The sequence below is a fragment of the Camellia sinensis genome, chromosome 4 (genome assembly GCF_055761805.1).
Source record: "Camellia sinensis isolate YWXY chromosome 4, ASM5576180v1, whole genome shotgun sequence".
NCBI classification, from domain to species: Eukaryota; Viridiplantae; Streptophyta; class Magnoliopsida; order Ericales; family Theaceae; genus Camellia; species Camellia sinensis.
In genome coordinates, this window is record NC_138964.1 from 216,447,633 (window position 1) to 216,519,721 (window position 72,089).

Sequence of the window (72,089 nt, forward strand, 5' to 3'; positions counted from 1 at the left end):
GCATCATTAAATATGGCTAGACATCTTAGTATTTTTACAAATTGTGCCTAAAATGAAGTTCATGCATGAATAAACAAGGACAAATTGGTTAAACAAGATAAATAGTCATATCTGGAACCTTTTTTGAAAATGCCATTTTCAAATTGGTATTACCAAAGTGCCTGATCAGGAAACCTAACCATCTAACAGTTCAAACCTTTAAATTAACTCATATGTTATGACTACACAACATGATTATAGAAGGTTTGTCTTTAACTCATGCCTGTTACATCAAATATAAACTTCAAAGGTATTGAAGAGTAATCATATAATGCTGCTGTGATTTGTTAGTTTATACAATGAATGCAACCAAAATGAAGACAACACTGTGTCTATCCAGCTGCTTTAATACTACAGTGTGCAACAAGAAGATAGCACAAAAAAAGAGAAGAGACAACCTTAGTTCACAAGCCTATTTGCCTCTTCAGCAAGCTCTGTAAAGAAGAGAAACAAATGCGGGGTTAATTGAAGGACTGCTAGCAAGACCTTATGTTATATACTTGGAAGTAAATGTTCAACAAGCTTACCAAACATGAAGGATGAAGAAAATAATGAAAGGGCAGTGGTGACTGGCCCAAAACAGCCACACACATCATGCTGATCCTCCCTTAGAACTGTCAACGAGTGGGGCAACCCTTGACAGTTCAGTTCTTGCAAGAGACTATCAGCTCATCACTCCAATGTTGTCTTTTTAATGGAAAGTAGCAATCAATCAGGAAGTAGAATTCTAAGAAATTGAGTACTACATGCTGCATCGTTTCGCCATGTTTCAAAGAATGAATAATACATATGAATAATACATATTTCAAACTTTGAGCATCTCAAGAAACAGCTGAATCAATGGCTGAAAATATTGCAAAAATGAAGCAGCTAGTAAGTGGGTAAATAGAAATACATTCGTACATATCCAGGAAAATCCATTGCCAACACTGTATACTCAATTCAAAAAATTTAATGGGTATTCACAGCTAGCATCTTATTATGATTTTAATTGGCTATGTGATAGAGATACTCACAATATCTCCAAAGTCTGCAGTAGTCCTTTTGGTTGAAGGAATCTTGCCACTGAGTTCATTGTTATTAAAAACCCTGCTCAAATTAATTCACAAGATGACATTGAAATTAGGGCTCAGATTGAGAGAAACGGGGCTGCCCAGAAATTCAGTCCAACATTCCTCATCATATTATCTAATTAAAAAAAGAAGAGAACACCCATTCTGTCAACAGTTAAAAGGCAAAATTGAGTGGGACTTGTCATTATATATGAATTCATTCAAACGCATATTTAAAATATTATTCTCGTAACAAATGTTGTTCTATTTGTCACCATGAAAGCTTGTTGTTTATACTTGCCATACGGGTAAGCAAACTGCATAAATGCATAACCTGTTGTTCTGTCATTCAAGTGCATACCAGAGACTCACGAATAAATAGCTGGTTCAAAGGAACTCACACATGTATCAGAGACGCATTTGAATTGAAATAATTGAAATATTCATACATAATGAAATAATTGAAATATAGGCCAAAGCATGCAAATGCACAATAAAAGGTAAGCCATACTAGAAGATTCAGTACATGCACAGTTCAGCAGAAATTTTCTGGAATGGAAACATGATGATCTGAATTAAAAGATTGAAGTTTCTGATGCAAGATTTAAAGGACCAAAAAATGGTTCCACGCTCAATTTTTTCTCATCTTTTGAAAGCATGAAGAGGGAGTAAGTATGTTCACCCGGAGAAGTCAGAGGGTGTGGGAGCATTTGTGCTTGAAAGGTGCAAATATTAGGATTTTATAGGAAGCTCAAATAATACATATGGCCTAAATAATTTGAGGAAAGAAATATAACATTTTGCAATACTACAAAATTATCAATGGAAAATTTTGTAAAGGAAATATTTATTTAAAAGGTTCCCATCGTATACATAAAAAAGTATGTAAAAGGTCTTAATTAATGTCCTCAATTTAATTAATCTCAATTATGGCATGACATATCACATTAATTTCTGTACATAAAAAAGGTTCCCATCGTATACATTCTGCTCATTGAAAGTCTATTAATTGTTTTCACCCAAATCTCATCCTAGGCCTAGCCCATAGGAAAGACTTAACTGCTTTGATATTGAGTGATAACTTGATAAGTATGTAGGAGTTGAATTGGAGTGCAACTACTCTATATTTATAGTTGATGGGTAGAACTTTGTACCCATTATCTTTGATCTTTGAAAATGAAACACATACAGTAAACATATTTGAACAAAGTCCTCTAGTGAGAACCCATCATAAGCATCAGCACTTCAAATGTGACACCCCTGTTCCGTAGTATGTTAATTGGTCCTTAACATGATGTGATTATGTATTTTGATATGATTTTGTGTTCCACTATGTGAAAATATGTGGTTTGAAATTTTATCTGTTCATCGTAGGAATATCTGTTTGAGTAGTCTGTTTTGGAAATTTAATTGAGGGCCTTATCGGCCACGGAACCCGAAATTGATTACGCCATTGTGGTTGGCATAATTTTTAGGGCCTACGGTGAAATTTAATTGAAATTTGATTCTGGTCAATTTAAACTGATTAAATTGAGAAATTAAGTACCCCATTATTTTATATTAAAATATTTGTTAGTGGGGCTTGTTGTATATTTGTATTGCACTCTCCTTTAGCTCTCTTAAAACTCAAAATCTGAGTTAGACAATTGAGAGTGAGAGAGAGGCCGGCCATGGAGAGAAAAAGGGAGAGATTTGTGTAATTTGGGCTCAAGACTTGGGAATTTGAAGATCTAGCTCAAGATTTGGCTAGAGCTTGAGTGTTGAAGCTCTTAGGTAAGTGATTTCTTGAACTCTTACTTGTAATTTGTAAGTTCAAGGGTTGTTTGTGATCAAGAACATGTAATGAGTCGATTTTGTTGAGATTGAAGTCTTAGAACTCATGCATGTAAGAAATTACTTTGAATTTGCATGTTTGAGCTTGAAACACATGATTCATGTGGAGTTTTGGGTAAAGCTCATGTTGTAGTCACCATTTGTACCATCTAAGTTGAGAATGATGAGCATCTCCCACATGCATGTACAAATCATGGGAGTATAAGTCTTGAATGTTTGAATTTGAGCATGTTGATGATGGGTTTGAGACAATTTGGGACATGCATGTAGATAATTCATGTAATTGAGCTTCCTAATGTTGTAATCTGCATTAGTAGCATGTTAGCATGTGTAAATGTGTAATTTGAACCATTGCATGCAAGAAATGTAGATGGAAAACTGATTTGGAGCTCAAGAACACGATCTGGGAAACCCAGATTTTTGAGGTCCGCTCGAGCGGGGTAATGGCCGCTCGAGCGGGAAAATCGTGCTCCCAGCATTTTTGCAGAGTTGGATGCCCGCTCGAGCGGGACATTTCACGCTCGAGCGTGGATTTTTGTAGACGGACCTTCAGCTCGAGCGCATCTTTTGTGCAACCAGTACCTTGCAGGCCTTAAGGGTCCGCTCGAGCGGAGAATCTTACGCTCGAGCGGGGACCCTGTTTCCTGGAATTTTGTTCATGCATTTTGTGATTCGTTTTCCGTTCTCTTTCACTTGTAAGCACTCCTAGGCATGTGTTAAGCATTGTAAATGAGTTAATGAGATAAGAACAAAGCCTAAAGAGGAATATGTGAATTAAAGAACGGATTGAACTGTTAGTGACCCTTTTGTATTCATGAAATGTGTAGGGTCAAGCTCCAGGGCGCATCCACAAGCCGATCACTGTGAGTAATATCAATATTTGAAAACTTGTCAATGTCCAATTGTTACCCCCCCCTATAAATATTATGAGTTGTTAATTGGGATTGTGGACAAAAGTTTGACATGAATGAATGGGCCAAAGGCCGTTTGACATGAATGAATGGGCCAAAGGCCGTTTGACATGAATGAATGGGCCAAAGGCCGTTTGACATGAATGAATGGGCCAAAGGCCGTTTGACATGAATGAATGGGCCAAAGGCCGTTTGACATGAACGAATGGGCCAAAGGCCGTTTGACATGAACGAATGGGCCAAAGGCCGTTTGACATGAACGAATGGGCCAAAGGCCGTTTGACATGAATGAATGGGCCAAAGGCCGTTTGACATGAATGAATGGGCCAAAGGCCGTTTGACATGAATGAATGGGCCAAAGGCCGTTTGACATGAATGAATGGGCCAAAGGCCGTTTTGCCATGAATGGAAACCCGGATGGGCCAAAGGCCAGAATGTTTGGAACTACAGTTACTTGACTTGCATTTCGTATAGTTATATATATATATTTTGCTGTTAAACAGAAGTATGAATTGGGCCCAAGGCCGTTTGGAGCATGTTGTTCTACATATTGTTATGTAACTGTTATATTTGATATTATTCACTGGGCTATCGCTCACGCTCATTCATGTATTTGTAGGTGAGCCAAGGGAAGTCCAAACCCAGCCCCAGTGAAGTCTGCTAGGAACAACAGGAGTTTTGGGAGAGTCAGCCTTGTGCCTCGCGCATGAGACCATCCTTGCCCTTTTACTATGTACCTATGTTTTGTCTTGTTGGCAAGGACCCAGTGCATGTCTGTACATAGTCTGTTATAGGTTGACTCGTTTTGGACGATCCTGTCTGTAATGAATTTTGTGAAGCTGTACTTTTGACGTGAGTTATTAACGTATTTGAGTATGGTTTGTTTGATGTGCATATAAGCACGGCTCTATGGACAAAGTTTTTAATTTTGCTTCCGTTTGGCCCCCATTAACTCTGTTAAAATACGTTTAGAACATTTTGAGGCCGTAGGTAATCTCATGATTACTGGCCGGTTACGTCCTTAACCCACGGGGGCGGGTTAGGGTCGTGACAGAGTGGTATCAGAGCACGAGTTAATAACTCACACACTTGTCCAAAAAGAGCAATAAGCGTCTAGATAAGATCTAGGATGCATTCATGTGATAAATACGAGTTTGGAAGCATTGATTATATGCTTAAATGTTTTGTTATGAATAATTATATGTGTAAGTTGTGAACTACTTGCATTACGAATTATCTGGAAATATGTGCTCCTTAGTGTATGTGTACTTGTGTACCTTTGGTATGGAATATAATGCAAGTTTAATTAGATGGTGAGAACCAGAGGTGATGAGTTAGAGGAATCCTCTGCTGCCAGACTGGACAGAATGGAAAGACTGATTCAGGAAATGGCAGAAGCTTTGAGACAGCAACAGGAGTGGCAACAACAGTGGCAGCAACCACATCCGCCACCTCCACCTCCGGCACCACCTGTGCCAGATAATCAAAATGATGATCGGATAATCGCCCTCACCAAGGAATTCAAGAAAATGAAACCACCACAGTTCCATGGTGGACTAGATCCCTTAAAAGCCGAAGCTTGGGTACTTGGGATTGAAAAACTGTTTGAGGTGTTTCCGTGCTCGGATACACAGAAAGTGCTTCTAGCCACCTTTATGCTAGAAGATGAAGCGAGAAGATGGTGGATGTTGATGAGGGAAAACCACAGAGATATTGATTGGGCGAAATTTTTGGAAATCTTCTATGACAAGTACTTCCCGCAGTGTGTCCGGGACAGGAAAGTGGCAGAGTTCATGGAACTCAAACAAGACAGTATGACTGTAGCTGAGTATGAGGCCAAATTTACTGAGTTGGCCAGGTTTGCACCACACGTAATTGACACTGATTATAAGAAGGCAAGGCATTTTGAGGGTGGGCTCCGGAGTGACATCCTAGAGCGGGTGAATGTCCTGAAATTGGAGACCTACATTGGAGTGCTTGACCGGGCCATCATATCAGAGGCTAATATAGCTAGACAAGCTAAGCCAACAACCGAATGGAGAGGCAACAAAAGACAAGGCTTCTTTTTGAAGAAGAAATTTCTGAAAAAGCAAAACACGGGCTCCTCAACTACCTCAAGTTCTTCCCGAGACACGACTCCCATGTGCAACACTTGTAGCAAAAGGCACCGTGGAGTTTGTTACCGTGCATCGGGAGCCTGTTTTAAGTGTGGGAAACAAGGGCATATAGCCCGAGATTGTAATCAGAATAGTGGGAAGATAGCTGCTAGCTCCACTGCATCGATCCCGAAGCCGGGAAACACTTTGAGATCTGCTACTACTGGGGATACAGTGAGACAAGGGAGAGTCTTTGCACTCGTTCCGGGCGATACACGGAATGCCAATGCCGTTGTCTCAGGTACTATCTCGATATGTAATCAGGATGCTTTTGTGTTAATTGATTCTGGATCAACGCATTCATTTGTGACATATGCATTTGCATCTAGACTGAAAAGACCCCTAGAATTGTTGCCATATTTGTTATGTGTGTCTGCTCCATCGGGGGAATCTGTGTTATGTGACTATATATATCGGTTTTGTGACATGCATATTGAGGATGCTACCCTGTATGTAGATTTGTTGCCCTTAAACTTTAGACACTTTGATGTAATTTTGGGCATGGATTGGTTGACCAAATACTATGCCACTATAGATTGTGTGACAAAGAGGGTTGTATTTAAACCACCAGAACAGGAAGAAATTGTGTTTGTGGGAAATGGGGTAGTACCTCCACCATATTTGATATCTGCAGTGAAAGCATGTAAATTGATCAGGAAGGGATGCCAGGGTTATTTGTGTTATGTATTGACTGAACAATCCGTGGATGTTGAATTGAATGATATTCCCATCGTTAGAGAATTCCCAGATGTGTTTCCAAATGAATTACCAGGGGAATTGGTAGACAGGGAGATAGAGTTTACTATTGAAACTGTGCCAGGCACCCAACCTATTTCTAAAACTCCCTACAGGATGGCTACAGCCGAAATGAAAGAATTAAAAGAACAGTTGCAAGACCTTCTTGATAAAGGGTTTATCCGGCCCAGTACTTCGCCTTGGGGCGCACCAGTGTTATTTGTAAAGAAAAAGGATGGTACCTTACGCCTATGTATTGATTACCGGGAATTGAACAAGGTAACGATAAAGAATAAATATCCCTTACCCCGTATTGATGACTTATTTGACCAGTTGCAGGGATCACAGGTGTTTTCTAAGATTGATTTGAGATCCGGGTATCATCAGCTGAAGGTTAAGGCAGAAGATGTTGAGAAAACCGCATTCAGAACGAGGTATGGTCATTTTGAATTTCTTGTTATGCCATTTGGAGTGACTAATGCTCCGGCAGCATTTATGGACTTAATGAATAGAATTTTTAAAACCTACCTTGATGAGTTTGTTGTTGTCTTCATCGATGATATTTTAATATACTCTAAAGATAGACTTGAACACGAACATCATTTGAGGACTGTTTTACAAATACTTTGGGAAAGAAAACTATTTGCTAAGTTAAAGAAATGTGAGTTTTGGTTGGATGAGGTTATTTTCTTAGGGCACGTGGTCAACAAGGAAGGAATTTCAGTGGACCCGCAGAAAATAGAAGCAATTGTGAATTGGCCTACACCAACTAATGTGACAGAAGTTCGCAGTTTCATGGGCTTAGCTGGGTACTACAGAAGGTTTGTAAAGGACTTTTCGAAGTTAGCTGTGCCTCTTACCCAATTGACACGTAAAGGACAACCATTTGAGTGGAATAGTGAAAGAGAATCAGCCTTTCATGAATTGAAGACAAGATTGACCACTGCACCAATTTTGACACTACCTTCAGGTACGGAAAATTTTGTGATTTTCAGTGACGCATCTTATAAGGGTTTGGGTTGTGTGTTAATGCAGAACGGAAAGGTTATTGCTTACGCCTCCCGACAGTTGAGGCCACATGAGAAGAATTATCCAACACATGACCTAGAATTAGCCGCAGTTGTTTTTGCTTTGAAAATCTGGCGGCATTATTTGTATGGGGCAAAGTGTGAAGTCTACACAGATCATAAAAGCCTAAAATACTTCTTCACGCAGAAAGAGTTGAATATGCGTCAGAGAAGATGGCTGGAATTGATAAAAGATTACGACCTAGAAATTCAGTATCACCCCGGAAAAGCTAATACAGTGGCTGATGCCTTGAGCAGGAAATCAACAGGGAGTATGGCTTGCTTGCTTACTGAACAAAGGGAGATTTTGCAAGACTTTGAAAAGTCTGAAATTGAAGTGGTAGTGTGCGAACAGGGCGGATTGATAGCCGCTATTACAGCCGAGCCGGCAATTGTTGATGAAATCAAGCAAAAACAGAAAGAGGATGAGTTCCTCAGAAAGGTAATTGATGAATTTGGAGTCAGCCCAAAAGCAGAGTTCAGTATCGAGAATGGAATGTTGAAATTTCGAAACCGAATATGTGTTCCAGTTATTCCGGAGCTAAAGAAGAGGGTCTTAGATGAAGCCCACAGATCCGTATTTGCCATGCATCCGGGTAACAATAAAATGTATCGGGATTTGAAACAAACCTATTGGTGGCCTAAAATGAAGAAAGAGATTGCAGAACATGTGTCCAAGTGCCTTCAGTGTCAGCAAATTAAGGCTGAACATCAGAAACCAGGCGGTCTACTTCAACCTCTCCCCATTCCTGAGTGGAAGTGGGAACATGTGACCATGGATTTCGTTGTTGGCCTACCTCGGACTTCCCGCGGTATGGATTCTGTTTGGGTTGTAGTTGATAGACTGACTAAATCTGCACATTTTCTGCCTGTCAAAACTACATTTACTGCTTACAGGTTGGCTACTATTTATGTTGATGAAATTGTCCGCTTACATGGAGTTCCAGTATCCATTGTGTCGGATAGAGATCCGAAGTTTGTATCTAGATTGTGGAAGAGTTTGCAGGAAGCTATGGGAACAGAACTAAGGTTCAGCACTGCATTCCACCCACAGACAGATGGGCAGTCAGAACGAACAATACAGACTTTGGAAGATATGCTTCGCATGTGTGCTTTGGATTTTCAGGGGAGTTGGGGAGATTACCTGCCACTTGCAGAATTTGCCTATAATAATAGCTTCCACTCCAGCATCGGTATGGCACCATACGAGGCTTTGTATGGTAGGAGGTGTAGATCACCTATTTGTTGGACAGAGGTCGGGGACAGAGCTTTGCTCGGGCCTGAAATTGTACAAGACACCTCTGAAAAGATCAAGACTATTCGGCAAAGGCTCAAAACAGCTCAAGACCGACAGAAGAGTTATGCAGATGTCCGGAGAAGACCTCTTGAGTATGAGGTCGGCGACCATGTGTTCATCCGTGTTTCTCCAATGAAAGGCCAAGTCAGGTTTGGGAAAAAGGGCAAGTTGACGCCCCGTTATATTGGGCCGTTTCAAATTTTGGAGAAACTTGGTCCAGTTGCTTACAGAGTTGCTTTGCCACCGGGATTTGAGCAAATCCACAATGTGTTTCATGTGTCAATGTTGAGGGGTTACCTCCGAGACCCGTTGCATGTGATTGATTATCACCGGATTGCTATTGATGAAAATATGGAATATGCTGAATGGCCGGAAAGAATTGTTGACCGACAAGTGAAAGAATTGAGAAACAAATCCATTCCAATGGTGAAAGTGGAATGGAAGGAACACTATGGGACAGATGCTACATGGGAAAAAGAGGAGGAAATGCGTCTACGCTATCCACATTTGTTTCCCGACGAAGGTAAGTTAAGTTTGGAGGACCAAACTTCCTAAAGGGGGGAAGACTGTGACACCCCTGTTCCGTAGTATGTTAATTGGTCCTTAACATGATGTGATTATGTATTTTGATATGATTTTGTGTTCCACTATGTGAAAATATGTGGTTTGAAATTTTATCTGTTCATCGTAGGAATATCTGTTTGAGTAGTCTGTTTTGGAAATTTAATTGAGGGCCTTATCGGCCACGGAACCCGAAATTGATTACGCCATTGTGGTTGGCATAATTTTTAGGGCCTACGGTGAAATTTAATTGAAATTTGATTCTGGTCAATTTAAACTGATTAAATTGAGAAATTAAGTACCCCATTATTTTATATTAAAATATTTGTTAGTGGGGCTTGTTGTATATTTGTATTGCACTCTCCTTTAGCTCTCTTAAAACTCAAAATCTGAGTTAGACAATTGAGAGTGAGAGAGAGGCCGACCATGGAGAGAAAAAGGGAGAGATTTGTGTAATTTGGGCTCAAGACTTGGGAATTTGAAGATCTAGCTCAAGATTTGGCTAGAGCTTGAGTGTTGAAGCTCTTAGGTAAGTGATTTCTTGAACTCTTACTTGTAATTTGTAAGTTCAAGGGTTGTTTGTGATCAAGAACATGTAATGAGTCGATTTTGTTGAGATTGAAGTCTTAGAACTCATGCATGTAAGAAATTACTTTGAATTTGCATGTTTGAGCTTGAAACACATGATTCATGTGGAGTTTTGGGTAAAGCTCATGTTGTAGTCACCATTTGTACCATCTAAGTTGAGAATGATGAGCATCTCCCACATGCATGTACAAATCATGGGAGTATAAGTCTTGAATGTTTGAATTTGAGCATGTTGATGATGGGTTTGAGACAATTTGGGACATGCATGTAGATAATTCATGTAATTGAGCTTCCTAATGTTGTAATCTGCATTAGTAGCATGTTAGCATGTGTAAATGTGTAATTTGAACCATTGCATGCAAGAAATGTAGATGGAAAACTGATTTGGAGCTCAAGAACACGATCTGGGAAACCCAGATTTTTGAGGTCCGCTCGAGCGGGGTAATGGCCGCTCGAGCGGGAAAATCGTGCTCCCAGCATTTTTGCAGAGTTGGATGCCCGCTCGAGCGGGACATTTCACGCTCGAGCGTGGATTTTTGTAGACGGACCTTCAGCTCGAGCGCATCTTTTGTGCAACCAGTACCTTGCAGGCCTTAAGGGTCCGCTCGAGCGGAGAATCTTACGCTCGAGCGGGGACCCTGTTTCCTGGAATTTTGTTCATGCATTTTGTGATTCGTTTTCCGTTCTCTTTCACTTGTAAGCACTCCTAGGCATGTGTTAAGCATTGTAAATGAGTTAATGAGATAAGAACAAAGCCTAAAGAGGAATATGTGAATTAAAGAACGGATTGAACTGTTAGTGACCCTTTTGTATTCATGAAATGTGTAGGGTCAAGCTCCAGGGCGCATCCACAAGCCGATCACTGTGAGTAATATCAATATTTGAAAACTTGTCAATGTCCAATTGTTACCCCCCCTATAAATATTATGAGTTGTTAATTGGGATTGTGGACAAAAGTTTGACATGAATGAATGGGCCAAAGGCCGTTTGACATGAATGAATGGGCCAAAGGCCGTTTGACATGAATGAATGGGCCAAAGGCCGTTTGACATGAATGAATGGGCCAAAGGCCGTTTGACATGAACGAATGGGCCAAAGGCCGTTTGACATGAACGAATGGGCCAAAGGCCGTTTGACATGAACGAATGGGCCAAAGGCCGTTTGACATGAACGAATGGGCCAAAGGCCGTTTGACATGAATGAATGGGCCAAAGGCCGTTTGACATGAATGAATGGGCCAAAGGCCGTTTGACATGAATGAATGGGCCAAAGGCCGTTTGACATGAATGAATGGGCCAAAGGCCGTTTTGCCATGAATGGAAACCCGGATGGGCCAAAGGCCAGAATGTTTGGAACTACAGTTACTTGACTTGCATTTCGTATAGTTATATATATATATTTTGCTGTTAAACAGAAGTATGAATTGGGCCCAAGGCCGTTTGGAGCATGTTGTTCTACATATTGTTATGTAACTGTTATATTTGATATTATTCACTGGGCTATCGCTCACGCTCATTCATGTATTTGTAGGTGAGCCAAGGGAAGTCCAAACCCAGCCCCAGTGAAGTCTGCTAGGAACAACAGGAGTTTTGGGAGAGTCAGCCTTGTGCCTCGCGCATGAGACCATCCTTGCCCTTTTACTATGTACCTATGTTTTGTCTTGTTGGCAAGGACCCAGTGCATGTCTGTACATAGTCTGTTATAGGTTGACTCGTTTTGGACGATCCTGTCTGTAATGAATTTTGTGAAGCTGTACTTTTGACGTGAGTTATTAACGTATTTGAGTATGGTTTGTTTGATGTGCATATAAGCACGGCTCTATGGACAAAGTTTTTAATTTTGCTTCCGTTTGGCCCCCATTAACTCTGTTAAAATACGTTTAGAACATTTTGAGGCCGTAGGTAATCTCATGATTACTGGCCGGTTACGTCCTTAACCCACGGGGGCGGGTTAGGGTCGTGACAGAGTGGTATCAGAGCACGAGTTAATAACTCACACACTTGTCCAAAAAGAGCAATAAGCGTCTAGATAAGATCTAGGATGCATTCATGTGATAAATACGAGTTTGGAAGCATTGATTATATGCTTAAATGTTTTGTTATGAATAATTATATGTGTAAGTTGTGAACTACTTGCATTACGAATTATCTGGAAATATGTGCTCCTTAGTGTATGTGTACTTGTGTACCTTTGGTATGGAATATAATGCAAGTTTAATTAGATGGTGAGAACCAGAGGTGATGAGTTAGAGGAATCCTCTGCTGCCAGACTGGACAGAATGGAAAGACTGATTCAGGAAATGGCAGAAGCTTTGAGACAGCAACAGGAGTGGCAACAACAGTGGCAGCAACCACATCCGCCACCTCCACCTCCGGCACCACCTGTGCCAGATAATCAAAATGATGATCGGATAATCGCCCTCACCAAGGAATTCAAGAAAATGAAACCACCACAGTTCCATGGTGGACTAGATCCCTTAAAAGCCGAAGCTTGGGTACTTGGGATTGAAAAACTGTTTGAGGTGTTTCCGTGCTCGGATACACAGAAAGTGCTTCTAGCCACCTTTATGCTAGAAGATGAAGCGAGAAGATGGTGGATGTTGATGAGGGAAAACCACAGAGATATTGATTGGGCGAAATTTTTGGAAATCTTCTATGACAAGTACTTCCCGCAGTGTGTCCGGGACAGGAAAGTGGCAGAGTTCATGGAACTCAAACAAGACAGTATGACTGTAGCTGAGTATGAGGCCAAATTTACTGAGTTGGCCAGGTTTGCACCACACGTAATTGACACTGATTATAAGAAGGCAAGGCATTTTGAGGGTGGGCTCCGGAGTGACATCCTAGAGCGGGTGAATGTCCTGAAATTGGAGACCTACATTGGAGTGCTTGACCGGGCCATCATATCAGAGGCTAATATAGCTAGACAAGCTAAGCCAACAACCGAATGGAGAGGCAACAAAAGACAAGGCTTCTTTTTGAAGAAGAAATTTCTGAAAAAGCAAAACACGGGCTCCTCAACTACCTCAAGTTCTTCCCGAGACACGACTCCCATGTGCAACACTTGTAGCAAAAGGCACCGTGGAGTTTGTTACCGTGCATCGGGAGCCTGTTTTAAGTGTGGGAAACAAGGGCATATAGCCCGAGATTGTAATCAGAATAGTGGGAAGATAGCTGCTAGCTCCACTGCATCGATCCCGAAGCCGGGAAACACTTTGAGATCTGCTACTACTGGGGATACAGTGAGACAAGGGAGAGTCTTTGCACTCGTTCCGGGCGATACACGGAATGCCAATGCCGTTGTCTCAGGTACTATCTCGATATGTAATCAGGATGCTTTTGTGTTAATTGATTCTGGATCAACGCATTCATTTGTGACATATGCATTTGCATCTAGACTGAAAAGACCCCTAGAATTGTTGCCATATTTGTTATGTGTGTCTGCTCCATCGGGGGAATCTGTGTTATGTGACTATATATATCGGTTTTGTGACATGCATATTGAGGATGCTACCCTGTATGTAGATTTGTTGCCCTTAAACTTTAGACACTTTGATGTAATTTTGGGCATGGATTGGTTGACCAAATACTATGCCACTATAGATTGTGTGACAAAGAGGGTTGTATTTAAACCACCAGAACAGGAAGAAATTGTGTTTGTGGGAAATGGGGTAGTACCTCCACCATATTTGATATCTGCAGTGAAAGCATGTAAATTGATCAGGAAGGGATGCCAGGGTTATTTGTGTTATGTATTGACTGAACAATCCGTGGATGTTGAATTGAATGATATTCCCATCGTTAGAGAATTCCCAGATGTGTTTCCAAATGAATTACCAGGGGAATTGGTAGACAGGGAGATAGAGTTTACTATTGAAACTGTGCCAGGCACCCAACCTATTTCTAAAACTCCCTACAGGATGGCTACAGCCGAAATGAAAGAATTAAAAGAACAGTTGCAAGACCTTCTTGATAAAGGGTTTATCCGGCCCAGTACTTCGCCTTGGGGCGCACCAGTGTTATTTGTAAAGAAAAAGGATGGTACCTTACGCCTATGTATTGATTACCGGGAATTGAACAAGGTAACGATAAAGAATAAATATCCCTTACCCCGTATTGATGACTTATTTGACCAGTTGCAGGGATCACAGGTGTTTTCTAAGATTGATTTGAGATCCGGGTATCATCAGCTGAAGGTTAAGGCAGAAGATGTTGAGAAAACCGCATTCAGAACGAGGTATGGTCATTTTGAATTTCTTGTTATGCCATTTGGAGTGACTAATGCTCCGGCAGCATTTATGGACTTAATGAATAGAATTTTTAAAACCTACCTTGATGAGTTTGTTGTTGTCTTCATCGATGATATTTTAATATACTCTAAAGATAGACTTGAACACGAACATCATTTGAGGACTGTTTTACAAATACTTTGGGAAAGAAAACTATTTGCTAAGTTAAAGAAATGTGAGTTTTGGTTGGATGAGGTTATTTTCTTAGGGCACGTGGTCAACAAGGAAGGAATTTCAGTGGACCCGCAGAAAATAGAAGCAATTGTGAATTGGCCTACACCAACTAATGTGACAGAAGTTCGCAGTTTCATGGGCTTAGCTGGGTACTACAGAAGGTTTGTAAAGGACTTTTCGAAGTTAGCTGTGCCTCTTACCCAATTGACACGTAAAGGACAACCATTTGAGTGGAATAGTGAAAGAGAATCAGCCTTTCATGAATTGAAGACAAGATTGACCACTGCACCAATTTTGACACTACCTTCAGGTACGGAAAATTTTGTGATTTTCAGTGACGCATCTTATAAGGGTTTGGGTTGTGTGTTAATGCAGAACGGAAAGGTTATTGCTTACGCCTCCCGACAGTTGAGGCCACATGAGAAGAATTATCCAACACATGACCTAGAATTAGCCGCAGTTGTTTTTGCTTTGAAAATCTGGCGGCATTATTTGTATGGGGCAAAGTGTGAAGTCTACACAGATCATAAAAGCCTAAAATACTTCTTCACGCAGAAAGAGTTGAATATGCGTCAGAGAAGATGGCTGGAATTGATAAAAGATTACGACCTAGAAATTCAGTATCACCCCGGAAAAGCTAATACAGTGGCTGATGCCTTGAGCAGGAAATCAACAGGGAGTATGGCTTGCTTGCTTACTGAACAAAGGGAGATTTTGCAAGACTTTGAAAAGTCTGAAATTGAAGTGGTAGTGTGCGAACAGGGCGGATTGATAGCCGCTATTACAGCCGAGCCGGCAATTGTTGATGAAATCAAGCAAAAACAGAAAGAGGATGAGTTCCTCAGAAAGGTAATTGATGAATTTGGAGTCAGCCCAAAAGCAGAGTTCAGTATCGAGAATGGAATGTTGAAATTTCGAAACCGAATATGTGTTCCAGTTATTCCGGAGCTAAAGAAGAGGGTCTTAGATGAAGCCCACAGATCCGTATTTGCCATGCATCCGGGTAACAATAAAATGTATCGGGATTTGAAACAAACCTATTGGTGGCCTAAAATGAAGAAAGAGATTGCAGAACATGTGTCCAAGTGCCTTCAGTGTCAGCAAATTAAGGCTGAACATCAGAAACCAGGCGGTCTACTTCAACCTCTCCCCATTCCTGAGTGGAAGTGGGAACATGTGACCATGGATTTCGTTGTTGGCCTACCTCGGACTTCCCGCGGTATGGATTCTGTTTGGGTTGTAGTTGATAGACTGACTAAATCTGCACATTTTCTGCCTGTCAAAACTACATTTACTGCTTACAGGTTGGCTACTATTTATGTTGATGAAATTGTCCGCTTACATGGAGTTCCAGTATCCATTGTGTCGGATAGAGATCCGAAGTTTGTATCTAGATTGTGGAAGAGTTTGCAGGAAGCTATGGGAACAGAACTAAGGTTCAGCACTGCATTCCACCCACAGACAGATGGGCAGTCAGAACGAACAATACAGACTTTGGAAGATATGCTTCGCATGTGTGCTTTGGATTTTCAGGGGAGTTGGGGAGATTACCTGCCACTTGCAGAATTTGCCTATAATAATAGCTTCCACTCCAGCATCGGTATGGCACCATACGAGGCTTTGTATGGTAGGAGGTGTAGATCACCTATTTGTTGGACAGAGGTCGGGGACAGAGCTTTGCTCGGGCCTGAAATTGTACAAGACACCTCTGAAAAGATCAAGACTATTCGGCAAAGGCTCAAAACAGCTCAAGACCGACAGAAGAGTTATGCAGATGTCCGGAGAAGACCTCTTGAGTATGAGGTCGGCGACCATGTGTTCATCCGTGTTTCTCCAATGAAAGGCCAAGTCAGGTTTGGGAAAAAGGGCAAGTTGACGCCCCGTTATATTGGGCCGTTTCAAATTTTGGAGAAACTTGGTCCAGTTGCTTACAGAGTTGCTTTGCCACCGGGATTTGAGCAAATCCACAATGTGTTTCATGTGTCAATGTTGAGGGGTTACCTCCGAGACCCGTTGCATGTGATTGATTATCACCGGATTGCTATTGATGAAAATATGGAATATGCTGAATGGCCGGAAAGAATTGTTGACCGACAAGTGAAAGAATTGAGAAACAAATCCATTCCAATGGTGAAAGTGGAATGGAAGGAACACTATGGGACAGATGGTACATGGGAAAAAGAGGAGGAAATGCGTCTACGCTATCCACATTTGTTTCCCGACGAAGGTAAGTTAAGTTTGGAGGACCAAACTTCCTAAAGGGGGGAAGACTGTGACACCCCTGTTCCGTAGTATGTTAATCGGTCCTTAACATGATGTGATTATGTATTTTGATATGATTTTGTGTTCCACTATGTGAAAATATGTGGTTTGAAATTTTATCTGTTCATCGTAGGAATATCTGTTTGAGTAGTCTGTTTTGGAAATTTAATTGAGGGCCTTATCGGCCACGGAACCCGAAATTGATTACGCCATTGTGGTTGGCATAATTTTTAGGGCCTACGGTGAAATTTAATTGAAATTTGATTCTGGTCAATTTAAACTGATTAAATTGAGAAATTAAGTACCCCATTATTTTATATTAAAATATTTGTTAGTGGGGCTTGTTGTATATTTGTATTGCACTCTCCTTTAGCTCTCTTAAAACTCAAAATCTGAGTTAGACAATTGAGAGTGAGAGAGAGGCCGGCCATGGAGAGAAAAAGGGAGAGATTTGTGTAATTTGGGCTCAAGACTTGGGAATTTGAAGATCTAGCTCAAGATTTGGCTAGAGCTTGAGTGTTGAAGCTCTTAGGTAAGTGATTTCTTGAACTCTTACTTGTAATTTGTAAGTTCAAGGGTTGTTTGTGATCAAGAACATGTAATGAGTCGATTTTGTTGAGATTGAAGTCTTAGAACTCATGCATGTAAGAAATTACTTTGAATTTGCATGTTTGAGCTTGAAACACATGATTCATGTGGAGTTTTGGGTAAAGCTCATGTTGTAGTCACCATTTGTACCATCTAAGTTGAGAATGATGAGCATCTCCCACATGCATGTACAAATCATGGGAGTATAAGTCTTGAATGTTTGAATTTGAGCATGTTGATGATGGGTTTGAGACAATTTGGGACATGCATGTAGATAATTCATGTAATTGAGCTTCCTAATGTTGTAATCTGCATTAGTAGCATGTTAGCATGTGTAAATGTGTAATTTGAACCATTGCATGCAAGAAATGTAGATGGAAAACTGATTTGGAGCTCAAGAACACGATCTGGGAAACCCAGATTTTTGAGGTCCGCTCGAGCGGGGTAATGGCCGCTCGAGCGGGAAAATCGTGCTCCCAGCATTTTTGCAGAGTTGGATGCCCGCTCGAGCGGGACATTTCACGCTCGAGCGTGGATTTTTGTAGACGGACCTTCAGCTCGAGCGCATCTTTTGTGCAACCAGTACCTTGCAGGCCTTAAGGGTCCGCTCGAGCGGAGAATCTTACGCTCGAGCGGGGACCCTGTTTCCTGGAATTTTGTTCATGCATTTTGTGATTCGTTTTCCGTTCTCTTTCACTTGTAAGCACTCCTAGGCATGTGTTAAGCATTGTAAATGAGTTAATGAGATAAGAACAAAGCCTAAAGAGGAATATGTGAATTAAAGAACGGATTGAACTGTTAGTGACCCTTTTGTATTCATGAAATGTGTAGGGTCAAGCTCCAGGGCGCATCCACAAGCCGATCACTGTGAGTAATATCAATATTTGAAAACTTGTCAATGTCCAATTGTTACCCCCCCTATAAATATTATGAGTTGTTAATTGGGATTGTGGACAAAAGTTTGACATGAATGAATGGGCCAAAGGCCGTTTGACATGAATGAATGGGCCAAAGGCCGTTTGACATGAATGAATGGGCCAAAGGCCGTTTGACATGAATGAATGGGCCAAAGGCCGTTTGACATGAATGAATGGGCCAAAGGCCGTTTGACATGAAGGAATGGGCCAAAGGCCGTTTGACATGAACGAATGGGCCAAAGGCCGTTTGACATGAACGAATGGGCCAAAGGCCGTTTGACATGAACGAATGGGCCAAAGGCCGTTTGACATGAACGAATGGGCCAAAGGCCGTTTGACATGAATGAATGGGCCAAAGGCCGTTTGACATGAATGAATGGGCCAAAGGCCGTTTTGCCATGAATGGAAACCCGGATGGGCCAAAGGCCAGAATGTTTGGAACTACAGTTACTTGACTTGCATTTCGTATAGTTATATATATATATTTTGCTGTTAAACAGAAGTATGAATTGGGCCCAAGGCCGTTTGGAGCATGTTGTTCTACATATTGTTATGTAACTGTTATATTTGATATTATTCACTGGGCTATCGCTCACGCTCATTCATGTATTTGTAGGTGAGCCAAGGGAAGTCCAAACCCAGCCCCAGTGAAGTCTGCTAGGAACAACAGGAGTTTTGGGAGAGTCAGCCTTGTGCCTCGCGCATGAGACCATCCTTGCCCTTTTACTATGTACCTATGTTTTGTCTTGTTGGCAAGGACCCAGTGCATGTCTGTACATAGTCTGTTATAGGTTGACTCGTTTTGGACGATCCTGTCTGTAATGAATTTTGTGAAGCTGTACTTTTGACGTGAGTTATTAACGTATTTGAGTATGGTTTGTTTGATGTGCATATAAGCACGGCTCTATGGACAAAGTTTTTAATTTTGCTTCCGTTTGGCCCCCATTAACTCTGTTAAAATACGTTTAGAACATTTTGAGGCCGTAGGTAATCTCATGATTACTGGCCGGTTACGTCCTTAACCCACGGGGGCGGGTTAGGGTCGTGACATCAAAGGTTGCATTATTATTACACATCAACATAGAACTCAAGAATGTTAATATTCATACATATATGTGTGTATATAGACACATAAGAGGGGAACAAATGAGAATTAAGTTACCAACACTAAACAAATAGTCGATTTAATCAAACTTCCATAAAATCGCTAACTTCTATATAAACAAATAAATAATCACCTACAAAATCAAGGAGGTCTCAAATGCATGCTATATGAAAGCAAGTAAAAGCAGTTTGGGAACTTAAATAAACAGTGAGCAATGGTGGTACAAATAATAACCTTGATGTAATAATTAATAATTATCAGATCAAGAACCTAACCTCTAATTCAGATATGTAGGCTTCATTTTCCTCATGTTTGGATTTTAGGATATCTGGAAGCCCGAACTTTTCCCTGAAATAGCATAGATAAAAAAAATGTCTTTAGGTCTCTTATATATATATATATATATATGCCATGCTGGAGAGAACAAAACAAAACCAAAATAAAAATAAAGGATTGCAATCATGTGTAGCACCCATATAAAATGAACTAAACAATGCCAATGCTCAGCATCCATATGAACTTAAGTTAGTACCAAAAGGGTAATATATAGATGAAACAATTGACATATCAAACTATACCATAAAATAACTGAACATGAGAGATGACCTCAGCTCCAATTGATATTTAACCTGCAATTCCAGAGTTTGCTCATCAAGAGAGGACTTCAAGGTCTGAACATGAGTCCATTTAATATGCATGCCTATCTTAGTACATATATATAGCATTTAGAATGTGGCCTCATTGGAGTATGAGCCAAAATATCATTAACTGAATTTATCTCTAAAAATTGGTCTCTAGAATACACTCCCCTGCTCAACAGTTGCTGAGCATTATTCATTTAAATGCACATTTTGATTGTAGAGAAGCCATTGACAAAATCAAAATTGGATGACAACATTCAATACTTTCTATGCTATCCAACGACATAACTGCAACCTATAAAGAGTATTCCAGGAAGAGAAGCAAAGAGAATGTACACATGAATAAAGACCTGGCTAAGAGGTGATCAAAAAGAAAATAGACTTATAATTCAAATGTCATCATAACAAATTAACAATCATTATCTTCATTGCCACCAATCATTGTCAATTCCTTCTTTCCTATCCACAATGCAAATCTTGATTAGCCTTCCTAGTCTACTGTTTACAACAAATTCAGACTGCTAGCAGAAGCAATCCAACTCCCTTTGATTCTTGCTACATGAAAAGAACATTGATGTTAAAATGATATTGAAAAGAACATTATTACTCCTGCTCTACCAGAAGCAATCCAATGTAAGTTGATGTTAAAATGATATTGAAAAGAATATTATTACTCCTGCTCTACCAGAAGCAATCCAACTTTCTTTGATTCTTGCTACATGTATGGAATATATTAAGAAGTGAACATGAAAATTATTTAATAATGTGTTTGACCATGGAAAAGATTAGGAGTGACTCACCATCACCCTTACAAACACCCGATATTTATGCATATGCTCAAAGCATAGAATAATAATAATCATAATAAATAAAACATTTAAACAGTAGGAGATAGTAACCTTCACCAAGAGCTTGCATTTCCAATTGTCCGGTACTGGACACCTGTGATCCATTGTCCGCTACAATAGAGATACTAACCTTCACCAAGAGCTTGCATTTCCAATGATTTCATGAGGCCTTGGGCTTTAGGGCAAATTATTGGATTTAGTCAAGATGCCAATGGTGGTGGATGACAAGCAATAAACTCATTCAACCTAGTAAAGGGCTATGCTCTGAGAGTCCAGAGGATTCTTTGGATTTGGAAAACCAAATTAGAAACCTTCCCAGTAGTCCTGTTCTTTGTTTTGAAGTTTTCTTCTTCCTCAAAAGCAAAATATCACTACCTACCTACCAAGGAAGGTGATATGTACCATTCTTAATTCATATCAACAAACTAAAGAAAAATGTAAGGTCATGAGAAGTAGATTTAGGCAACTTAACTGTAAAACACCGGAGAACTAGATTTATTTCCAGAGAAATGGGTGCATAAATTCTTTCTGACCAAATTTTAGTATTCAATCTCATGTGTACTGAAAAAAATGAGAATAAACTTCTCTTTTTTTTTTTTATTTATTCATTGACCAGTTCTGAAGGGAAGAGGAATCATATGTTCAAACAGTACATAAGCAAAACCCAGTGGAATGAAGAACTGTAATTCCACGCAATTCATTATATTTAGCTCCCAAAAAATCAATTAAGAACCTAAACATAATATAGTAGTCTGCATAAAGTTCTGTTTATATTCAAGTTTCAGGAACTGCTTTTGTGGATTTATATGATAGATTTGTGATTAGGCAGAATGAGAAAATATTATATGGCTCTAATGTCATGACAAAAACATGAGCACCATAGAGCTTGAGAACACCAAGTGATCTGCAAGACTCAAGTTCTTAATCAGTGTCTCAGAATATGCTCAAGTATCTGCCACCAAATACTGACTTTGGCATTCAAAAAATGTGAAATCGGATAATTGAAAGAACTAAAACAACTCCTTAACAAGGCACATTAGATTCCAAATTATGTTCTCATTTTGCATACCATCACTATCCATCTTTAAGGCAAGATTATCACTTCTAAACAAGTTTCAATCATAATACACCAGTTTAATACCTTGCAGAAGATGAAAGTTATGACTCTGTCATTCCTGAAATTGTAACCTTGGAAGTTTCCATATCATTGAGATCAATAAAGATCACTCATTACTGTTCTAGTATATAGTTTGAAATTGAGAGCAGATTCAATCCTTTGTGCACACAATCCAATTTTCCTCTGCTGGGGATTTATCATAAAATACTATTTAGTGCAAAACTACCACAGGGAAAAATAGAAGAACTCTTCTACTACCACATCCATGAGTTATTCATATGAAATATATCCATATAAAATTCATCCACCCATGCAGAATAGTAGTTTTATCTCTAGGAAAGTTTCTTCCTACAAATTTATAGGTACAAAAAATGAGAAACCTTATTATTATCAGGAAATTCTGCTTTCAAGTTCTTTAACCTCTTTCCATTTAATTGACAGGGTTGCAGGATGTATGCCGCTATGTTTACACAATATAGCTGATGTACAAGTGTAGACTCTTGTCAGTGACGAAACACCTTTCATGACTCTCAATTAAAGCACTCAAACCTCGGAGAAATAAATTAATTAATTAACTAAAAATCCAAAATGTATGGCATTAAGAAAATTTTACTACCATTCAATCCAAGTTCTCTAGATGTGGGAACCAATTCAAGCTCTTGTAGAATTTCCAATAGAGAAAACTCAAATTCATCCACAAGAGCCTAAGAATTGAAGCAGTTTTAATTCAACAACACAAAATAGTTAACTAATGCATTTAGTTGTACTACCTTCTTAAGGAAACTAAAACCCTAAAATTGGAGTTAATCAATGAGTTCATGTTTTTCCACATACTCGTCGTACACCTAACCTAATCATTATTAAAATGCCTTTATTCTCATTGTTAATAGGTCTACAGTTTGAAATGTCCAATTAAGATGTGACGCAGAGAGACAATAATGTGTTTGGTTATCTTGGAAACGACTTTACTTGGAAATGACTTTAAAGCAACAGAATCATCTAGTAGCATATGCTGATCATCTTTGACAGTAAAAAATATTTAATGAAATTGTTGCTTCAACTTTCAGATTCATTGAAAATGATCTTGGCTTTGAGTCACATCATCATCACTTTCTACATCTTTTAATTTTGTGAATGCATTACACTCTTAAAACTTTATTTAGATGCGTTTTATATAAATGGTAAAATTAATATCACATTTCCCTAATTGATTAACTAACTAACCTCAATCAAATATGAGTTCAGGGTATCCTCAATTGAAAAATGCAAAAATTATATTGTCATAACAACTTCAAAGCTTTCTCAATCAAAGGTTATGAGATTTATTGTTCGCGTCAATTAATTTCTTAAAGAAGAACAAGAAGAAGAAAGCATTGCTATTGATTCTAATCGTATCTAAGGTCAAGAGCAAGGCTCACAGACTCTTAGGTTTCAGGAGTACCTCAGTTTACGGCAATCTCCATCATCAGCGGTGCATTTTGTAGTCATTGCTCATAGAGTCAGTCCATTATTGTGAGAAGTATGCTGTTGAAATTTTTTTACTACGTAGTTCCAAATTTAAATTTTTCGCCCCCATGTAATCCAAATTCAGTAAATATTTTCTCAAAACTGCAGTTCAAAGCTTCTCAATCATGAGTAACACTCAATGAATAATCAGCAATATTGGCCATTATTTCATATCAACAGTCTCAGCTCCAATAAGTAATTGCCTATCACTGCAAATCAAGACCTCTCATATAATTTAGTAAAACAATACTTTAAAGTTCCTACCAAGAACTTAATTTAAGAGCAAAGACAACTAATCAAGACCTCTCATCCTATATTTAGTATAACAATACTATAAGTTCCTAAAATAACTTAATTTTATGAGCAAAACGTTTGATGCCCTTGTTCCAGCCACTCTTCACATTACAATGCAGATCCATACGAACGCAACAAGTACAGAAAGAACAAAAATAACCAATATTTTCCCTATAATATTTACTTGTGAAGAGGATATTGATCAAAATTGATTTAAAAAAATAATCTATAGCAAGGAAAATTTTTGCCCTGATGAATTGTTATGTTCTGATTTTTGACAGCATAGAGACAAAATTGGATGACAAAACAATCAGAAACAAGACCCATAATAAACTCATCTTCAGTTTCATAAATAGCATACACATATCACCTAATTAATAACATCCACAGCACAAAGAATAATACAAACAAACAAAATTCAAACAATTATCAGAGAAAATATAGATAAAACAGAGCACAAGAAGCTTAACTACTTACCATGAATTGATCGAGCTCCTTATCATCGCCAATGCTACCATGGCCGAGACCCGAATACTTCCCCACCACGTGCTGCGATTGAGCGAGCTGAGCGTCAATCCTCGGCAACTGATCCACCGGTGTTGCGATACGCAAGCACGCAACATGAGCCGATAACAACTGCTCGTAAAGCGGATGCGCCAGAATTTCAGATTTGAGCCTAGCACTCTGCCAATTCATAACTCTCTCGCCACCACGAACATCGCTCCCTGTTATCTCTCCACCATTGTTCTCCACTTTATTGTTGTTCAAATCAGCCAATTCGTGCGATATCGAAGAAAGGGACCTCGTCGGTCGCCGTCTTCCCTTGCCTCGATGTCGCCTCCCCTCGCCTAGCTGCTGGAGTCGTTTGCTGGAGTCGTCTACCGGAGTCACATCGCCTTCATCTCCATGTCGTTTCGTCTCTGCATCTCTCTCAAAGACGGGTTGGGTTAGGGTTATGCAACAAATGAGAGAGAGAAAAAGAGGCTGAAATTCAAAGGGAAAAAAAATACAAAACGATTGAGAGAGAGACAGAGAGAGATGAGCGCGACTGAGAAGAAGAAAAATGAGGGAAATTTTGGGGGGAATTTTGGAATAATTTTTTTTTTCAAACGTGGCAAATGGGCAGGTCTGAACGAGTCAAAATAGATTTTGTATTAAAAATTTGTTTCAATTTTTGAAAATTATTTTTTTGAGTTTTTAATTAGTATTTTTTTATTTTTAGTGAATTTTTTAATATTTTAATCAATTAAAAAAATATTTAAAATATTTAAAAAATCAACAACTAATCAAGCTATTTTTTAATTATATTTGGTTTTAATGCTCGGTTTTCTCAGCAAACAAACAGAGAAGAGAAAATTTTCAAAAAAAAAAGAAGAAACAATCTTGCATCAAAAACAAATATACAAACACAAGGGTCTAAAAGTAAAATAAGAGAGAAGCACAGATCGATTACAAATCAATCAGAAAGTCTATGTACGAAAATCAAATGATAGAGATTAAAAAGAAAAAAATCAAAAAGTATGTATGAAAATCAAATGATAGAAATATAGATATTATTATTATTTTTTATTTGGTAGAAGTAGGGGTAATATTTTAATGAAAAATATTTTCCACTAAAATAAAAGTTTATTTTCTGTGGTCAATGAAAAATATTTTTCTACGGCCTATTTTTTTTGGTTAGTAAAAATCATGAACTAATTTTTTGTGGTAGAGGAAAGGTAGCGACATTAGTGGTGGAGGTGGTGGATAAGAGATGATGGTGGTGGTGGTGGTGATGGCGAAAAATATTAGTGGTGAAGTTGTGGTAGTTGTAGTGTAGATGGAGTGGAAAGGGTGAAGGAGAGGTAATGGTAGTATAGTAGCGGTAGTAGTGGAGTGGTGGCGATGGTAGTAGTAATGGTAGTCGTAGAGGTGAAGTGGCGACAGTGGAAGTAGTGGTGGTGGTGGAATGACGTTTGCAGTAGTGGTGAAGGTGGTAGAGGAGATGGGTGGTGAGAGAGAGAGAGATGAGTGAGAGACGGATAGAAGAGATAGAGAGAGAGAATAGAGCGGGAATGGAAAACAAAAACAGGTGGGAATAAAAAAAAAAATTTGTCAGAAATGAAATTTAAATAATAAAATAATGTCTTTTAACTTTCTTTCTTTTTTTTTTTTGCGACGGGAGTTGCCGTCGTCAAAAAAAAATATTTTTTGTTAAAATATATATTTTTTTGTAATTAATGAATTTTTTTTTTTTTTGTAGAGGATAGAAAGTGGCAGTAGTGGTGAAGGTGGTGGATAAGAGATGATGGTGGTGGTGGTGGTAGCGGCGAAGGAGATTAATGGTGAAGTTGTGGTAGTGGTAGAGTAGATGAAGTGGCAAGGGTGAATAAGAGGTAATGGTAGTAGTAGTGGCAGTAGTGGTGAAGGTGGTGGATAAGAGATGATGGTGGTGGTGGTGGTGGTGGTGGCGAAGGAGATTAGTGGTGAAGTTGTGGTAGTAGTAGAGTAGATGAAGTGACAAGGGTGAATAAGAGGTAATGGTAGTAATAATAGCAGTAGTGGTAGTGGTGGCAATGGTAGTAGCAATGGTAGTCGTAGAGGTGAAGTGGCGACAGTGGTAGTAATGGTGGTAGTGGAATGGCGTTTGCAGTAGTGGTGAAGGTGGTAAAGGAGATGGGTGGTGAGAGAGAGAAAAATGAGTGAGAGACAGATAGAGGAGAGAAAGAGAGAGAGAGACAAAGACAGAGTGATAAGCAAGAGAGAGACAAAGTGGTCGCTAAAAGTGCATTTTCTTGTAGTGGATAGATGAATCGAGAGGGAGCTCAATAAATAGAGAAGACAAAAGGGAAAGAGTGAGCAACGCGAACATAGTGGGAGAGAAAGAGAGAGAGAAAGAGAAGAGAGAGAGAGGGACAAAAAGATAGAGAGTGAGAGACAGAAAAAAGATAGAGAGAGAAGAGAGATGAACGAGAGAGAGATAGAGAGAAGAGAGATGAGCAAGAGAGACATAGAGAGAAGAGAGATGAGCGAGAGAGACAGAGAAATATGAGAGAGATAGAGAGAAAAGAGATGAGAGAAGAGATAGATGAGTGAAAGACACACAGAGAAAGAGAGAGAGAGAGAGACAGATAGACAGAACGAAAAGAGTGATGAGTGAGAGAGAGAAAGAGAAAGAGAAGAGAGAGAGGAAGATGAAAAAATAGGTGAAAAGATATAGACAAAGAGAGGGGGAGAGAAAAAAAGAGCGAAAAGAGATAAACGAGAGAGAGACAGAGAGAGATGAGCGAGAGAGATAGAGAAGAGAGACAGAGGGAGATGAGAGAGAGAGATAGAGAGAAAGAGAGAGAGACAGACAGACAGACAGATAGAGAAAAGCGATGAGTGAGAGTGAGAGAGAGAGAGAGAGAGAGAGAAGAGAGACATAAAGATGAAAAAATGGGTGAAAAAGTTCCGTGTCTAAAGCCTCATTTTCTAGTAGTGAGTCATCTCTATCATTCATGGGTAGAATAGAGGCGCGGATTTGGGAATTGTATATTTTATATAAAAATCAAATTGAAATATTTTATACAATCATACCTATTTAGGGAGTGTGATTAAAAAGTAGTAATGTATATATAATCACACTTTAATTAAAATGTGTGATTAAAAAATATATATATAATCACACTTATTTAAAAAGTGTGATTAAAAAGTAGTAATGTATATATAATCACACTTTAATTAGAAGGTGTGATTAAAAAATATATAAATAATCACACTTTAATTAGAATGTGTGGTTAAAAAATATCTATATAATCACACCTATTTAAAAAGTGTGATTAAAAAGTAGTAGTGTATATATAATCACACTTTAATTAGAAGGTGTGATTAAAAAATATATAAATAATCACACTTTAATTAGAATGTGTGGTTAAAAAATATCTATATAATCACACCTATTTAAAAAATGTGATTAAAAAGTAGTAGTGTATATATAATCACACTTTAATTAGAAGGTGTGATTAAAAAAATATATAAATAATCACACTTTAATTAGAATGTGTGATTAAAAAATATCTATATAATCACACCTATTTAAAAAGTGTGATTAAAGAGTAGTAGTATATATATAATCACACTTTAATTAGAAGGTGTGATTAAAAAATATATAAATAATCACACTTTAATTGGAATGTGTGATTAAAAAATATATATATAATCACACTTGTTTAAAAAGTGTGATTAAAAGGTAGTAGTGTATATATAATCACACTTTAATTAGAAGGTGTGATTAAAAATATATATATATAATCACACTTAATTGAAAAGTGACATAAAAAATAAATATTACCACACTCAATCAAATTAAGTGTGATTAAAATATCAATCTAATTTTTTTTATCACACTTCCAATAAAAGTGAGATCTTTTTTTTTGTCAAAGTGTGATCTTTAACTATTTTTGTAGTAGTGCAATTCTAAACCCAGCCCAATCTGGCCTGTTGACAAGATGTACTCACTTGGATCATAGACTTCCCCAGTAAAACTCTCAAACTGTTCAATCCCAGAATCAACAATCCCATTCTTTCCTGAAGTCTGCCCTGCCCCATCTTCGATGGTCACCACCGTTGGCTCGGGTTGGGTTGTGGAGATGTCCATCATGCACAAGAAGTCAGTGCAGTCGGGAAGGAGCACCTCTAGCTTAGGTAGATGGGTAGGAGTAATATAGATGCTAGGATCATAAGACCCGACCCCAGTCCGGATAAGATTGACTATTTTGGGAGGTGGAGCTTGGTTATGCGGTGGGAGAGGATTGGTTGTGACGTTGGGTTTCTCTGGAGGCAGAATCACATTTTTGTCAACGAGGTCTTGAATCTCGTGACGCAGCCTGAAACATTGGTCAGTATCATGACTGTGCTGCTGGTGATATGCACAGTACTTGGCTGGGTTGTGAGAGGGTGGAAGTGGATTTGGTAATGGCCTCGGCTCCAGGGGTTTTAGATGCCCCTTTCTGATTAAGACCCCTAGAGCCTTAGACAAAGGCATGTATAGTGGGGTGACGGTTCTTTGGCCTCTGGGCTGGTATTTAGTGGTTTGGGTATTACTTCCGGATGCACCAGAGAAGGGTGTGGCTGCCATGGGCCTTGGAAGGGGAGGGGGAATGGTGGCGACCATGCTGACCTCCGAAGCTCTTGCAGTTGCAGCGCCTCTCGAGCCTGCATTGTTGTTACGGTTGAAAGTCCTCCTTGGTTGTTCCCTATCTTGGTCGATCAGACCCTGTTTCATTACATCCTCGATTTGTACCCCCATCTCATGTAGATCTGAAAAGGTGGGGAAAGGGAGTACAATCATCTTCTGCATCAATTTTGGTTGGAGATTGCGCACAATCATCCTGATTTGGTCCTTATCAGTGGGCCTCAAAGTCATCATCGATGCCTTCGCCCTCCACCGAGTTACAAAATCTGAGAAAGTCTCTTTGGACTCCTGCCTCGTTGTTTCAAGATCATGAGTTGTAATCTCGATCTGGGTATTGTACGAGTACTGTGCGACAAAGGCGTCGGCCATTTCATCCCAACTTCTTTTTACCTCATCTTCCAACTTCGCGTACCAGATAGCGGCCACACCCGACAGGGTTCGGCCGAACAGCGAAAGCTTTTGTGGTCGGGTTAGGCCCATTGGCCACAGTATATTTGAGAATAACCGAAGGTGGACCATAGGATCCCCGGATCCGTCGAAACGATCAATCTGCAGCATCTTGAACCTATCTGGCAACGTTACGGCCACATCGGTATATCCGTCCTCGATATCCGGAATAGCTTTTACTCCTTGTGATTTCTTGAAAAGCTTCTCGAGCTTGCTCAGTTTCAGAGCTGTATGGTCTATTTTGAACTCGAAGGGAGAGTCCGGGTGGTTGGGTGTATGGGTCTTGGACAGTTGAGGCGGAAGCGGGGGCGGAGCTGGCCCCGTTGGAAGGTCTGTGTCCTCTTGGATGTTCTGGAGATTGGGTAAGGTGTTCTGGGTGTTTGGCAAGGTATTCTGGACAGTAGGTGCCTGCTCGGGTAACGGGACTCCTGGTGGAGGAGGAACTGGATGTGAGGCTGACGTTCCGGCTTGCTGCCGGAGCTGGGTAATTATCTCCGCCTGTTGGGCCATGATTGCAGCTTGCTGCTTAGAGAATTCCGCTTGGCGGACAACGTCCTCCTACATTTGTTTCATGCTCTCTTGGAGCTGGCGCATCATTTCTTACATCCTGGTAGTATTCTGCTTATCTTGCTGACTGACTGGTATGTGTATTTCTATGGCAGAAACTAAAACCTCAGCCCGACTGTTCACTGCTAGGGCAGACCACTGTTCTGGTAACCTCTGCTTAGACACACTGCGTCTTCTTGGCCTTCTTCTGACAACTGGGGGTAGAGAATGAAACACTGGCTGTCCGTCAACCAGATCCTCAGATCGATTGAGCCGGCGACCTCTTGTCTAAAGTGCTTGGGGAATATCTACTGGGTCGGAAGCAATTGTTAGTAAAAAGATAAATAAAGCAATAAGGAAATAAATAAACAGATAAACGGACAGCGTAACAGCTTAAATTAAATGCATGACACACAGCCGGGCATAACAACACACGGTCGATAAGATGAATACACACTGTCCTCCAACACTGATCATTATCCCTGAATCACTGTCCCCAAAACTGAATCTCTGATACCCGCAGATAACTGATTCTCAAATACTGACTGATGCCCGCAGGCCTAATGCCCCAAACTCATAAACTGATACATGCATTTCCCTGTAGAGACGCACTCTAACATCACATAACAGATAATTGAGAGCCAAAACACCCTTATGTTGGGGTAGGGTTTTCCCTGTCCTATTTTGTCAGGAACTAGGGTTTCACTACGCACGCATCGGTTTCAAACAACCTATAAACGGGTAAGCAACCTGTCCTAGTTTGGCATGGTCACTATGGATCCGAATATGCACTAGGTCGAATGGTCGAAAAGGGTGCCCCGGTAAAACCGGGGTTTGTGTTCCCATACTGGCAGAGCCCACAACCGGTCAGCCTTATGGTCATGCCTTGACAAGACAAGCCTCCGGCAAACTGTTCAGGAATAGCAAATGGCAAACACGGTGTCCTAGGCGCACCAATGCAAATGCAATGCAAAGAAACACATAAGTGTAGTCAAAAACAGATATCATGAGTTCGAGTCAAGTTCTCTAAATCCCCAGCAGAGTCGCCAGAAACTGTAGACGTCCCTGAACGCCCCAGGAGGAACGAGTCCCCCGTTCCATTCGATATTGGGCTCACTACAGTTCGGACTCTCAATTTGTCACGGTTCTAAATCTGAACCAAAGAGTCCAAATCCGGCAAATCGTTTTGAGAAAACAGATTTTGAAAGAAGTGCCAAACATGGACTGCTTTGCCAGATACAGAGTCGCCACCTAAATATTTTATTTTGGGAAAATTTAGGAAACCCTGACTCGTTTGCCTAAGGCCATGTGTCCGTCATCACCAAAGTTGTCTCGGCTCGGGAACTTGGGTACGATTGGGGAAGGTCACTTCGTGAGCACCCCCGCTCGCCCGATCAAAGATCGGCCTCTACTAACCATGATATCTATTTTTGAAAACATTATGCGTTCTTATCCCGGTTATTAGCCTAGATTTACTATGTGATGCGCACAGCATACAAGTATAGACTGGATCGCCTGAATTAGAACAAAACATTTCATGTTTGTTTGTTTGAAAATGGTTTGATGGTGCAACTCGCAAGTAGGCTAAGACGTGGATTTGCCACCCTCAGGTGGGCTTAGAAAACATGATTTTGCCACTATCCAGTGGGCTTAAAACACACAGTGAATGAATTGTTCCAATCCAAATAACCCAACCTTCACCCACAAGCATTCAGGCAGTTATATCATATAAGCACATAGCCTCATGGTAAGCATGTTATTCATGACAGTCACTCACATGCATGCAAGGATGCTAAAGCATAAAACTTACTGAGTACTCCAAGCCAAAACAGAAACTAATTAGAAATCCATGCATGATCCTAATTATACAGAAATGCCTAATACAACACATGCAAAAGTGCAACTATAGCAGGCTCGGCTATTCTAGACATGGCATATGAAATGCTACAGCTAACATGTATTCAACTTGGAATTGAAAATTTAATGCAGTCAGTATGATGCGCCGAGCCCGGTGCATGCAAGACAGATGAATGAATGTAAACATGCTATCATACTGTATGCTAATTGAAACATGCGCTAATCTAACCATCATAAGCGGGTAAATAAAAAGGAGAAAGACGTGGGGTTGGAAGACATACATCACACACACGCACACTTATTACAGTTGTGCCCTCACTCGGAGGGTCCGAATAAAATAATATACAGTCCCAAATAAATAGTACAGTCCAAATAAATAATACAATCCAAATATGTACAGAATCCAAATTAAAGAACAAATTTAACTAGGAAAGCATTAAACTAGCATGCAAGCCAGGGACTGCCTCGGCTCTGCTTCGGATGATGAATGATGTATGTCCGGGTTACTTGGCACGGAAATCCACTACGATGCCCCAATTAGCCTCTATTTGCGATTGATGCCAGAATGCGGTGCAAGGCCTTTGAAAGGCTACTGATTCTTGATTTGCTGCAACAGAGAGCAGGAAAAGGGCACGGCAATGTATTTTCACAAATGTATGCATGCCTCGATCCTCGTGCCACCAATCACGCATCTCGATGCATGATGACCGAGGAGTCGAATTGTGCAACTCAATATAAAATGAATGCATATGAAAACACAACAAGACCTAACTCCATCATGGGCAATCCAGAGTGTCGGTGACTGGGAATTGAGACACGTTCCGTCACTCGAAGTACGAAACGTCCCTCGTTTCCCGTGCTTGGGCTAACTCCTATCCCAAGCACAATGTAATATGCATGACATGCATGAAATGCAACTAAGATACAACCTAACATACACAATGTTATGAAATGGCATGCACGATGCACGAGATAACATGGCATACACAATGCTCTAACATACAACCTAGCATACGCAATGCTATGAAATGAAATGGCATACACAATGCACAATGGACTTACACCAACATGAATGGACCTCAGCCACACTCACATAAGAGGCCATGGGTATGAAAATGAGACACTCGAAATGCGTGCACACTTGCACGCAAACCGAGGACCGATCCTAAGGCACAAATGCCACTCTAACAAGACATGGCAAGGCATGGAATATGACATATGAGGATGCAAGTTTCAGCACTGAAATGCGATGCAAAATGATCCCGAAACATGGAAACATGGCTCCCGATGCATGGAATGGGACCCAAAACATGAATTTAGGCACATGGAATGACCTATGGCTATGCAAAGCATGCATTATTTGAAAATGAAGTGTGAAGACAGGATCAAGACAGTCCCAAAACAAGCATGTTTACAGTTTTAAGCAAGGCCAAACAATGGACACAAATAGGACTAAGCTAGCATGCAAAAATGGCACCGTAAGAGAGGTAATGAAACAAGTAGCAGCTTCTGGCCCCTAATGCCCAAGAGCCCTTCAACAAAGTTGAAGAGGGGCTCAAAATGAAGCACTTTACAGTTCACAACAAGCCACGGATGTAAACACAAACAGGCCTAAAACATTGTGCAAGAAATGGGCCAAAAGGGAGGCAAAGAAGCAATTGATGGTTGCTGGCCTCAAACAAAGGACGGCCCTTCAACAAAGTTGAGGAGGGGCCCAAAATATGATATTTTACAGTTAGTGACCAAACCCAAAACATTATACATGCAACCTTAAAGTACTATGTAAAACAAGGCCTAAAATGAGGTTTAAACACAAAGAGCAAAAAGGTAGCCTCAAAAGAAAAGGACCCTTGATCAAACATGAATAGGGGGTCAACATAAGGCTATTTACAGTTCGGACCAGAGCCCAAAAATACAAGCACAAGGGGCTAACAAAACATGCAAAAATGAGGCCAAAAGAGGGACAAAGAGGCAAGTGCCAAAAGGAAGCCTCAAACAGTGAAGAGCCCTTCAACAATATTTAAGAAGGGCTCAAAATAAGCCACTTCACAGTTTATAATCAAGCTCAAAATAGTTTACAAATAGGCTAAAAATACTATGCAAGAAAGAGGCATACAAGAGAGGTAAAGAAGCAAGTATAAAAAGGAAGCCTCAAAAAGGGAGAGGCCCTTAAACAAACATGAAAAGGAACTCAAAATAATGCTATTTTCAGTTAGGGTCGGAGCCCAAATATGCAACCAAGTATAGCTTAGATTGTATGCAAAAATAGAGCCAAGAATAGGAGAAATGGGCTTACCCTTGAAGACCAATCTTTGACAGCCTTTTGGACCAAGTTTGGGTGCTCCTAAGCTTTGGAAATGACCTTGAAGTTGTTGGAATGGAAGGTGGAGGCCTTGTCCTAAGGGGTGTAGGGTAAATGGTGTAGGGTTTGGAGAGGTTTTGGTGTTTGGAAGAGAAGGAGAGGGAGATACAATATAGGAGGCTAAGAGCAATTTTTTGTAACCCTCAGATGGGAGCTGGAGCTGCTGTTATATAGGCAAAAGAAGGGGAGAAAAAGGGGGAAAAATTGGGGGGGGGGGAATTGGGGGGGGGGAAGAATTCAAGTTTCCCCCCCAAAAGTGCAACCCCCCGGATACAAAATTTGGGGAGAAACAGAATGCATATCTGTAAAGTGCCTGGAGAGAGGATCGTGGCCAGCTGGTTATCTAGGATTTAGGTGGTCGGCCGGCTCCCCCCATGGCCGGCCGGCCAAGGGTCAAAAGGGTTAAGAGGTATTAGTGGCCGGCCACGCCAGATTGGTGGCCTCCCATGTGTGCACAACACAACCATGTGGTCAAAAACTGGAGAAAGTGAACCAGGAGAGAGAAAAGGCCACTTTTAGAGGGGTTCAAAAGGGTCACACAGAATTACTGGCCGGCCATGTGATATTGGTGGCCTCCCAGGTGTGTACAACACAAATATGTGGTTTAGGGCTGGAAAAAGTGGCCTTAGAGTGGTCAACATTGGCTTTCAAGTGAGAAAAATGGACGGCGGAGGGCGATGGAGGAATAAAACTAGTTATCAGAACAATTACTGGCCTCCCACCCTTCTACGACCTTCCTAACAATGAAACAGAGGTCCCTGCCAAAAATGAACTCAAACCGATGCAAAATGCAGGTTCGGGGGCCGAAACGCGCAGCCCGAGGCCCCGAAAACTGACTGTTAGGCACCGGAAGTGGTGTTCGACCACGAAGTTGGTTTTTCGAGCCACAGTGTCCCTCAAAAGGGAGCAAATAAGATGCATGCCAAAAACCGGAGCAAACGGAGGTGGTTAAGCGGTCCCGAACTGAGGAACACGGCCAATGGCTCCAAAAAACCGAAAACTGGGCTCCAAACGGGCAAAAAGGCCTACGACCATGAAACGTAGCCTACGGCCACTGAGAGATGATCTACGAGACCTCTCCCTCCCTTCGGGAAGAGAGAACAGAGAAAATAGAGCCTAGTTCGCAAACCGAGGCAAAGCATGAAAAAGTTCGGACGTCCGGAGGCAAGGCTCGCAGCCGAGACTCTGAAACTTCTGAACGAGTACGATATACAACATCACCAAGCACTCAATCGGTGACGTCTGAGTCTTAAGGTCGGTCAAAAATGGGGTGTCTACACATAGTATGAAAAATGAGATACTCGAAATGCGTGCACACGTGTATGCAAACCGAGGACCGAACCTAAGGCACGAATGCCACTCTACCAAAGCATGGCAAGGCACGGAACATGGTATGCAAACATGCGAATTTAAACACTAAAATATGACACAAAACAGCCCCGAAACATGGAAACATGGCACCCGATGCATGGAATGAGACCCGAAACATGAAATTAGGTACATGGAATGACCTATGGCTATGCAAAGCATGCACTATTTGAACATGAAGTGTGAATACAGAATCAAGACAGTCCCAAAACAAGCATATTTATATTTTTAAGCAAGGCCAAACAATGGACACAAATAGGACTAAGCTAGCATGCAAAAATGGCCCCGTGAGAGAGGTAATGAAGCAAGTAGCAGCTGCTGCTCCCAAATGGCCAAGAGCCCCTCAACAAAGTTGAAGAGAGGCTCAAAATGAAGCACTTTACAGTTTAAAACAAGCCACGAAAACAAACACAAGTATGGATAAACTATTGTGCAAGAAATGGGCCAAAAGGGAGACAAACAAGCAAGTGATGGTTTCTGGCCTCAAACAGAGGAGGGACCTTCAACAAAGTTTAAGAGGGGCCCAAAAAATGGTGTTTTACAGTTAGTGACCAAACCCAAAACAGTTCACATGTAAGCTTAAAATACTATGCAAAATAAGGCCTAAAAAGAGGTTTAAACACAAAGAGCAAAAAGGGAGCTTCAAACAGTAAAAGTCCCTTGATCAAACATTAAGAGGGGGTTAAAATAAGGCTATTTACAGTTCGGACCAGAGCCCAAAAATATAAGCACAAGGGGCTAACAAAACATGCAAAAATGAGGCCAAAAGAGGAATAAAGAGGAAAGTGACAAAAGGAAGCCTCAAACAGTGAAGATCCCTTCAACAATGTTTAATAAGGGCTCAAAATAAGCCACTTTACAGTTTATAACTAAGCTCAAAACAATTTAAAAATAGGCCTAAAATACTATGCAAGAAAGAGGCATACAAGAGAGGTAAAGAAGCAAGTGTTAAAAGGAAGCCTCAAACAGGGAGAGGCCCTGAAACAAACATGAAAAGGAGCTCAAAATAATGCTATTTTCAGTTAGGGTTGGAGCCCAAATATGCAAGAAAGTATAGCTTAGATTGTATGCAAAAATAGGGCCAAAAAGAGGAGAAGGAGACTTACCCTTGAAGAACCAATCTTTGACAGCCTTTGGACCAAGTTTGGGTGCTCCTAAGCTCTGAAAGACAGCCTCAAGCTGCTGGTATGGAGTATGGAGGCCTTGTGCTATGAGGTGTAGTGTAAAATGGTGTAGGATTTGAAGGATTTTGGTGCTTGGAGTAGAGAGGGAGAGAGATGTAATGCAAGAGCCTAAAACAATTTTTTGTCCCCTCTAAAACACAGCTGGGGGTGCTGGTTATATAGGTACAAGAGTGGAGAAAATGGGGGGAGATTCAAATTCAAGTTTCTCCCCGAAAAATTTCCCCATCGTATACAAAATCTGGGGGGAAACAGAATACATATTTGTGATGTATCAGGAGAGAGAAGCAAGGCCGGCTGCTTTTCTAGGGTTTAGGTGGCCGGCCGACCTTCTCCATGGCCGGCCGGCCAAGGGTCAAAAGGGTCAATCATGATTGATGGCCGGCCACGCCAAAAAGAGGGCCTCCCATGTGTGCACAACACAACCATGTGGTCAAAAACTGGAGAAAGTGAACCAGGAGAGAGAAAAGGCTACTTTTAGGAGGGGTTCAAAAGGGTCACACAGAATACTGGCCAGCCATGTGATATTGGTGGCCTCCCAGGTGTGTACAACACAAATATGTGGTTTAGGGTTGGAAAAAGTGGCCTTAGAGTGGTCAACATTGGCTTTCAAGTGAGAAAAACGAACGGCGGAGGGCGATGGAGGAATAAAACTGGTTGTCAGAACAATTACTCTCCTCCCACCCTTCTACGACCTTCCTAACAATGAAACAGAGGTCCCTGCCAAAAATGAACTCAAACCGATGCAAAATGGAGGTTCGGGGGCCGAAACGCGCAGCCCGAGGCCCTAAAAACTGACTATTAGGCACCGGAAGTGGTGTTCGACCACGAAGTTGGTTTTTCGAGCCACAGTGTCCCTCAAAAGGGAGCAAATAAGATGCATGCCAAAAATCGGAGCAAGCGGAGGTGGTTAAGCGGTCCCGAACCAAGGCCCACGGCCAACGGCTCCGAAAAATCGAAAACCGGGCTCCAAGCGGGAAAAATGGCCTACGACCACGAAACGTAGCCTACGGCCACTGAGAGATGATCTACGAGACCTCTCCCTCCCTTCGGGAAGAGAAAACAGAGAAAACAAAGCCTGGTTCGCAAACCGAGGCAAAGCATGAAAGAGTCCGGAAGTCTGGAGGCAAGGCTCGCAGCTGAGACTCTGAAACCTCTGAACGAGCACGATATGGAACATCACCAAGCGCTCAATCGGTGACGTCTGAGTCTTAAGGTCGGTCAAAAATGGGGTGTCTACAGTTGCCCCTCTTTGACAGAACTCGAAAGTCATAAGTGATGGGAGTGAATGTCAAAGCCCAGAGACGACCCATTTTTGACAAGGCCGAAGACTTAGACAAACAGGTAAGATAAACAGAGATGTGCCTGCAGGTGTGCCCGCAGGCAGGGGCAAAATGCAACCGACAATGCAAGAAGCCGAAGGTACTCAATGATCATGCAAATGCAGCAAGCATATACAAATCTAACTACATTTCATGCAGTAAGGATCATGTAATAAAGCTGTAACGAAGCAAATATTCATAATAAATGCGACAGTTTTAAGCGAGAAGGCAAATCAAACTACATTTCATGCAGTTATGATGCAATCTTAGCGAGCATGTGTGATAGATACACAAAAGCGAAGAGAGTGTGCTGAATACACTATATGAATAAAGTGTGATTGATACACTAAGTGAAGCAAAGTGTGATAGATACACTAAGTAAACAGAGTGTGATTGATACACTATGTGAAGCAAAGCATGATGGATATACGCAAAGTGTGATAGATGCACTAAGTGAACAGAGTGTGATCGATACACTAAAAGTGAAAACAAAGTGTGATAGATGCACTGTGTGAACAGAGTATGTTAGATGTACTGAAAATGAACACAAAGTGTGATAGATGCACTTAGTGAATAGAGTATGATAGATGTACTGAAAATGAACACAAAGTGTGATAGATGCACTTAGTGAATAGAGTATGATAGATATACTGAAAATGAACACAAAGTGTGATAGATGCACAATGTGAGCAGAGTATGATAGATGTACTAAAAATGAACACAAAGTGTGATAGATGCACTTAGTGAATAGAGTATGATAGATATACTGAAAATGAACACAAAGTGTGATAGATGCACAATGTGAGCAGAGTATGATTGATATACTAAATTAATGAAGTGTGATTGATACACTAAAGGTGAACACAAAGTGTGATAGATGCACTATGTGAACAGAGTGTGATTGATACACTAAAAGTGAACATAAAGTGTGATAGATGCACTATGTGAACAGAGTGTGATTGATACACTAAAAGTGAACACAAAGTGTGATAGATGCACTTAGTGAGCAAGTATGATGGATATACTAAAAGCGAACACAAAGTGTAATAGATGCACTATGTGAACAGAGTGTGATTGATACACTAAAAGCGAACACAAAGTGTGATAGATGCACTATGTGAACAGAGTGTGATTGATACACTAAATGTGAACACGAAGTGTGATAGATGCACTTAGTGAACAAAATCTGATTGATATACTAAATGTGAACACGGAGTGTGATAGATGCACTTAGTGAACAAGTATGATGGATATACTAAAAGGGAACACAAAGTGTGATAGATGCACTTAGTGAACAAGTATGATGGATATACTAAAAGCGAACACAAAGTGTGATAGATGCACTATGTGAACAGAGTGTGATTGATACACTAAAAGTGAAAAATGTGATTGATACACTAGATGAATGAAGTGTGATTGATACACTAAAGAAATGATCTTAAAACGGAACTTCTTTGAATGAACCGTACATACAATATCGTGCGTGATTGAGGAAGAAACTTGATAGGTATAATGCATTACAATGCATGATGCTTAAGGAAAGCAATAAATGGACAAAGCGGCGCTTTAGAAAGCACCTCATGAGGTGAGTGGCGGTGAACCGCTCTATTTCGATGGGGATCTCCCCTCGTGCTCTTCGAACACTTACCTTCAACTCACAGTACAAAGGCTCTAAAATACTGACAAGGATTCTTCACGTAGAACACTTTGGATGCTGCCTTTCTTCGTGATCATATTCACAACTTTTCCTATTCTCCAACGGGGTGACAGACTAGGTTGGTTCGGTATCTAGAATTGAGGTGCATACACGCTATCTCAACCTATGGGGCTTCCATACAGATTTCAAGCCGGGGATACACCCCTGGGTATTTAAACCAGACTTTAGTCCCGGAAATCCTGAACCTTTATGTTCTAGGCATCAGCCATTCGAACTCTAGTTTCCACCGTCGCAGCTGGTCTCTTAGGAACTCATTGCAAACACGGCCAAGATGTCCCTGGCACGAAACGGTCCTCAAGGAGAGCACTTCTGATTGCCTATTTTGGCTTGAAGCAGACTTGATCTTGAGCTTGAGGTAAAGGTACATTCATACTTCGGAGCATTGGCAAGACCTGAAGAGGTACACACGGAATGTAGTCCTAGAACCTACTGAAGTTGAAACAAACTCAAATACCCGACATTTTCCTCTTTTGCTTTTTCTTTGCAGTCCGGAACCATATATAGCTTCAGATAGGTCCTGGTTCTATTGTTCTCACATGACTTGGGTTGAATCCCGCGATTTTATGAAAGAACAAATTCTGTTTTGTACAAATGTGGAGAACGACACGGCACTCAGAGCACAAAATGATTTTATTTTTGAAATTGAGAGATGAGTTTTTGACCAAGTATTGAGCCTATGACTGAACACAGCAAAACGACTCAACAAGGAAATAAAAGGCACACAACCTAGACACATCGAGTAACACTCGAAACGACTCAAAACAAGAATTGAGATAAAATAAAAAGACACGACACTCAGATGTGCACAGGGAGCCTGTTTCACCAGGTAGTGTTTCCCACCCTTTCTCATTTATGGTTCTCACATCACTCGGCCCTCAAGCTCTATTTTTCTGAAAAAGCCTTCTTCTCACTTTTCCTCTCATCACACATCTCTCTATTCTTCAATCTCTCATTTTTCATCCCTCCCCTGGGTGGTTGATGGATAAACAGCAAATTGTGGGCTCGTGCCCCTAGCATTCTGCTAGATTCTCTTTCTTCCGCTCACAGCTAGTGAATTCCTCCCACGGAAAGGTTGCGCTACAACTGTGTGTGTAGCAAATCTGTAGCTAACATCAGTTGATGATGCTTTGCTGGGGAGTTTGGACGTGATAAGATCTGTCCAGATGATGGAGTGGAATATCTTGCCCCATTCTAGTTCGTCCTTCGCACTTTGCTTGATATCTCGTTACTTGGAGGATGTGAGAGCTTTCTGCCCTTTGTTGTGCCCTTTTCTGGCGAATACTGTGCCCTTTCCAACAAGTAGAGTGCCCTTTCTGGCAAGTATTTTGACAAAGGGGAAAAGACAGAACACCTGACTCAACTGTGCCCCTAGTTCATCATTTTGACCATTTTTTGTTTTTTGCTTTCTACTAAAACAGTTTTGACCAACATGAGAGTTAGATCAACGCGCTTGTTCGATTTTCTGATTTAAAATCATGCAAGTTAGGCTATGAGCACTGAAAGTTTTCCTTTTTTGGGTCCAAGAAATGGTCCAGTTTTGAAAAAAGGAGTACTTTTCGAGAAGATTAGTCAACCTCAGTAAAAATTCTCAAAAACTATTTTTGCAAACGACCACTGCTCAACGAGCACTGAACCTACTCTTGAGATGCACAACCTCGGACCCATAGCAATGGAAAATTGCCTCTTATCTGAAGGACATTGCATGGCAACGGAAAGTTGCCCCTTGTTTGAAATGACACTACGGCGTTTTGAATGGCAACTGAAAGTTGCCCCTTGTTTGGATAGCACCGCAGCGCATTGTAGTCAGTCCTCGGAGCGACGAACACAACCAGACTCTCAGATACAGAGAAGACAAAGATGACCAAAACCATCGCATGGACACAATCGAATTTGAAGTGTTTTACGGCTGGACTTCAGAATGAAGTTGCCTACATATCCCAAAGATGGGAATCAAGCCTCACATAGTTCGGGGTTAAGGTACACTCGGGTATTTAACCTCTCCTTTTGCGCTCTAACTTTTGCGAGGGCCGCCCTTTGTGGGTTTTCAACCTTGCGAGCTATGTTTTTCTTCTTTTCAATTTTTGTGTTCTTTTCTTTTCTTTTCTTTTTTTTTATTTTCTTTTTTTTTTCCTGTTCTTTTCTTTGCATCTTTCTTTTTTGTTCTTTTGTTCTTTTGTTCTTTTTTGTTCTTTTTCTTCTTTTTTTGCTCTAACTTTTGCTTGGGCCGTCCTTCCGGGTTTTCGGCCCAGCAAGCCTCTCAAGGGTTAAAAGTGCAGCTTTGTCCATGTCAAATGGTTTCGAGATCCTGAAGTCATCTGAATCCAGGAGAATGGCTGTTGTTCGCTAACGATGTAGAAGTCTACCCAATGGAGGGTGAGTTTGCCCCTAGTGTTGTGGATAGGAACTCGGTTGTCCTTCAGCAATGTCTTCTTCTTTCCTCCCTTCTGGGGTTTGGCATTCTTTTCGATCTTCATCTTGGACTCTTCCAGCACATTTGATATTCTTGCCCCTAGTTAGAGGGGTGTTCCTGATCTAGCTTCGCAAGCTTCTTGATCTGACTTTGTTGCTGCTAATTCACGGGCTGCTCTGGATCCGGCCACACAAGCCTTACATTGTAGTTGACCTTTGAACTTTCTGAGTTCTAGTCCAAGGTTTGATAATGAGAAGTCGAGTTTCGAGGCTGAGAGCGATCCTAAGCTGCACAATCTCAAGAGCGATTCCACACAGGTCTTCGCAGGACCGCGTAAAGCACATTTTTTTTTTGAAATCTTTTAAGAAAGTGACTAATCGCTCGCGCTGAAGACGGTGTGGGACCAATCTGGATCAAGCCAGGATCCTTCTCAGTACTCACGTTAACAAACATGATTTCATTCATTAAGGGCTTAGCACGCCTCTCTTTTTCTCAATTTGATCAAAGTTTTGCAAATCTCGAGGAATTCCTTCCCCTTTGTTTTCATCACAATGTTTAAAAGGTTTTGAAAAACTCAGGTTATTACAATGATTTCAAGGCACAGAAAAGGCAGAGTTCTTAGTCAAATACTGCCATCTCATTCAGAACTTCCGGCATAACTGGCACAAGGCAGAAGCAAATACGAGAGCGTGAAAATCACTGCTGTTTCATTCAAAATCTGTTGGCACAACTGGTTCCCTGGCAGAAACAGACTCAAAACAAAACAAAAAAAAAAAACACAAAACAAAATGGTGACGCCTGAGGTAACACCCCCCGGAATCACCCGACTCCTATACAACAGGACTGACTCGATACAACAATGACAGACCCAAAACAAAAAGAGACTGACTCAAAACAAAAAGGCAGACTCAAAACAAAACAACAAGACTGACCCAATACCCAAGTCAGAAAGCACAAAAGCTAGCATTGGCAAATGCTCAAAACAGTGCATGCCATACACCATATCTGAAATAAACTGAACGCCGCCCGCAGGTGGTTCATCCCTCGATCACATCACATTATCCCCCACAGGTTCACTGGTCGAGTGCCGATAGACTTTGCTGGACTGGCGCGGGGATGACCCTGTTGTCAAACAGATCTTGTACATCATGGCGCAGACGAAAGCAACTGTCAGTGTCATGACCGGTTTGTTGATGGTACGCACAATACCTAGTATGGTCCTGCTTTGGAAAGAGAGGATCAGGTAAAGGCCGTTGTTCCAATGGTTTCAGATGTCCTTTCCGGATTAAGGCCTCTAGAGCCTTTGACAAAGGCATATAAAGTGGGGTGAAAACCCTCTTGACTCGGGGTGGATATTTGGCCGTCTGTGAGCTACTTCCGGACGCACTGGTGAATGGGGTAGCTTTTTTGAAGCGGTGGTGGTAACCATGCCCACTTCAGAAGATCTTGCAGCTGTATCACCACTGGTGGTCGCATTCGAACTGCGGGAAAACGCCCTCCTGGGCTGCTCCTTCTCCTGGTCAAGAAGGCCCTGCTTCATAGCATCCTCGATCTGTACTCCCATCTCATGCAAATCTGAAAAGGTAGGGAAGGGGAGCACGATCATTTTCTGCATTAGTTTGGGTTGGAGGTTGCGCATAACCATCCGTATTTGATCCTTATCCATTGGCCTAATGGTCATCATTGAGGCTTTGGCCCTCCAACGGGCCATGAATTCTGAGAAGCTCTCCTTAGGCTCCTGTCTCGTCGTTTCAAGATCACGGGTCGTAATCTTGATTTGGGTATTGTATGAATATTGTGCGATGAAGGCCTCGGCCATCTCCTCCCAGCTTCGTTTCACTGAATCCTCCAATTTGGCGTACCAGATGCCTGCAATACCCGACAGGGTCCTGCCAAAAAAGGAAAGCTTCTGTAATCTTGTCAAGCCCATCGGGTGCAGAACATCTGAAAACAAACTCAGGTGGACCATGGGATCTCCTGACCCGTCAAAACGGTCGATGTAAGGCATCTTGAACCTGTCCGGCAGTGTCACAGCTGCGTCGGTGTACTCGTCCTCAATGTCCGGGACAGACTTTACCCCCTGGGATTTCTCGAACAACTTTTCAAGCTTGCTCAACTTCAATGCTGTATGGTCTACATCGAACTCAAAGGGAGAGTCCGATGGGTTAATTGGTGCTTTAGACAGCTGGGGTAAGATCGGGGGCGGAGCCGGCCCTGTCGGAATGTCCGTACCTTCTTGGACATTTGGCGTCTCCCCGGGTATTGGATCTACTGGTGGAGGGGAGCTTGATGCGAAGCAGATGCTCCGTTTTGCTGTTGCAATCTGGTGATTAGCTCTGCCTGTTGGGCTATGACCACAGCCTGCTGTTTGGCGAATTCAGCTTGGCGGACAGCATCTTGCTGCATGAGTTTCATACTCTCTTGCATCTGGCGCATCATTGCCTCCATCCCTGATGTGTTTTGCTGATCCATCTAACTGACTGGTATCTATCCTTGCAGTAGAAACTGAGACCTCAGCCTGATTGTTCACTGGTGGGGTGGATAGGGGCCACTGATATGGTAACTGTTGAACTGGTGATTTGTGCCTGACTGGCCCTTTTACCCTGCCTCTGGCAAAGGAACACTGATTGCCCTTGAACTGAATCTCTGACTTGACAAAGTCTATCAGCACAAGTTCGATGAACCTCGGGGGATATCGGAGCCTTCTGAAGCTATGGTTCCCAGACTACCTAGCAAAAGAGAAAACATGCAGCATCTCAGCCTAACTTCACCAAAACAGATACGAGCATAGTAGGATGACTGTGCCCTCTACCGAATTCTGCCCCCAAAATTCTGCTTCAAATCTGATACCCTTGGGTAAAACTATTTCTTCACATTCTGATGCCCGTAGGCCTGATACCCAGACTTGCAAACTGATACATGCATTCCTGTAGAGACGCACTCTAAAAGCACATAGCAAGCAAGTGAGAGCCAAAACAACCCTATGTTGGGGTAGGGTTTTCCTGTCCTATTTTGTCAGGAGCTAGGGTTTCACTACGCACGCAGTGGTTTCAAACAACCTATATCAGGTAAGCAACCTGTCCTAGTTTGGAATGGTCACTATGGATTCCGAATATGCACTAGGTCGAATGGTCGAAAAGGGTGCCCTGGTAAAACCGGGGTTTGTGTTCCCATACTGGCAGAGCCCACAACCGGTCAGCCTTATGGTCATGCCTTGACAAGACAAGCCTCCGACAAACCGTTCAGGAATAGCAGATGACAAACACGGTGTCCTAGGCGCACCAATGCAAATGCAATGCAAAGAAACACATAAGTGTAGCCAAAACCAGATATCATGAGTTTGAGTTAAGTTCTCTAACTCCCCAGCGGAGTCGCCAGAAATTGTAGACGTCCCCCGAACGCCCCGGGAGGAACGAGTCCCCCGTTCCGTTCGATATTGGGCTCACTACAGTTCGGACTCTCAATTTGTCACGGTTCTAAATCTGAACCGAAGAGTCCAAATCCGGCAAATCATTTTGAGAAAACAGATTTTGAAAGAAGTGCCAAACATGGACTGCTTTGCCAGATACAGAGTCGCCACCTAAATATTTTATTTTGGGAAAATTTAGGAAACCCTGACTCGTTTGCCTAAGGCCACGTGTCCGCCATCACCAAAGTTGCCTCGGCTCGGGAACTTGGGTACGATTGGGGAAGGTCACTTCGTGAGCACCCCCGCTCGCCCGATCAAAGATCGGCCTATACTAACCATGATATCTATTTTTGAAAACATTATGTGTTCTTATTCCGGTTATTAGCCTAGATTACTATGTGATGCGCACAACATACAAGTATAGACTGGATCGCCTGAATTGGAACAAAACATTTCATGTTTGTTTGTTTGAAAATGGTTTGATGGTGCTACCCGCAAGTAGGCTAAGACGTGAATTTGCCACCCTCAGGTGGGCTTAGAAAACATGATTTTGCCACTATCTAGTGGGCTTAAAACACACATTTGATGAATTATTCCAATTCAAATAACCCAACCTTCACCCACAGGCATTCAGGCAGTTATATCACATAAGCATATAGCCTCATGGTAAGCATGCTATTCATGACAGTCACTCACACGCATGCAAGGATGCTAAAGTATAAAACTTACCGAGTACTCCAAGCCAAAACAGAAACTAATTAGAAATCCATGCATGATCCTAATTATACAGAAATGCCTAATGCAACACATGCAAAAGTGCAACTATAGCAGGCTCGGCTATTCTAGACATGGCATATGAAATGCTACAGCTAACATGTATTCAACTTGGAATTGAAAATATGATGCAGTTAGTATGATGCGCCGAGCCCGGTGCATGCAAGATAGATGAATGAATGCAAACATGCTATCATACTGTATGCTAATTGAAATATGCCCTAATCTAACCATCATAAGCTGGTAAATAAAAGGGAGAAAGACGTGGGGTTGGAAGACATACATCACACACACGCACACTTATTACAGTTGTGCCCTCACTCGGAGGGTCCGAATAAAATAATATACAGTCCCAAATAAATAGTACAGTCCAAATAAATAATACAGTCCAAATATGTATAGAATCCTAATTAATTAACAAATTAATCTAAGAAAGTAGTAAACTAGCATGCAAGCTAGGGACTGTCTCGACTCCGCTCCGGATGATGAATGGTGCATGCTCAGGTTGCTTGGCACGGAAATCCACTGCGATGCCCCAATTAGCCTCTGTTTGCGATTGATGCCGGAATGCTATGCAAGGCTTTTGAAAGGCTACTGATTCTTGATTTGCTGCAACAGAGAGCAGGAAAAGGGCATGGCAATGTATTTTTCCAAATGTATGCATGCCTCGTTCCTCGTGCCACGAATCACACATCTCGATGCATGATGGCCGAGGAGTCGAGTTGTGCAACTCAATATAGAATGAATGCATATGAAAACACAACAAGACCTAACTCCATCATGGGCAATCCAGAGTGTCGGTGATAGGGAATTGAGACACGTTCCGTCACTCGAAGTATGAAACGTCCCTCGTTTCCCGTGCTCGGGCTAACTCCTATCCCAAGCACTATGCAATATGCATGTCATGCATGAATGCAACTAATATACAACCTAGCATGCACAATGCTATGAGATGGCATGCACAATGCTATGAGATGACGTACACAATGCGCTAACATGGCACGAGATAACATGGCATGCACAATGCGCTAACATATAACCTAGCATTCACGATGCTATGAAATGAAATGACATACACAATGTATAATGGACTTACACTAACATGAGTGGACCTCAGCCACACTCACATAAGAGGCCATAGTATGAAAAATGAGATACTTGAAATGCGTGCACACGTGCACGCAAACCGAGGACCGAACCTAAGGCATGAATGCCACTCTACCAAAGCATGGCAAGGCATGGAACATGGTATGCAAATATGCAAATTTCAGCGCTAAAATATGACACAAAACAGCCCCAAAACATGGAAACATGGCACCCGATGCATGGAATGAGACCCGAAACATGAAATTAGGTATATGGAATGACCTATGGCTATGCAAGGCATGCATTATTTGAACATGAAGTGTGAAGATAGAATCAAACAGTCCCAAAATAAGCATATTTACAGTTTTAAGAAAGGCCAAACAATGGACACAAATAGGACTAAGCTAGCATGCAAAAATGGCCCCGTAAGAGAGGTAATGAAGCAAGTAGCAGCTGCTGGCCCCAAATGGCCAAGAGCCCTTCAACAAAGTTGAATAGGGGCTCAAAATGAAGCACTTTACAGTTTAAAACAAGCCACTAAAACAAACACAAGTATGGATAAACTATTGTGCAAGAAATGGGCCAAAAGGGAGACAAAGAAGCAAGTGATGGTTTCTGGCCTCAAATAGAGAAGGGACCTTAAACAAAGTTGAAGAGGGGCCCAAAACATAGTGTTTTACAGTTAGTGACCAAACCCAAAACAGTGCACATGCAAGCTTAAAATACTATGCAAAATAAGGCCTAAAAAGAGATTTAAACACAAAGAGCAAAAAGGGAGCTTCAAACAGCAAAATCCCCTTGATAAAACATGAATAGGGGGTAAAAATAATGCTATTTACAGTTCAGACCAGAGCCCGAAAATATAAGCACAAGGGGCTAACAAAACATGCAAAAATGAGGCCAAAAGAGGGATAAAGAGGCAAGTGACAAAAGGAAGCCTCAAATAGTGAAGAGCTCTTCAACAATGTTTAAGAAGAGCTCAAAATAAGCCACTTTACAGTTTATAACCAAGCTCAAAAAAATTTACAAATAGGCCTAAAATACTATGCAAGAAAGAGGCATACAAGAGAGGTAAAGAAGAAAGTGTTAAAAGAAAGCCACAAACAGGGAGAGACCCTTAAAAAAACATGAAAAGAAGCTCAAAATAATTCTATTTTCAGTTAGTGTTGGAGCCCAAATATGCAAGAAAGTATAGCTTAGATTGTATGCAAAAATAGGGCCAAAAAGAGGAGAATGAGACTTACCCTTGAAGAACCAATCTTTGACAGCCGTTGGACCAAGTTTGGGTGCTCCTAAGCTTTGAAAGACAGCCTCAAGCTGCTAGTATGGAGTATGGAGGCCTTGTGCTATGAGGTGTAGTGTAAAATGGTGTAGGATTTGAAGGATTTTGGTGCTTGGAGTAGAGAGGGAGAGAGATGTAATGCAAGAGCCTAAAACAATTTTTTATCCCCTCTAAAACATAGCTGGGGGTGCTGGTTATATAGGCACAAGAGTGGAGAAAAGGGGGGGAGATTCAAATTCAAGTTTCCCTCCCAAAAAATTTCCCTCCCGGATACAGAATCTGGGGGGAAACAGAATACATATTTGTGATGTACCAGGAGAGAGAAGCAAGGCCGGCTGCTTTTCTAGGGTTTAGGTGGCCGGCCGACCTTCCCCATACCCAGCCGGCCAAGGGTCAATCATGATTGATGGCCGGCCACGCCAAAAAGAGGGCCTCCCATGTGTGCACAACACAACCATGTGGTCAAAAACTGGAGAAAGTGAACCAGGAGAGAGAAAAGGCCACTTTTAGGAGGGGTTCAAAAGGGTCACACAGAATTACTGGCCGGCCATGTGATATTGGTGGCCTCCCAGGTGTGTACAACACAAATATGTGGTTTAGGGCTGGAAAAAGTGGCCTTAGAGTGGTCAACATTGGATTTCAAGTGAGAAAAACGGACGGCGGAGGGCGATGGACGAATAAAACTGGTTGTCAGAACAATTACTAGCCTCCCAACCTTCTACGACCTTCCTAACAATGAAACAGAGGTCCCTGCCAAAAATGAACTCAAACCGATGCAAAATGGAGGTTCGGGGGCCGAAACGCGCAGCCCGAGGCCCCGAAAACTGACTGTTAGGCACCGGAAGTGGTGTTCGACCACGAAGTTGGTTTTTCGAGCCACAGTGTCCCTCAAAATGGAGAAAATAAGATGCATGCCAAAAATCGGAGCAAGCGGAGGTGGTTAAGCGGTCCTAAACGGAGGCCCACGGTCAACGGCTCTGAAAAACCAGAAACCGGGCTGCAAACGGGAAAAATGGCCTACGACCACGAAACGTAGCCTACGGCCACTGAGAGATGATCTACGAGACCTCTCCCTCCCTTCGAGAAGAGAAAACAGAGAAAACAGAGCTTGGTTCGCAAACCGAGGCAAAGTATAAAAGAGTCCGGAAGTTCGGAGGCAAGGCTCGCAGCTAAGACTCTGAAACCTCTGAACGAGCACGATATGCAACGTCACCAAGCGCTCAATCGGTGACGTCTGAGTCTTAAGGTCGGTCAAAAATGGGGTGTCTACAATAACCTACTTGAATCATTGTCTCCCAATGGTCTGTTTAAATTGTTTTCCAAGTTCGGTGTAGTTATGGATGTCTACATTCCCAACAAGATGAGGAAGCTAACAAGTTCCAGATTCGGATTTGTGAGACACAACTGTTTAGTGGTAGCGATAGTGGCTGTTCAAAAGGCTAATGGCACTTGGTGTGACAACCGTGAGATAAAGGTAAAAATGGTAGAGTTCAGTAAAGACCAAAACAAAAATAGAAACCAGCAGGTATTACAGAGAGGTGTAAGTACTGTTATCCAAAGAAATCGAGTTGACACAAAGAGCTTACGTGTTAATGGGCCAAGCTATGCTATTGTAGTAGCTGATAGGGTTGGTAATGTGAAGGGCAAAGGGCTGATAGTTAAAGTCTAAGAGCATGGAAACAACTGACTATATGGGAGTTTAGTCGTCAAACTCAAGCCCTGTTGTCTTGCCTCTGATTTCAAACAAGAAGTGTTTAATAAGTGTGGACTCGAGGTTCAGATAAGAGAAATTGGATGCAAGTCAGTGATCCTCACATTTAATTCAGAAGAATAAATGAGAAGTGAAAGTAAGGATTTGGAGCACTGGGTTCATAACCGGTGTGAGTCCATCATACAATGGACCAAAGACTTAATCATTGAGCATGAAAGGGAGGTATGGCTTAGCTGCTATGAAGTACCATTTCATCTTTAGAACTTTACCAACTTTAAAAGTATAGGCATTGTAGACACCCCATTTTTGACCAACCTTAAGACTCAGACGTCACCGATTGAGCGCTCGGTGATGGTGCATATTGTGCTCGTTCAGAAGTTTCAGAGTCTTGGCTGCGAGCCTTGCCTCCGGACTTCCGGGCTCTTTCGTGTCTTGCCTCGGTTTGCGAACCAGGCTCCCTTTTCTCTGTTTTCTCTTCCTGAAGGGAGGGAGAGGTCTTGTAGATCATCTCTCAGTGGCCGTAGGCTACGTTTCGTGGTCGTAGGCCATTTTTCCCGTTTGGAGCCCGGTTTCCGATTTTTCGGAGCCGACGGCCGTGTGCCTCGGTTCGGGACCACTTAACCACCTCCGTTTGCTCCGGTTTTTGGTATACACCCCACCACCATCCATTCCAATAACTTGGAGCTGTTTTTCAGAGCTTAGGAGCACCATTTCTTAGACCAAGAGCTGCTGGTCCATTGGTCTTCAAGGATAAGCTTCTTTTTCCTCTTTTTTGTTCCTATCTTGCTCTATATCTAATCCTTTCTTGAAAGCATTTTAGGGCTCCGACCCTAACTGTAAATAGTCATATTTTGAGCTCATTTTCATGTTTGATTCAGGACCTTTTGCTGTTTGAGGTCTCCTACTATCACTTGCCACTTTAACTCTCTTTTAGGCCTATTTTTGTATGGTATGTTAGGCTTATTTGTAAGCTGTTTCGGACTTGGTCATAAACTGTAAAATGTCTTGTTTTGAGCCCCTCTTCAACTTTGGTGAAGGGCTCTCTTCAGTTTGAGACCGGCAGCTACCACTTGCCTCTTTATCTCTCTTTTAGGCCTATTTTTTGGGGGAAATTTGAATTTCATTTTCCCCCCTTTTCCTCCACTCCTTTGCCTATATAACCAGCACCCCCAGCTGTGTTTTCAGAGGTTACAAAATTTTCTTTAAGGCTCTTGCATTATATATCTCTCTCTCTCTCTCTATTCCAAGCTCCAAAACCCCAAGTTTCCTACACCATTTCTACACTACCTCATAGCACAAAGCCACCATACTCCATTCCAGACCTTTGAAGCTGATTTCTAGAGGTGAAGAGCTTCTAAACTTGGTCCAAAAGTCATTGAAGCTTGGTTCTACTAAGGTGAGTCTCATTTTCCCTCTTTCTTGCCTTGTTTTGTTCCATATCTAAGCCATACTTGATTACACTTTCAGGCTCTTACCCTAACTGTAAATAGTCATATTTTGAGCCTCTTTTCATGTTTTATTAAGGACCTCCTACTGTTTGAGGTCTCCTACTACCACTTGCTTCTTTATCTCTCTCTTAGGGCCTAATCTTGCATGATATATTAGCCTTGTTTTTGATCATTTCTGGGCTCCAATACAAACTGTAAATAGTCTTATTTTGAGCTCCTCTTCAACATTTTTTAAGGGCTCTTCTCTGTTTGAGGTCCCCTATTGCCACTTGCCTCTTTATCTCTCTTTTGGGCCAATTTTTGCATGGTAGTTTAGGCTCATTTGTAAGCTGTTTTGGACTCTTCCATAAACTGTGAAATGTCTTTTTTTGAGCCCCTCTTCAACTTTGTTGAAGGGCTATCCTCTGTTTGAGAATAGCAGCTGCTACTTGTCTCTTTACCGCTCTTTTAGGCCTTTTCTTGCATGATAGTTTGGCCTTATTTGTGATTATTTTCGTGGCTTTATGTAAACTATAAAATACCTTGTTTTGAGCCCTTCTTCAACTTCGTTGAAGGACTCTTTGCCATTTGGGGCCAGTTGCTGTCCCTTTGTGTTTAATCTCTATTTTGGGGCCATTTTTGCATGATAGATTAGCCCTATTTGTGTTCATATTTGAGACTTGTTATATACTGGAAATATACATTTTTTGGGATTGTCTTGCTTCTTTCTTCATACTTCATGACCAAATAATGCATGTTTTGTATAGCTATAGGCCAATGCATATGCCTAGTTTTGTGTTTCGGGTTCATTCCATGCATCGGGTGCCATGTTTCCATGTTTCGGGGCTATTTTGCATCATATTTCAACACTGAAATTTGCATATTTTCATACCATGTTTCATGCCTTGCCATGCCTTGTTAGTGTTGCATGCTATGCCTTGGGTTCGGTCCTCGGTTTGCGTGCATGCGTGCATGCATCTCGAGTGTCTCATTTTCATCTAATGGCTACCGATATGAGTATGGCTGAGGTCCACTCATGTTGGTGTAAGTCCATTGTGCATTGTGTATGCCATTTCATTTCATAGCATTGTGTATGCTAGGTTGTATGTTAGCGCATTGTGTATGCCATGTTACCTCGTGCATCGTGTATGCCATTTCATAGCATTGTGTATGCTAGGTTGTATATTAGTTGCATTCATGCATGTCATGCATATTGCATTGTGTTTGGGATAGGAGTTAGCCCGAGCACGGAAAACGAGGTACGTTTCGTACTCCGAGTGACGGAACGTATCTCAATTCCTGGTCGCCGACACTCCGGATTATCCATGATGGAGTATAGGCCCTGTTGTGTTTTCATGTGCATTCATTTCATATTGAGTCATGCAATTCGACTCCCCGGCCATCATGCATCGAGATGCGTGATTGGTGGCACGAGGATCGAGGACTACACTCCCTGAAGAGTAGTCATGCATACATATGTGAAAATACTTTGCCATGCCCCTTTGTTGCTCTCTGTTGCAGCAAATCAGAAATCGGCACCCTTCCGGAGCTTGGTACGCATTCCAAGAACAATTGCAAACAGAGGCAAACCGGGGCATCGCGAGGGATTCTCCGTACAAGGCAACTCGAGCATGCATCATTCATCATCCAGAGCAGATTTGAGGCAGTCCCTGGCTTGCATGCCAATTTATTGCTTTCCTAATTTAATTTGTTAATTAATTAGGGTTTTGTAATTATTTGGACTGTAATTATTTATTCGGGACTGTATTATTTATTCGGACCCTCCGAGCGAGGGCACAACTGTAATAAGTGTGCGTGTGTGTGATGTATGTCTTCCAACCCCACGTCTTTCTCCCTTTTATTTACCCGCTTATGATGGTTAGATTAGGGCATGTTTCAATTAGTATACAGTATGATAGCATGTTTGCATTCATTCATCTGCCTTACATGCACCGGGCTCGGCGCATCATACTAACTACATTGAATTTTCAATTCCAAGTTGAATACATGTTAGCTGTAGCATTTCATATGCCATGTCTAGAATAGCCGAGCCTGCTATAGTTGCACTTTTGCATGTGTTGCATTAGGCATTTTTGTATAATTAGGATCATGCAAGGATTTCTAATTAGTTTCTGTTTTGGCTTGGAGTATTCGGTAAGTTTTATGCTTTAGCATCCTTGCATGCGTGTGAGTGACTGCCATGATAGCATGCTTACCATGAGGCTAATTGCTTATGTGATATAACTGCCTGAATGCCTGTGGGTGAAGGTTGGGTTATTTGGATTGGAACAATTCATTCACTGCGTGTTTTAAGCCCACTAGATAGTGGCAAAATCATGTTTTCTAAGCCCACCTGAGGGTGGCAAATCCACGTCTTAGCCTACTTGCGAGTAGCACCATCAAACCATTTTCAAACAAACAAACATGAAATGTTTTGTTCCAATTCAGGCGATCCAGTCTATACTTGTATGTTGTGCGCATCACATAGTAAATCTAGGCTAATAACCGGAATAAGAACGCATAATGTTTTTAAAAATAGATGTCATGGTTAGTAGAGGCCGATCTTTGATCGGGCGAGCGGGGGTGCTCACGAAGTGACCTTCCTCAATCGTACCCAAGTTCCCAAGCCGAGGCAACTTTGGTGATGACGAACACGTGGCCTTAGGCAAACGAGTCAGGATTTCCTAAATTTCCCCAAAATAAAATATTTAGGTGGCGACTCTGTATCTGGCAAAGCAGTCCATGTTTGGCACTTCTTTCACAATCTATTTTCTCAAAACGATTTGCCGGATTTGGACTCTTTGGTTCAGATTTAGAACCGTGACAAATTGAGAGTCCGAACTGTAGTGAGCCTAATACGAGCGGAACGGGACCTCATCCCTCCCAGGGGCGTTCGGGGACGTCTACAGTTTCTGGCGACTCTGTTGGGGATTTAGAGAACTTGACTCGAACTCATGATATCTTGTTTTGATTACACTTATGTGTTTCTTTGCATTGCATTTGCATTGGTGCGCCTAGGACACCGTGTTTGCTATCTGCTATTCCTGAACGGTTTGCCGGAGGCTTGTCTTGTCAAGGCATGACCATAAGGCTGACCGGTTGTGGGCTCTGCCAGTATGGGAACACAAACCTCGGTTTTACCGGGGCACCCTTTTGACCATTCGACCTAGTGCATATTCGGAATCCCTAGTGACCATTCCAAGCTAGGAGGACAGGTTGCTTACCCGATCGTAGGTTGTTTGAAACCGCTGCGTGCGTAGTGAAACCCTAGCTCCTGACAAAATAGGACAGGGAAACCTTACCCCAACATAGGGGTGTTTTGGCTCTCACTTGTCTGCTATGTGCTTTTAGAGTGCGTCTCTATAGGAATGCATGTATCAGTCTACAAGTTTGGGCATCAGGCCTGCGGGCACCAGTTCAGTACTTTGGGATTCAGTTCAACTGAGGGTATCAGTTTACGGGCAGAATTTTGGGCAAAATTCTGTAGGAGGCACAATCATTCAACTCTGCTCATATGGGTTATCGTGAAATCGGGCTGAGATGCTGCATGTTTTCTCTTTTACTAGGTAGTCTGGAAACCATAGCTTCAGAGGGCTCCAATATCCCCCGGGTACACCGAACTTGTGTTGATAGACTTTGTCGGGTCAGAGATTCAGTTCAAAGGCAATCAGTGTTCCTTTACCAGAGGCAGGGTGAAAAGGTCGGTCAGGCATAGACCACCAGTACAGCAGCTACCAGCTCAGTGGTCTTTGAACAGCCAGGTTGAGATTTCAGAGCCTACTGCAGACACAGGTATAACAGTTGCTCAGTTAGATCAGGACAATATGTCAGATCTGGAAGAGATGGTGCGCCAACTCCAGGATAGTATGAAAGCCATGCAGCAAGATGCTGTCCGTCAAGCGGAATTCACCAAGCAACAGGCCGTGGTCATAGCCCAACAGGCAGAGACAATTGCCAGGTTAGAGCAGCAAACTGGAGTATTTACTTCACACCAGGCTCCTCCCCCACCAAGAGTTCCCATACTCGGAGAGGCAACCCACGTCCAGGATGATACAGACATTCCAGGTGGGCCAGCTCCACTCCCGGTGCTACCCTAGCTGTCTAAAACACCCACCAACCTGCCAGACTCCCTCTTTGAGTTCGAGATGGACCCCACAGCATTGAAAGTGAGCAAGCTTGAGAAATTGTTCAAAAAGTCTCAGGGGGCCCGCTCTATTCCTGATATAGAGGATGGTTATACCGACTCAGTGGTAACCTTGCCAGAGCGGTTCAAAATGCCGCATATCGATCGATTTGATGGCTCTGAAGACCCAATGGTGCACCTCCAACTATTTTCTGATATCTTGAGGCCAATGGGTTTGACCACAGCCCAGAAATTGTCACTATTCGGCCGAACCTTGTCTGGGATAGCCGCAATCTGATATGCAAAAATGGAGAACTCTGTGAAATAGAACTAGGAAGGGTTGGCTGAGGCCTTTATTGCTCAATACTCCTACAACACACAGATCGAGGTCACGACTCGTGATCTCGAAGTCACCCGCCAAGAGCCAAAGGAGGGTTTTTCAGAGTTCGTGACAAGATGGAGAGCAAAGGCCTCAATGATGACTACAAGGCCTTCCGACAAAGATCAGATCAGGATGATTGTTCAGAATCTGCATGGCAAGTTGCGGCAAAAGATGGTCGTTCTACCTCTGTTTACCTTTCCAGCCTTTCATGAAATGGGGGTTCAAATCGAGGATGCCATCAGACAAGGGATCTTTGCAGAAGATAATGAGCTTTCGAAGAGGAATGTTGCTCGCGGTTCCAATGCTACTACTGATGGTAGCACAGCTGCGAAATGCTTAGAAGTAGACGCTATCACCATTTCCCTCAATGACCAAAAACCAACCACTTCAACTCGGCCCCAAGCCCGAAAATTCCATCTTCTTTACATGAGTGTCTCCCAAGCTTTGAAAAAGCTGCAAGAAGAAGGGCACCTAGAACTCCTAGAACCCCAACTCCTTCCAAATCCTCTTCCATCAAGATATGACCCAGCTAAATACTGTGCCTATCATCAACAACACAGTCATGATACGAACCGTTGCATCCGCCTCCGTCATAAGATTCAGGATCTTATTGATGAAGAGACCCTAGCTCCACCCAAAGGACCTCAAGATAGTACTGACTCGTCACCTCCCCACATCAACCTCATCCATACACTATCATCCACCTTCGACCCCAGCATATACATCACCCCAGCCCATCTACCCAAGCCTGAGGTGTTCATTCCAGAAAGCATGGACTTATGCATGATGGATGCACCTGGACCCCAATCATCTCAAACCCGTGAACCCACTACTTCTGAGCTGAAGAGAATGATCGAAGATCTTCAGAGAACTGTGACAGATTTGGCCTCCGGGACATCGGCTCCGTCATCAACCACATCACATACCAGGGAGTTCATGTCAAAAGGCTCCCCAGTCTTGGAACGGGCTGTATTTGAGGAATGCCAATCCCTTGGCAAAGTGGAGGCGAGTGGAAAGAACAAGATAGGGGCGGACATGGATCCTCATGAACACCTTCAACGGGCTATTAAGGCTTTGAAGGCCGAAGGACTAAACAAACAGCAAGTGCTTGTAGTGGTTACAAAAACTGTGGATGATACTTTTGCCACTCAAGTTGGGGGTAGTTTGAATCAAGGGGCAAGCCGAGACAAGAGATGTTGTACCAGAAACACCCCTTTCAGCTCCAATCCTACACTCGGAAGAGATCATCAAAAGTCAGCACCTACCGACCCTTTCGCCGGTACATCCAACACAACCAGCTCACAACCTGCCAAATACCCACCTCAGGGCCAGAGGGTGTTCACCCCATTGGACATGTCTCTGTCAACGGCCCTGAGGGTCCTGATAGAAAAGGGGCATCTGAAGCCCCTGGAGCCGCGGCCATTAGTGAATAAACTTCCTCTCTCCCACAACCCGGCGAAGTACTGTGTCTTTCATCAACAAGCCGGCGATGACACTGACATGTGTCTTCGTCTTCACCATGAAATACAAAATCTGATTGATAAAAAGGTCATCTTCGCGTCAGGTCCTGCAAAGTCTATCGGCACTAGATCGGTGAACTTGCGGGATAATGTGATCAGGGGATGAACCAGCTGCGGGTGGCGCTCGATTAACTCCAGACGTAGGAATGGCATGCATTGTTTTGAGCACATTTGCGAATGTTGTTAATTTGTATTGTCTGACTTGGGTATTGGGTCAGTGTTGTTGTTTTGTACAGAGTCAGTCTTTTCTTACTGAGTTAGTTGGGTCTGTCTTGTTGTACCGAGTCAGTCTTGTTTTTGTTAGAGTCAGGTGATTCCGGGGGTGTTACCTCGGACATCACTTGCTAGTTTGGTGTTTGTCTTTTCATTTTCTTTTGAGTCTGTTTTTGCCTTGGAGCCAGTAATGCCAACAGATTTGAATGAACAACAGTGATTTTCATATTCTTGTGTTCGCTTCTGCCTTGTGCCAGTTGTGCCAGAAGTTCTGAATGAAACGACAGTGCTTTTCACCTGCTTTTCTGTGCTTTGAAAATCATTGCATCGACCTAAGTTTTTCAAAACCTTTTGAACATTGTGATGAAAACAAAGGGGAAGGAATTCCTCGGGATTTGCAAAACTTTGATCAAATTGAGAGAAAGAGAGGCGTGCTAAGCCTTTAATGAATGAAATCATGTTTGTTAACGTGAGTACTGAGAAGGATCCTGGCTTGATCCAGATTGATCCCACACCGTCTTCAGCGCGAGTGATTAGTCGTTTTCTTAAAAGATTTCAAAAAAAAAAAAATGTTTTACGCGGTCCTGCGATGACCTGTGTGGAATCGCTCTTGAGATTGTGCAGCTTAGGATCGCTCTCAGCCTCGAGACTCGACTCCTCATTTTCAAACCTTGGACTAGAACTCAGAAAGTTCAAAGGTCAACTACAATGTAAGGCCTGTGTGGCCGGATCCAGAGCAGCCCGTGAATTAGTGGCAACAAAGTCAGATCAAGAAGCTTGCGAAGCTAGATCAGGAACACCCCTCGAACTAGGGGCAAGAATTTCAAATGTGCTCGAAGAGTCCAAGATGAAGATCGGCAAGAATGCCAAACCCCAGAAGGGATGAAAGAAGAAGACATTGTTGAAGGACAACCGAGTTCCTATCCACAAACACTAGGGGCAAATTCACCCTCCATTGGATGGAGTCTTGCATCGTCAGCGAACAACAGCCATTCTCCTGGATTCAGATGACTTCGGGGTCTCAAAACCATTTGACATGGAGAGGCTCGCTGGGCCGAAAACCCGGAAGGGCGGCCCAGGCAAAAGTTAGAGCAAGAAAAGAAGAAAAAGAACAAAAAAAGAGAAAAGAACAAAAGAACAAAAAAGAAAGATGCAAAGAAAAGAACAAAAAAAGAAAATCAAAAAAGAAATGAAAAGAAAAGAAAGAACACAAAAATTGAAAAGAAGAAAAATATAGCTCGCAAGGTTGAAAACCCGGAAGGACGGCCTTGGAAAAAGTTAGAGCGCAAACGGAGAGGTTAATACCCGAGTGTACCTAAATCCCCGAACTACATGAGGCTTGATTCCCATCTTTGGGATACGTAGGGAACTTCATTTTGAAGTCCAGTCGTAAAACACTTCAAATTCGATTGTGTCCATGCGATGGTTTTGGTCATCTTTGTCTTCTCTGTATCTGAGAGTCTAGTTGTGTTCGTCGCTCTGAGGACTAACTACAATGCGCTGCGGTGCTATCCAAACAAGGGGCAACTTTCCATTGCCATTCAAAACTCCACAGTGTCATTTCAAACAGGGGGCAACTTTCCATTGCCTTGCAGTGTCCTTCAGACAAGGGGCAATTTTTCATTGCTATGGGTCCGAGGTTGTGCATCTCAAGAGTAGGTTCCGTGCTCGTTGAGCAGTGGTCGTTTGCAAAAATAGTTTTTGAAAATTTTTACTGAGGTTGACTAATCTTCTCGAAAAGTACACCATTTTTCAAAACTAGACCATTTCTTGGACCCAAAAAAGGAAAACTCTCAGTGCTCATAGCCTAACTTGCAAGATTTTAAATCAGAAAATCGAACAAGCGCGTTAATCTAACTCTCATGTTGGTCAAAACTGTTTTAGTAGAAAGCAAAAAAAAAAAATTGGTCAAAATGATGAACTAGGGGCACAGTTGAGTCAGGCTTCCTGTCTTTCCCCCCCGTTGTCAGTGCATTTGCCAGAAAGGGCACCATACTGGCCAAGAAGGGCACTCTCCCTGCCAGAAAAGGGCACAGTTGAAATTGTCAACAAAGGAGCTGAAAGCTCTCTCATCCTCCAAGCAACGAGGTATCAAGCCGAGTGCGAAGCACGAACTGGAATGGATCAAGATATCCCACTCCCTCATCTGGGCAGATCTAACCACATCCAAACTCCCCGGTAGAGCATCGACAGCCGATGCCAGCTGCAGATTTGCTACACACCCAGTTGTAGCGCAATTCCTCTGTGGAAGGAATTCACTAGCTGTGCGCAGAAGAAAAAGAATCTAGCAGAATGCTACGGGCAAGAGCCCGCAACTTCTTGTTTATCCATCAACCACCCAGGGGAGGGATAAAAAATGAGAGATTAAAGAATAGAGAGATGTGCGCTGAGAGAAAAAGTGAGGAAAAGGGTTTTGTGAGAAAAGCCGAGCCTGAGGGCCGAGTGATGTGAGAATCACAAATAAGAAATGCTGGGAAACAATACCCGGAGAAATTGGCTCCTCGCGAACTGAGAGGTCTCTCGTCTTGGTAACACGTCTGTGTGTCGTGTCTTTTGTTTTGTTTGTCTCAATTCTTGCTTTGAGTCGTTCCGAGTGTCTCTCGATGTGTTTAGGTTGTTTACCTTTTGTTTTTCGTTGTTCTGTCTTTTTGGCTATGGTCAGTTGTAGGCTCAATACCGGGTTAAGAATTCATTTCTCAATTTCAAAATGAATCGTTTTGTGCTTAGGAGTGTCGTGTCGTTCTCTACATTTGTACAAAACAAGATTTTGTTCTTTCAAAAAAAAAAAAAAAAAAAACGCAGGATTCTACCTAGGTCATGTGAAAACAGTAAAACCAGGACCTATCTGAAGCTATATGGGTTCCAGACTGCAAAGCAAAAGAAAAGAGGGAAAATTTGGAGCATCCAAGTTTGTTTCAACTTCTACAGGTTCCGTTTTTACATCCCGTGTTTTCAGATCGGACTGTCTGTTTAGACTGAGCTGTGTGCCGAGTAAACCGGATACTGTGTGCTGATACGAGCTGTGTGTTCAAATTGAACAGAATACTGTGTTGACTGTTTTACTATTTCAAGCCAGAATGGCGATCAGAAGTGCTCTCCCTGAGTACCGTTCCCCGTTAGAGTAAAGCGGTTTACCGCCACTCACTCCATAAGGTGCTTTCTAGAGTGCCGCTTTGTCTATTCATTGCATTCCCTAAACATTATGCTCTACATTGCTTGTAACATGTATTGTATCATCGTACTTGTTGCGTTTATTTACATCTTGTGTTATCTTATATCCTTTTGCACCGTGCTGCGTTTAGAATCGTTGTCCTCCGAGACTTTCTCAGGTTGCGTTGTGTGCGCACCTGGGCGGTTGTTGTTTGGACCTCCTCTTACGATTTCAGCGTGGTTTGAGTGTTCCATTCCTTACGCGTTTTCAGCGTGTTTGGAATTCATCTCAGGTTGCGTTGTGTATGCACCTGGGCGGTTGTTTTCGGACCTCCTCTCACGATTTCAGCGTGGTTTGAGTGTCCCGTTCCTTACGCGATTTCAGCGTGTTTGGAATTTATCTCAGGTTGCGTTGTGTGCGCACCTGGGCGGTTGTTGTTTGGACCTCCTCTCACGATTTCAGCGTGGTTTGAGTGTTCCATTCCTTACGCGTTTTCAGCATGTTTGGAATTCATCTCAGGTTGCATTGTGTATGCACCTGGGCGGTTGTTTTCGGACCTCTTCTCACGATTTCAGCATGGTTTGAGTGTCCCCTTCCTCACACGATTTCAGCGTGTTTGGATTTTATCTCAAGTTGCGTTGTGTGCGCACTTGAGCGGTTTTTCGGACCTCTTCTCACGATTTCAGCGTGGTTTGAGTGTCCCCTTCCTTACACGATTTCAGCGTGTTTAGAATTTATCCCAGGTTGCATTTTAGACGCGCTGGGCGGTTTGTGTTTGGACCTCCTCTCACGATTTCAGCGTGGTTTGAGTGTCCCGTTCCTCACACGATTTCAGCGTGTTTGGATTTTATCTCTAGTTGTGTTGCGTGTGCACTTGAGCAATTGTTTTCGGACCTCTTCTCACGATTTCAGCGTGGTTAAAGTGTTCTTTTCCCTCACACGATTTCAGCGTGTTTGGAATTTATCTTAGGGTGCGTGGAACGCGCTCCAGATTTGATTTTCTTTGTTCTTCCTCCACTCACGAGTCCAGCATGGTTGGCGTGTGTAGACGTCCCCGAACGCCCCGGGGAGGAACGAGTCCCTCGTTCCGTTCGATATTGGGCTCACTACAGTTCGGACTCTCAATTTGTCACGGTTCTAAATTTGAACCAAAGAGTCCAAATCCAGCAAATCGTTTTGAGAAACAGATTTTGAAAGAAGTGCCAAACATGGACTGCTTTGCCAGATACAGAGTCGCCACCTAAATATTTTATTTTGGGGAAATTTAGGAAACCCTGACTCGTTTGCCTAAGGCCACGTGTCTGTCATCACCAAAGTTGCCTCGGCTCGGGAACTTGGGTATGACTGGGGAAGGTCACTTCGTGAGCACCCCCGCTCGCCTGATCAAAGATCGGCCTCTACTAACCATGATATCTATTTTTGAAAACATTATGCGTTCTTATTCCGGTTATTAGCCTAGATTATTTTGTGATGCACACAGCATACAAGTATAGAATGGATCGCCTAAATTGGAACAAAACATTTCATGTTTGTTTGTTTGAAAATGGTTTGATGGTGCTACCCTCAAGTAGGCTAAGACGTGGATTTGCCACCCTTAGGTGGGCTTAGAAAACATGATTTTGCCACTATCTAGTGGGCTTAAAACACGCAGTGAATGAATTGTTCCAATCCAAATAACCCAACCTTCACCCACAGGCATTCAGGCAGTTATATCACATAAGCAATTAGCCTCATGGTAAGCATGCTATCATGGCAGTCACTCACACGCATGCAAGGATGCTAAAGCATAAAACTTACTGAGTACTCCAAGCCAAAACAGAAGCTAATTAGAAATCCATGTATGATCCTAATTATACAGAAACGCCTAATGCAACACATGCAAAAATGCAACTTATAGCAGGCTCGGCTATTCTAGACATGGCATATGAAATGCTACAGCTAACATATATTCAACTTGAAATTGAAAATGCAATGCAGTTAGTATGATGCGCTGAGCCCGGTGTATGCAAAACAGATGAATGAATGCAAACATGCTATCATACTGTATGCTAATTGAAATATGCCCTAATCTAACCATCATAAGCGCGCAAACAAAAGGGAGAAAGACGTGGGGTTAGAAGACATACATCACACACACGCACACTTATTACAATTATGCCCTTGTACAGAGGGTCTGAATAAATAATATACAGTCCCAAATAAATAGTACAGTCCAAATAAATAATACAGTCCAAATATGTACAGAAGCCAAATTAAATAACGAATTAAACTAAGAAAGCTGTAAACTAGCATGCAAGCCAGGGATTGCCTCAACTCCGCTCCGGATGATGAATGGTGCATGCTCGGGTTGCTTGGCACGGAAATCCACTGCGATGCCCCGATTAGCCTTTGTTTGCGATTGATGCCGGAATGCTGTGCAAGGCCTTTGAAAGGCTACTGATTCTTGATTTGCTGCAACAGAGAGCAGGAAAAGGGCACGGCAATGTATTTTCACAAATGTATGCATGCCTCGATCCTCGCGCCACCAATCACGCATCTCGATGCATGATGGCCGAGGAGTCGAATTGTGCAACTCAATATAGAATGAATGCATATGAAAACACAACAAGACCTAACTCCATCATGGGCAATCCAGAGTGTCGGTGACAGGGAATTGAGACACGTTCCGTCACTCGAAGTACGAAACGTCCCTCGTTTCCCGTGCTCGGGCTAACTCCTATCCCAAGCACGATGCAATATGCATGTCATGCATGAATGCAACTAATATACAACCTAGCATGCACAATGCTAGGAGATGGCATACACAATGCACGAGATAACATGGCATGCACAATGCGCTAATATACAACCTAGCATACGCAATGCTATGAAATGAAATGGCATACACAATGCATAATGGACTTACACCAACATGAGTGGACCTCAGCCACACTCACATAAGAGGCCATTAGATGAAAATGAGACACTCGAGATACGTGCACATGTGCACGCAAACCGAGGACCGAACCTAAGGTACAAATGCCACTTTAACAAAGCATGGCAAGGTATGAAACATGATATGCAAACATGCAAATTTTAATACCAAAACATGATGCAAAACAGCCCCGAAACATGGAAACATGGCACCCGATGCATGAAATGAGACCCGAAACTCGAAACTAAGCGCATGGAATGACTTATGCTATACAAAGCATGCATTATTTGAATATGAAGCATAAAGAAAGAATTAAGGAAGTCCCAAAACATGCATATTTCAAGTTTTAAGCAAGGCCAAAAAGTGAACACAAATAGGGCTAAGTTAACATGCAAAAATGGCCCCAAAAGAGAGATAAAGAAGCAAGTAGCAGCTTCTGGCCCCAAACAATGAAGAGCCCTTCAACAAAGTTGAAGAGGGGCCCAAAACATGGTATTTTACAGTTAGTGACCAAATCCAAAACAGTTCACATGCAAGCCTAAAATACTATGCAAAATAAGGCCTAAAAAGAGGTTTAAACCCAAAGAGCAAAAAGGGAACCTCAACAGAAAAGGTCCCTTGGTCAAACATGAAGAGGGGGTCAAAATGAGGCCATTTAAAGTTCAGACCAGAGCCCAAAAATATAAGCACAAGGGGCTAACAAAACATGCAAAAATGAGGCCAAAAGAGGGATAAAGAGGCAAGTGCCAAAAGGAAGCCTCAAAAAGTGAAGAGCCCTTCAACAATGTTGAAGAAGGGCTCAAAATAAACCACTTCACAGTTTATAACAAAGCTCAAAACAGTTTAAAAATAGGCCAAAAATACTATGCAAGAAAGAGGCATACAAGAGAGGTAAAGAAGAAAGTGGTAGCTAGAGACCTCAAACAGGGAGAGGCCCTTAAACAAACATGAAAAGGAGCTCAAAATAATGCTATTTTCAGTTAGGGTTGGAGCCCAAATATGCAAGAAAGTATAGCTTAGATTGTATGCAAAAATAGAGCCAAGAAGAGGAGAAAGAGACTTACCCTTGAAGACCAATCTTTAACAGCCTTTTGGACCGAGTTTGGGTGCTCCTAGGCTTTGAAAAACAGCCTCAAGCTGCTGGTATGGAGTATGGAGGCCTTGTGCTAAGGGGTGTAGGGTAAATAGTGTAGGACTTGAGAGGTTTTGGTGCTTGGAAGAGAAGGAGAGGGAGGATCAATGCAAGAGGCTTAGGGCAAATTTTTGTAACCCTCAGATGGGAGCTGGAGCTGCTGTTATATAGGCAAAAGAAGGGAAGAAAATGGGGGAAAAATGGGGGGGAAAGAATTCAAGTTTCCCCCCAAAAGTGCAGCCCCCTCCGGATACAAAATCTGGGGGGAAACAGAATGCATTTCTGTAAAGTGCCTGGAGAGAGGATCGTGGCCGGCTGGTTATCTAGGGTTTAGGTGGCTAGCCGGCTCCCCCCATGGCAGGCCGGCCAAGGGTCAATCATGATTAGTGGCCGGCCACCCCAGAAAGAAGGCCTCCCATGTGTGCACAACACAACCATATAGTCAAAAACTGGAGAAAGTGAACCAGGAGAGAGAAAATGCCACTTTTAGGAGGGGTTCAAAAGGGTCAACCAGAATTACTGGCCGGCCATGTGATATTGGTGGCCTCCCAGGTGTGTACAACACAAATATGTGGTTTGGGGCAAGAAAAAGTGGCCTTAGGGTGGTCAACTTTGGCTTTCAAGTGAGAAAAACGGGCGACGGAGGGCGATGAAGGAATAAAACTGGTTATCAGAACAATTACTGGCCTCCCACCCTTCTACGACCTTTCTAACAATGAAACAGAGGTCCCTACCAAAAATGAACTAAAACCGATGCAAAATGGAGGTTCGGGGACCGAAACGCGCAGCCCGAGGCCCCGAAAACTGACTGTTAGGCACCGGAAGTGGTGTTTGACCACGAAGTTGGTTTTTCGAGCCACAGTGTCCCTTAAAAGGGAGCAAACGGAGATGGTTAAGTGGTCCCGAACCGAGGCACACAGCCAACGGCTCCGAAAAATCAGAAATCGAGCTCCAAACGGGCAAAATGGCCTACGACTACGAAACGTAGCCTACGGCCACTGAGAGATGATCTACGAGACCTCTCCCTCCCTTCGAGAAGAGAAAACAGAGAAAACAGAGCCTGGTTCGCAAACCGAGGCAAAGCATGAAAGAGTCCGGAAGTCCGGAGGCAAGGCTCGCAGCCGAGACTCTGAAACCTCTGAACGAGCACGATATGTAACATCACCAAGCACTCAATCGATGACGTCTGAGTCTTAAGGTCGGCCAAAAATGGGGTGTCCACCGTTGCCCCTCTTTGACAGAACTTGAAAGTCATAAGTGACGGGAGTGAATGTCAAAGCCTAGAGACGACCCATTTTTTACAAGGCCGAAGACTTAGACAAACAGGCAAGATAACAAAGATGTGCCCGCAGGCATGCTCGCAGGCAGGGGGGCAAGATGCAAAATGATATGCAGGAAGATTTTGATAATTGGACTTATACGCTACGCGAAGCTAGTTTGAAAATTGGACTTATATGCTACGCAAAGCCGATTTGATAATTGGACTTATACGCTACGCGAAGCCGGTTTGAAAATTGAGGATTCATGCAATGCACTGTAATGTATTGACTAAAATGCAATGTAATAGCTAAGAGGTAGAGGTACCTTACAGGGGCAATTGGCAATGACTTACCTCATGCTGTTGGGGATCTTTCGCTTCTCCTTGGTTGAACCGCAGGTACTACTTTTCTCCCTGACTATGGTCGCAGCTTTCCCTATTCTCCAACAAGGTGACAGACTAGGTTGGTTCAATATCCAGAATTGAGGCGTATACACATGCTATCTCAATCTATGGGGCTGCCATACAGATTTCAAGCCGAGGATATACCTCTGGGTATTCAAACTAGACTTTAGTCTCGGAAATCCCGAACCTTTGCGTTATAGGCAAGAGCCATTCGAACTCTAGTTTCCACCGTCTCAGTTGATCTCCTAGGAACTCACTGCTAACACAGGCAAGTGGCAATACCAAACCACTGGAAGTCGTTCAGGCACGACAAACACCAAAGGAATTGCACCTTTAGAGGATTTAAAGTCTCCTGGACCAGGTGAGTGCACAAGACAGTGCGAATAAATGCAAGTGCGATGCGCAAAACAGTGCGAGTGATGATGCAGGATTTAAGGTCTCCTTAGACCGAACGATAAAACAGATATGGTGCAATGGATGTAATAGATGATAGATGCGATGCGATAGAGAGTACAATAGATGCAAAATGGTGACATACTCCAACCACGCTGGACTCGTGAGTGGAGGAACAACAAAGAAAATCAAATCAGGAGCGCGCTCCATGCATCATAAGATAAATTCCAGACACGCTGAAATCGTGTGAGGAAGGGGACAAAGAGAGAAACATAGGGACTTATCCCAGTGTTTCGGAATGGTATAAGCATTGGAACGTATTCCGAACGCTTTTAACCGAAGGGGGAGAAACATAGGGACGTATCTCGGTGTTTCCGAATGGTGTGAGCGTTGGAACATATTCCGAACACTTTTAACCGAAGAATGAGAAACATAGGGACGTATCCCGGTGTTTCACAAGGAATGAGAAACATAGGGACGTATCCCATTGTTTCAGAATAAAAGGAGAAACATAGGGACGCATCCCGGTGTTTCAGAATGGTGTGAGCATTGGAACGTATTCCGAATGCTTTTAACCGAAGATGGAGAAACATAGGGACGTATCCCGGTGTTTCAGAATGGTGTGAGTATTGGAACGTATTCCGAACACTTTTAATCGAAGAGGGAGAAACATAGGGACGTATCCCGGTGTTTCAGAATGGTGTGAGTGTTGGAATGTATTCTGAACACTTTTAACCGAAGGGGGAGAAACATAGGGACGTACCTCGGTGTTTCAGAATGGTGTGAGTGTTGGAACGTATTCCGAACACTTTTAACCGAAGGGGGAGAAACATAGGGACGTATCCCGGTGTTTCAGAATGGTGTGAGTATTGGAACGTATTCCGAACACTTTTAACCGAAGAGGGAGAAACATAGGGATGTATCCCGGTGTTTTAGAATGGAAGATGCGGGCATTGGAACGTGTTCCAAATGCTCTAAACCAAAGGAGGTCTAAGCCGTCGCACACGCGAGGAGAAAGAATGATAATTGCGAGTGAATTAGTGCATAACAATGCAATGAATGAGCATAACAATGCGAGATAGATGTGCATAATCAATGCAATGAATAGGTATAACAACGCTAGTGAAGAGGGTGCATAACAATGCAACTGGAACGTGCGTCACGATGCAAGTGAAGTGGGTGCATAACAATGCAACTGGAACGTGCATCACAATGCAAGTGAAGTGGGTGCATAACAATGCAATTGGGACATGCATCACGATGCAAATGGAACGTGCGTGACAACGCATATTTAAAACTAAATGCTGAGTAAGGGAATACAAGCCTTAACGAGACCAAATTCAAACGCGACCTCTGATTTACCTTTCGAACGGGCACACCCTGTTCATACCAGAGAGAGATAACATCTGCTGCTGCTTTAATTGCCATTCTGACTTGGAATAGGCTTAAGCTTGGGGCCGAGATACACTCATGCTTCAGAGTAGTGACAAGGCCTGAGGAGGTACATCTGGAGTACAATCACGGAATTTGCTGAAGGTGAAACACATTCAGATGCTTCGATTTTCCCTCTTTTCTTTTGCTTTACAGTTGTAGACACCCCATTTTTGACCGCCCTTAAGACTTGGGCACTACTGATGGTTTGCTCGGTGTTGAGAGATGTGCAGGGCAAAGAATCAGTTTCTTCGGCTAGAAGAGAGGCAAATCTTTCAAAACACTTTGTTTAGGGTTTTGGAGTTGAAGAAAAGAGGAAAGGAGAGGAGAAAACTAGCTTGGGAGAAGTTCGGCATGAATCCGGATAGAAGCGAGTCGAGCAGCCCTCGCTGAATCGGGCTTATCTGTCTGTACACTTGGAGTTTAGCTATGGGGCCACCACCATCGGAAAGCTTACTTCCGGGGCTTCACTTTGCGCTCAAGAATCTCCTAGAGCCAAGTCCGGGTGGGGGAGATATGATCAGTTGAAGTCGGGGATCATCCCGGTTGGATAGAATCTGCGCGGCTTCACGGAAAAGGGCATAACTTTTTACACAGAAGGAATGTTAATGCAAGGTTTGCGCCATTGGAAAGCTAACTTCCGGGGCTTCAATTTGGACACCCACCGGCCATTTTTTGACCTTGGCATCATCTATCGGCAATCTATTTTGCCGACCGGAAAAATATTATGCCGACCGGCACTTTATTTTCGCCGACGACCAAATTTTCTGGCCAGTTTGCCCCTTTTTCATCCCTCAAGCATGGTGCATGCCAGCTGTGCCAGCTGGGATGCACAGACCCTACTCCACGTGCATATATGTGGCTATTTTGCACCCTTTGCACACCCTTTGGCCCCTTTTCTTGCACCCTTTGCTCAAGGCTTCTTGAGGAAGCCTTGACCCCTTTTCTTGGCTTCCTCAAGAAGCCTACCAGCTGTCCAAGCTTCTCCAATAAGCCTTGAACCCCTTTGACCCCTTTCCCTTGACTTAGCTTGTAAGTTAAGTGATTTCCTTGCCTTATATATGCACCTCTCCTCCTCCTTTGTTGAGGTTGGATTTTTAGGAGCAAAAACCAGACCTAATACATACATATAACATATATATCACCCTCTCTCTCTATATCTCCCTCTCTCTCTACATTTGGGTATGTTAGAGTGATCAAACACCCTTGTTCTTGGGCCATTTCTTCATCAACTCATAGCACAAGGCATCCAACGCCCATTCCAGCAGCTTGAGGCTGTTCTCCAGAGCTTAGGAGCACCTAAACTTGGTCCAAGAGGTACTGGTTCATTGGTCTACAAAGGTGAGTCCTCTTCTTCCCTTTTCTAGCCTATTCTTGCATCATATCTAAGCCATAGTTTCTTGCATCTTTGGGCTCCGACCCAAACTGTAACTCATCATATTTTGAGGTCCTCTTCATGTTTGATTGAGGACCTCTTGCTGTTTGAGGACAGTAGCTCACACTTGCTTCATTGACCCTCTTGTATGTCATAGTTTTGCATGCTATTTTTGACCCATGAGAAATTTATTTTAGAGCATGTTGTAAACTGATATTAGGCTTATTTTGAGCCCCTCTTCAACATTGAAGAAGGGCTCAACACCATTTGGGACTTCCATGTTGTACCTACCTTTATACTCCTCTTTTCTTCCCCATTCTTGCATGCAATGGCAGCCTACCATGCTTTTGTTTTTGGCCATTTTACAGTTCTGAAAAAGTCATTATTTTGGTCCATTCTTCATTTTTCATTTAGGTCCTTTCATGGTTTGAGACCTCCATAGGTCACTTCATGTTATATCCTTCTTTTATTCCCCATTCTTGCATGTTTAGTTAGCCTACCATGCTTTTGTTTTTGGCCATTTTACAGTTCTGGAAAAGTGCTTATTTTGGTCCATTCTACATGTTTTATCAAGGGTCTTTGGCTGTTTGGTGATTATTTTGTATACTTCATGTTGTAGCCACTTTTGAGCCTAATTTTGCATCACACTTTTAGCATGTTTGTATACTGATTTGAGGTCTTCCATATACTGTAAATATTCCTATTTTTGGTCCCTCTTCAGTGTTGTAGAAGGAAATTTTTCAGTTTGGGTTTTGGTTATATCACTTGCTTCATTACCCCTCTTTTGGCCCCTATTCTTGCATGCCATTTTTGCCATACCTATGCTTGCTGTTTGGCCATGTTTATAACTGTGAAAGTGCCTTTTTTGGGACTATCTAGCTTCTGTCTTTGCATTGCATGTCCATATTGTGCATGTTTGGCATAGCTATAGGCCATTTCGGGTGCCTAATGTTGCATTTCGGGACAATTCCTTGCATTTGGTATCATTTCGCTTCATTTAGGGACTGTTTTCCCCCCATATTTTGTTGCTGGAATTCTGTTAGAATGATTGCCATCCATTTCATGTCATTACATTGCATTCCGCCATCGCCTCGGTTTGCGTGCCTGTGTGCACGCATTTCGAGGCACTTCATTTTTATCTGCCGGCATCTTATGTGAGTGTGGCTGAGGCTCACTCATGTTGGTATAAGCCCATATCATGTTTCCATGTCATTTGCATTGCGTATGTCATTACCTCGGTTTGCGTGCCCGTGTGCACGCATTTCGAGGCACTTCATTTTCATCCGTCGGCCTCTCATGTGAGTGTGGCTGAGGCTCTCTCATGTTAGTATAAGCCCATGTTGCATTCTATATGCCACTTTAGCCATTGCATTGCATATGCCATTGCCTCGGTTTGCGTGCCCTTGTGCACGCATTTCGAGGCACTTCATTTTCATCTTATGGCCTCCTATGTGAGTGTGGCTGAGGTCCACTTGTATTGTTGTAAGCCCATCTTGCATTGTGTATGCCATGTTTCAATACGTTGTGCATGTTATGTTGTTAGCATTGTGTGTGCCATGTAGTTATATTGCATGTTTGTATGTTTGCTTGCATGCTTAGGTCGCATGTGCATTGTTGTGCATTGCCTCGCCTCTTGACCAACCATGATTGAGGTTGGGTCCCTTGTATGTTTTGTGTGCATTGCATTTGACATTGAAATGCATACTTGACTCTTTGGCCATCATGCATCGAAATGCGTGATTGGTGGCCCGAGGGTCGA